This window comes from the organism of the source record quoted next, unplaced genomic scaffold (genome assembly GCF_019419815.1).
Source record: "Pyrus x bretschneideri cultivar Hongxiangsu unplaced genomic scaffold, Pyrus_bretschneideri_v1 Contig2, whole genome shotgun sequence".
Classification (NCBI taxonomy): domain Eukaryota; kingdom Viridiplantae; phylum Streptophyta; class Magnoliopsida; order Rosales; family Rosaceae; genus Pyrus; species Pyrus x bretschneideri.
In genome coordinates this window covers 2,092,064-2,162,521 of record NW_025999501.1, presented here as the reverse complement: position 1 = coordinate 2,162,521, position 70,458 = coordinate 2,092,064, and the positions used below count along the sequence as shown (strand labels likewise).

The following is a 70,458-nucleotide window of genomic DNA, read 5'->3' as shown; positions in this document are numbered from 1 at the left end:
GTGCTGGTTAGTTAGAGGTATCCGACCTGGTTGATAAAATACTGTTTTTGACCAAGGTAAGCAACAAAGTCATCTTTGTTGGGAGTCATAATTCTGCTCGTTACAATAACGTTGCAAGAAACTGCATATATTTTTCTTTCGATTATCTTTGTTTAAAAACACCTTCGTTGGCGCGCGATTTTGGGACCTTTTTCTTAGGAAACAAGAGCATCACACGTTTTGTTCTTCCTGAAGATCATTCTCGCGCCGGATTGCATACTCGAACTATTCAATTTCCACCAAATCTTTGGTAATTTTGTTATTTCTGATTAGCTATTGGTGTTAATCTTTGTTACTTGGAGCTTAGTATAAATCTCCTTTGTAATTCATTTTAAGATGAACAAATATCAATTTTCAGAATTCTTGCATCTCTCTCTAATTATTATTTTTCTATTAAAAAGACTACCTAACATAATTATATTCATATATGTTTTTAAATATAGAATAAACTTTTTTTCTAGTTAACTTACAATGCATCAAAATGAAATTAAAACAGTACATGAAATATACAATAATATTAAGAAATGTAATATTAAATCAAGTATTTTGAATACAAACAATGTTTATACCAAAATTAAATCCGATTGAACTGTAATTTGGACAAGCATTTTAGAACACGAGCTGTAGATATCAGAGATCCTTTACGTCGCCATAGGCTTTCATGTGTCCAGAACAGGTTGCTTTGCATCAATGAAGTAATGAGACAATCAATTAAGTTTAGGCACTAACAACATTCAAGGCAACATGCATATGGGGGGAGATGGTGGAGGTGAAGCAAAAAGAAAGCAATCAAGCAACTAGAAACATCACCTCCTTTAGCTTCAGTTCAAAATAACAATCAACAATGGCAAGTTTCCATCACTCACAAGCACTCCAACACTTAAATCCCATAAAAACTTGGCAAGGGGACTCCACAAATCAATAAAAATATTGCACGTAATGGTTACAGGTTTATAACTTCCTTCATTAACGTCTTCAATAGAGAATTTATGCCATTGCTAATTATCCATACATCAAACAAGGTTTGAAATAAACAGAAAAGAAGGGTAGATTTACTTACTGCGTATATCATCAATTAATCATGTACGTAAAACATCTTACTATTTACTGCCATTAGATGACCATGATTCCCTGAAAAAGTCCATTCCTAATAAGTATAACTTGAATATACCAAAACCAAACCTATAACTAAAATAGTTCGTCACCTCGCGGTATGCTCGCTGAAACTCTTGGTTTATTTCTGAAAGGCTGCGTTGACTACTTTTCAACTGAATGACATATGCCTATCCAAAACCATGTTGAAAATTTCAGATATGTTTCATGTACTTAGAATGGCAGAAAGCTCAACAAATAGCAGCATTGCTATACTGGTCAAAAACTTAAAAAATACATCTTCAGAATGTTTATAAAGGCTAAAAAGCCAAACAAGATTTTCACATTCAATACTTGACTCATATTTTGAACTAGGGAAGTTAACAACTTTTGAAATATATCACAATCCCTAGAAAAGAATGGGCCAAGCAATCACACCAAGAAGGTAAACAGCTAGAGCAACAAAATATACCAGAGGAAGTGAGATCATACCTAGCAATTGCAGGGAGACGAAAGACCGAGTATTTCCAGGTTTCTTTGCAAGGAGTCATTAACAAGGAAAAATCATAACCCGCAAAACAAGGACAAAAACATAAATGAATAAATGAAAATCAAATATTACAAAGAGAAAGCATGGAAAATGAATCAAGCTCATACGAACCCAAGATAAAACATCCAGAAAAATAGAGAAAATGAATCTAACTCACACGAACAGCGAAATAACAGACTATTTTAAAGTTATCAACAAACCCAAATATAAATTACTAGCCATTTAAAAGTTTATTACCTAATCTAAATAACCAAAGGTCAAAGCAGCAACGCCCTGCATTAAAGCATCAAAATATATTATAAATTGGAAACCTAACTTACTTTTTGGTAATTTAGTAACTAAAGCACCTGGATCTTAGAATATCACTATAAACATTTTTTAAAACCAAAACCGAGGTTATGCAGGGTGGGGGTGAGTTTTTGCTGTATTGGAGATGAAAGAGTTGGTACAGTGAACATCCCAAAACCAAGACCATGAATTGAGACCAAAAATCAACACTCAAAACCTATCAACACAATATGTTAAGACCAAAAATCAACTCTTAAAATCGATAAAATTAAACTCCAAATCAACACCCAAGAAATCAAAATTGCAAAAGAAAATATTGGAAGATTATATCAAAACAAAACAAAAGCTAAAGTTTTCCAATTAACTTGAATGGTGGTGGCTCAACAACATGTATAGCTTGCTGAGATTGATTAAGAATGATTTTGGGAGTTGAACTTCCAAATGGCATATTGACGGGCAAATGGCAGCAAAGTGAGAAGTATATAAACCAATTGAGTGAAATACTAGAGTATCAAATTCACCATAACCAATCCAACTTAATTCCTATAGCTAATTATTAACAATCATTCCTCCTAATTAATGGTCAAGTTCCCCTAATTCACATGGTATCCATAACATCTAAGATTGCTACACTTATTCTAACGTGCTAGCCATCCATGGCATTTGGATTAGCTAAAACAGATACTAATTTATTAAGAACATCGAAAAATAAATCAGCGACCACATGAACCCTAGTGCATGACGTCTACATCAAGAAATTCATGGCATCAACTGCAAGAAGCTTATATTCAAGTTGAGCATGGTGATGTGTATTTAAACTAATCTAAACAATAGAGTAATTTAAACCAAATTAAACTCGCAAGTGCACAAATCAATTGTAGTAAGATATGCAAATACGAGGTCGATATCACAGGGATTGCTTTAACACCATCTATCCGATTAATCACGCTATACTTTATTAAACAAACAAAGGATAAATTGAATTGTATAATTGAGTAACTGATTAAAACTAAAATTAACAAGAAAAAGAAAACACAATTGATTAAAAAAAAACACACAACACAATAAAACCTGAGGTTATGAATTCACCAATAACAATTCTATTTACTTTTCCTAAAGCAAACTACTATCCAATTACCATGCCAATGTTAAAGGTTGTTCTTTCTAAGGTATGAATTAATTCGTGGTTAGACATCAACTCTTGTATCTCTACATGATAATTATTATCCTATTGATTAGGCATATAATTAGACTCATAAAAACCCATTAAATATCTAGAAGCAAAATTTCTAAAGGTGATCAGTCATTAGAAACTCGAACCTAGAAAAATACACACAATAATTAAGAATATAACATGGCATATAATCGGATAATAATTAACAAGTACTTCATAAATATTCATGTCAAGGCTTCATCATAAACCTTAGATAATAACTTAGTTACACATATAAATATAAATAAAACAAAGAACCCGAAGTCCATGACAAAGCACATCCCAAAGCTCTTCTTCATGAATTGTGTAAGTGGTGAATGGTAGTATGGTGTGGGGGTGATGTGGGGGGAGCTTGGGACACCTTATTTATACTAGAAAAACCCTAAAAGGTCTGAGAGAAACTCTCCTAAAACAAAACAAACTACTAAACAATTAATGACATATACTAGGAAAAAATTCTTCTTGGCTTGGGAAACACATCATCTCTCTTGCATGTCAGTTTTGGGGTAAATTTACCTATTGGAAAATTCTGTAAAAAATATGAGAAACATAGCTTTATGTCTTATCTTTCCAAGCATATATTGCATGCCACTAAGAAAAACCAGGAAAGGCCCCAAATCTTCATTCTCCCACAAATGCGCAGTTCTAACGTGAAAGCAACTTCTGCGGAATTAACTTGCAAAATTAGAATGTTTGGCTTCATGGAAAATTATGAAATTCGGACACAATGATCTTCAACCTCTTATCTTCCCTCTCCAATTGGTTTTGCATCAAAACTCCTCCGGAAAGTCAATTTATCACCGAAAAAGTTCTAAGTGCGCAAATTGATTGAAATTAAGGAAATGAAAGTAATAAGACTCTTTTATAATCAATTCCTTAACAAAAGTTAGGGATAATTAACATGAAAATATGAGAAATAATGCACCTATCACATGGCATCTACTATAATTGCATCAGATAAACTCGATTAAAAGCAAGATGGTAGCTAATCACCAAGCACATACATATAACAAAAGACAATTAACATGGGGGACAAACCAGAAAATAATTATACAAAGGTTTTATAATCGTAGTTATGGGTACACCACAACCAAAGCTATAGAAAATTTGCTCTGGATCATAGTAAATGGGGTTTTTATCACAAATGGTCCCTGAAATTAACTCACCATTAAGATGATCCCTAAAATTGAAAATCAATCAATGTAGTCCCTGAAAATAGGTGCCACAAATCAATGTGGTACTTCCATCACAGTTATGTTAAAAATTCTGTTAAGTATTGATGTGACACATAAATGGGCTTCATAAGTCTTTTTTTTTTTTTTTTTTTTAATATCACAAATGGTCATTAAAATTGACCCGTGACATCAAAATGGTCCTGAAATTGACCCGAGACATCAAAATAGCCTTTGAAATTGAAAATCAACCAATGTAGTCCCGCAAGTAAGTGTCTCAAATCAATGTAGTCATTCTGTTATAAATTTGTCAAAGAAATTGTTATGTACTGATATGACACATAAGTAGGTCACACAAGTCTAATTAAATTTAAAAAAAATTATAAATAGGCTTAATAATTTAATAATTAATAAAAAGGTTGTCAACCCAAAAACCTAGTCCCGCAATCATTTTCGATCCTAGTCCATATTCATCTATCTCCATCTGTGGTAGCCTTCGCTGTCTATTCTCTAGAGAAAAAAAAAATCTTAATACACCCATCTTTACACACTTTAACACATTTCATTGAATTGGACCTGGATCGAGATCACCTTTGGTGACGACTTGGATTGGTGACAACTTCTGTGACATCACTGTTAACATTTAGGCAATCAACATACTCATAACCTTAATCTTGGAGAGCTTGTTGGGCGTTCCCCTGGTGGTCTGGTAACTTAAAGAACGGCGAGGTATGCCTTGAGATAATAAGGTTCTAACCGAGGCGGGTCTATTGTTGGTTGAAAAATATTTCCAAACCCTCTTTTAGGCCTTGATTAAGCATTGTGCCTTTGAGAAGTTATGGAAGGGATCTCTCTTTGGAGTAGGCCCTGTTATAAGAAGAAAAAAAAAATCTATTGTGCAAAAAAGTATTTAGACAACTTTTTGAATTAATTATTAAATTATTAAATCCACATTAGCACATAATAAAAAAAATTATAGAATTGTGACGGAATGACTGTATTGATTAGCGACATCAGTACTTCACATAATTTTTAACAGAACTATGACAGAAGGACCACATTAATTTGCGACACCTATTTTCAGGCACTATATTGATCAATTTTCAATTTCAGGGACCATCTTGATGGTGATGGTCAATTTCAGGATCCATTTGTGATAAAAACCTTAATAAAAAAACATATCTAAATCAATCATGAAATAAGAAAGTTATTTTGACCAATCAACATAACATCCAATCGAAACATAAGAAATATGATCAAAATTTGCATCCGGAAACACATGATTCCAAACATTTCTAGCAGAATTGCTAACAACAAAAAGATATTGAATTCTTTCTTCACTATTACTACACAGGGTACAGTAGTTGTCAATATTAGGAAGAAATTGAGCTAGAAATGTGAATTCTTTCTAGTTTGCAATCTATTTTCGAACAATAAATCGGGCAAATGTCCTTGGATGATATTGGTTACTCTCATTTGCAGATTTAATAAAAACATAAAAAATTAAAAAAATTCTCGAAATTCCACATAAACATAAATAGAAACATATTTGTATCTTGCACTGAAACATACTTGGACATAAATATAAACTGAATTTGCATTAAATTATTATTATATCTCAACTCAAATACACATTTCTTTAGTCTGTAGAAGTTTAGCACTAGTAAACACATGTATTTCTGTTCACTACCTAAGAAACCCAAATAGATATAGCATAACAGACCTAATACAAGCAAATTCCATATACTTATTTGAAAGTTGACACATTTCTAACTTTCATGCCTCTATGTAACCTATTTAATCACTATTCTTCACTATTAGAATCAAGAATCACCCACTCACCAAAATTGTAACAACATAATCCGTACAATGACCCCTACCACCCAGTGAGTCATCGGCCAAAAGTAAAGGGCCACAAGGAGGTAGAGGTGGCAAACCTCGAGATGGGCATTCAATAGCTGCATTAAGTAGGAAAACACAGTGGCATGTGGGTTGTTGGTTATGGTGGCGGTGATGGTCCTAGGCGTGCCAATTTGACTTTTAGCTATGGTCATTGCATTTCTCCCTATAGGTCTCTGAAACAACCAGTTGATGAGTATTAATCCAAGAATGGCAGAAGCAACGATGAGAAATCGTATGAGGCTCTAAAGACGAGAACCATCTTCATTAGTCAAAACTGTTAAAATCCACAGAATCATGATCGCCTTCAATTTGATTTTTCTTCAAGTATTCGATCCCAAAATTCTTCCGAAAGGAAATTTGGGGTTTCTGGGAATTCTTCTAAGAGGAAATTTGGGTTTTTTCTGGGAAAGTGTTGATAGGTGCATTATTTATCATATTTTCATATTAATTATCCCTAAGTTTTGTTAAGGAGTTGATTATAAAAGAGCCTTATTACTTTCCTTTTCTTGGTTTCAGCCAATCTGCGCACTTTAGAACGTTTTTGGTGATAATTTGACTTTTTGGAGGAGTTTTGATGCAAGCCCAATTGGAGAAGGAAGCTAAGAGGCTGAAGATCATTGTGTCTGAATTTCATAATTTTCCATAGAGCCATTCATTCCAGTTTTACAAATCAATCCCGCAGAAATTGTTTTCCCGTTAGAACTATGCAACTGTGGGAGAATGAAGATTTGAAGGCTTTCCCGACTTTTCTCGTTTCCCATATTTTTACAGAATTTTCCAGAAGATAAATCGAGCCCAAAACTAACGTGCAAGACAAATGACGTGTTTTCCAAGTCAAGAAGGATTTTTTCCGAGTTTGTGTCATTAATTGTTTAGGAGTTTGTTTTATTTAGGAGAGTTTCTCCTAGACCTTTAAGGGTTTTTTTTAGTATGAATAAGGTGTCCTAAGCTCTCTCTACAAACCCCCCGCATCCCCGATACCACCACACCATACTACCATTCACCATCTCCGCAATTTGTGAAAAAGAGCCTAGGGACGTGCTTTGCCATGGACTCCAGGTTCTATCTTTCTTTTATTGTTATTTCTATGTGTAACTAAGTTATTTTCTAAGGTTTATGATGAAGCCATGACATGAATATTTGCGAAGTACTTTGTTAATTATTATCTGATTATATGCCATGTTATATTCTTAATTTTTGTGGGTATTTTATTCTAGATTCGAATTTCTAATGACTGATCATCTTTAGGAATTTTTCATCTAGATAGTTAGATAAATCTATGAGGATGACCAATCAATTAGGTTTATTGGAACTAAGATTAAGAAGAGTAGACAAACTTGTGAGGATGACCAATATCAAGCTAGTCCTACTTGGTTGACCTGATTTTTCTACATTTAATTGTTGGTGGATTCATAACTTTAGATTTCCATTGTTCTCAATTTCTTCTTGTGTCATGTTTTTGTTTTAATTAATTATCTTTTATTTTTCTTGTTAATTTTAGTCTTAATCAATTACTCAATTATTCAATTCAATCTATCCATTGTTTGTTTAATTAAATATAGCGTGATTAATTGGTTAGATTGGTGTTAAAGCAATCCCTGTGGGATCAACCTCATATTTGCATATATTACTACAATTGATTCGTGCGCTTGCGAGTTTAATTTGGTTTAAATTAATCTATTATTTAGGTTAATTTAAATATATGTCAAGTGTTGGAGCAATTCTTGGTGGTAGCTTCAATTTAGGAATTCTTTTTAATAGAGATTTGGGGTTTTGAAAATTCTTGAAAGACTTCCTATGTAATATATAACCACTTTAATCAATATTCACAATCGAATCCAACACAACCCACTCATCAAAACAGGAAGAACATAATTCATATAATCACCCCTCACCACCAGTGAAGAGGTTGAGGCAGCAAGCCTCAGGATCCATGTACAACGACCTCATTACGTAGAAAAAGGTTGTGGTAGGTGTAGCGCCGATGGAGGTAGTGGTAGTGGTGGTCATGGTGGGGTAACTGGCGTGTCGTGTCGACTTTCAGCAATGGTCATAAGTTTCTCAATGCATGTCAACAAGTTGACGAATATTATTCCCCGAATGGTAGAAGCAGCGATGATAAGTATAATAAGACTTTGAATACGAGAACCTACTTCACTGTTGAAATCCTCAATTTCCAACAGGATAGAATCAATTTCACTGTTGAAATATTGTTCCTTAGAGTGAAATCTTTACTAGAAATTTGGAAAATTGGGGTTTTTGTGAAATCATAGAAGAATTTTTAATAGTTTAATTGAAAATAAACTTTGTTCTTCAATTGATGAATTCTTCTTTCACATATTGTTCTTGTGAGTGGAATCTTGACTGAAAATTTGCAGATATTGGGGTTTTCTGAAATCTTAGAAGAATCCTTGAAGGTTTCATCAGAAACAAAGTTGTGTTATTTAATTAAGGAATTCTTCTTCAAATTAATGTTCTTCTGAGTGAATCTTTACTGGAAATTTGTGAAATTTTGGATTTTTGAGGAATTTGGAAGAATTCTTGAGGATTCATCGAAAACCAAACCTTGTTCTTCAGTTGAGGAATTCTTCTTCAAAATATTATTCTTTTGGGTGGAACCTTAACCTAAAATTTGTGGTTTTTGTGAAATCTTGAAACAATTTTTTGACGTTTCATCGGAAACAAATCTTTGTTCTTCAATTGAGAAATTCTTCTTCGAAATATTCTTCTTCTAAGTGGAATCCTTACTAAAAATTTGGGAAATTTATGGCTTTTGAATCTTCGAAGAATTTTTTAGGGTTTCATCAGAAAAAGAATTGTTCTTCAATTGAATTCTTTCATTATTGTTCTTCTAAGTGGAATCTTGACTGCAAATTTCGTATATTGATTTGAAAGGTAACATAATTTTAACTTTCAAAATTATGAAAAATAATATCATTCATGCATCTTACATTTACTCTCGATCAATTAATTTGTGATATGTAACATCTTTAATCAATATTCACAATTGAATCTAGCACAGCCCACTCATTGAAACAGAAAGAGCATAATTTATAAAACCACCCTTCACCACCAGTAAGTTATCAGCAAAAGTAGAGAACGACAAAGAGGTAAAGGCGGCAAACCTCAGGATGCACCTCTAGTGGCCTTCTTAAGTAGAAAAAGACCGTGGTAGGTGTGTCGTTGATGGTGGTTGTGCCAATGGTCATGGTGGTGTAACTGGCGTGTTGTGTCGACTTTCAACAATGATAGTAAGTTTCTCCGTTCAAATATAAACCGAATTTGCATTCAATTATTATTATATCTCAATTCAAATATACATTTCTTTAGTATGTAGAAGTTTAGCACTAGTAAACACATGTATTTCTATTCACTACCTAAGAAACCTAAATAAATATAGCATATCAGACCTGATACAAGCAAATTCCATACACTGATCTGAAAGTTGACACATTTCTAATAACTTTTAATGCCTCTATGTAACTTTTTTAATCTCTATTCTTCACTATTAGAATCAAGAATCACGCATTCACCAAAATTGGAACAACATAATCCATACAATGAACCCTACCACCTAGTGAGTCCTTGGCCAAAAGTAAAGGGCCACAAGGGGGTAGAGGTAGCAAACCTTGAGATGGGCATTCAGTAGCTACATTAAGTAGGAAAGCGCAGTGGTAGGTGAGCCGTTGATGGTGGTGAGGGGCGATGATCCTAGGCGTGCTGGTTTGACTTTCAGCTGTGATCGTCGCATTTCTCCCTGTAGGTTTCTGAAACAATTAGCTGACGAGTATTAATCCAAGAACAGCAGAAGCAGTGATGAGAAATCGCATGAGACTCAAAAGACGAGAACCATCTTCACTAGTCAAAATTGTTGAAATCCTCAGAATCTTGATCACTTCAGCTCTGATTTTTATTCAAGTATTCAGTCCCAAAATTCTTCCGAGAGGAAATTTGGGGTTTTTCTAGGAAAGTGTTGGAGCAATTCTTGGTGGTAGCTTCAATTTTGGAATTCTTTTGAATAGAGATTTGGGGTTCTGAGAATTCTTGGAAGATTTCCTATGTGATATCTAACATCTTTAATCAATATTCACAATCGAATTCAGAACAAGTCACTCATCAAAATGGGAAGAACATAATTCATATAATCACCCTTTACCACCAATGAACCTTCGGCAAAAGTAAAGGATCACAAATAGGTAGAGGCAGTAAGCCTTAGGATGCATGTCCAACGACCTCGTTACGTAGAAAAAGGTCGTGGTAAGTGTGGCGCTGATGGTGGTGGTGGTGGTGGTCATGGTGGGGTAAGTAGCGTGTCGTGTCGACTTTCAACAATGGTCATAAGTTTCTCAATACATGTCAACAAGTTGACGAATATTATTCCCCGAATGGTAAAAGCAACGATGAGAAGTATAATAAGACTTTGAATACGAGAACCTACTTCACTGTTGAAATCCTCAATTGCTAATAGGATAGAATCAATTTCACTATTAAAATATTGTTCCTCAGAATGAAATCTTTACTAGAAATTTGGAAAATTGGGGTTTTTGTGAAATCATAGAAGAATTTTTAATGGTTTCATCGAAAATAAACTTCGTTCTTTAATTGATGAATTCTTCTTTCACATATTGTTCTTGTGAGTGGAATCTTGACTGAAAATTTGCAGATATTGGGGTTTTCTGAAATCTTGGAAGAATCCTTGAAGGTTTCATCGGAAACAAGGTTGTGTTATTTAATTAAGGAATTCTTCTTCGAATTAATATTCTTCTGAGTGAATATTTACTGGAAATTTGTGAAATTTTGGATTTTTGAGGAATTTGAAAGAATTCTTGAGGATTCATCGAAAACCAAACCTTATTCTTCAGTTGGGGAATTCTTCTTCAAAATATTATTCTTTTGGGTGGAACCTTAACCTAAAATTTGTGGTTTTTTGTGAAATCTTGAAACAATTCTTTGACATTTCATCGGAAACAAAGCTTTGTTCTTCAATTGAGAAATTCTTCTTCGAAATATTATTCTTCTAAGTGGAATCTTTACTAAAACTTTGGGAAATTTGTGGCTTTTGAATCTTCGAATAATTTTTTAGGGTTTCATCAGAAAAAAGAATTGTTCTTCAATTGATGAATTCTTCCATTATTGTTATTCTAAGTGGAATCTTGACTGCAAATTCCGTATATTGATTTGAAAGGTAACATAATTTTGACTTTCAATATTAGGAAAAATAATACCATTCATGCATCTTACATTGACTCTCAATCAATTAATTTGTGATATGTAACATCTTTAATCAATATTCACAATCGAATCCAGCACAGCCTACTCATTGAAACAGGAAGAGCATAATTTATAAAACCACCCCTCACCACCAGTGAGTCATCGGCAAAAGTAGAGTACCACAAAGAGGTAAAGGCGGCAAACCTCATGAAGCACCTCTAATGGCCTTGTTACGTAGAAAAAGACCGTGGTAGGTGTGTCGTTGATGGTGGTTGTGCCAGTGGTCATGGTGGTGTAACTGGCGTGTTATGTAGACTTTCAACAATGATCGTAAGTTTCTCTCTTCAAATATAAACCAAATTTGCACTGAATTATTATTATATCTCAATTCAAATATACATTTCTTTAGTCTGTAGAAGTTTAGCACTAGAAAACACGTGTATTTCTGTTCACTACCTAAGAAGCCCAAATAGATATAGTATATTAGACTTGATACAAGCAAATTTTATATACTGATCTGAAAGTTGACATATTTCTAATAACTTTCATGCATCTATGTAACTTCTTTAACCACTATTCTTCACTATTAGAATCAAGAACCACCCACTCACCAAAATTGGAACATCATAATCCATACAATGAACCCTACCACCCAGTGAGTCTTTGGCCAAAAGTAGAGGGCGGGGCAAAGGTGACAAACATTGAGATGGACATTCAGTAGTTAAATTAAGTAGGAAAATGCAGTGGCAGGTAAGCTGTTAGTGGTGGTGGGGGACGATGGTCCTAGGCGTGCCAGTTCAACTTTCAGCTATGGTCATCGCATTTCTCCATGTAGGTCTCTGAAACAACCAGCTGACGAGTATTAATCCAAGAATGGCAGAAGCAGTGATGAGAAATCGCATGAGACTCTAAAGACGAGAATCATCTTCACTAGTTAAAATTGTTGGAATCCTCAGAATCTTGATCATTTTAGCTTTGATTTTTCTTCAAGTATTCGATCCCAAAATTCTTCCGAAAGGAAATTTGGGGTTTCTGGGAATTCTTCTAAGAGGAAATTTGGGGTTTTTCAAGGAAAGTGTTGAAGCAATTCTTGGTGGTAGCTTCAATTTTGGAATTCTTTTGAATAGAGATTTGGGGTTCTGAGAATTCTTGGAAGACTTCCTATGTGATATCTAACCTCTTTAATCAATATTCACAATTGAATTCAGAACAACTCACTCATTGAAACAGGAAGAACATAATTTATATAACCACCCCTTACCACCAATGAACATTCGGCAAAAGTAGAGGATCACAAGGAGGTAGAGGCAACAAGCCTTAGGATGGATGTCCAATAACTTTGTTATGTAGAAAAAGGTCGTGGTAGGTGTGACACTGATGGTGGTGGTGGTCATGGTGGGGTAACTGGTGTGTCGTGTCAATTTTTAGCAATGGTCGTAAGTTTCTCAATACATGTCAACAAGTTGACGAATATTATTTCGCGAATGGCAGAAGTAGCGATGAGAATTTATAGAGGCTCTGAAGACGAGAACCATCTTCACAGTTGAAATCCTCAATTTCCAACATGATAGAATCATTTTCACTGTTGAAATATTGTCACTCTGATTGAAATCTTTACCAGAAATTTGGAAAATTAGGGTTTTTGTGAAATCATAGAAGAATTTTTGGTAGTTTCATCGAAAATAAAACTTTGTTCTTCAATTGATGAATTCTTCTTTCACATATTGTTCTTGTGAGTGGAATCTTGATTGAAAATTTGCGGATATTGGGGTTTTCCGAAATCTTAGAAGAAATCTTGAAGGTTTCATCAGAAACAGAGTTGTGTTCTTTAATTAAGGAATTCTTCCTCAAATTAATATTCTTTTAAGTGAATCTTTACTGGAAATTTGTGAAATTTTGAGGAATTTGGAAGAATTCTTGAGGATTCATCGAAAACCAAACCTTGTTCTTCAATTGAGGAATTCTTCTTCAAAATATTATTCTTTTGGGTGGAACCTTAACCTAAAATTTGTGGTTTTTGTGAAATCTTGAAACAAGTATTTGACGTTTTATCAGAAACAAAGCTTTGTTCTTCAATTGAGAAATTATTCTTCGAAATATTATTCTTTTAAGTGGAATCTTTACTAAAAATTTGGGAAATTTGTGGCTTTTGAATCTTCGAAGAATTTTTTAGGGTTTCATCGAAAAAAAGAATTGTTCTTCAATTGATGAATTCTTCTATTATTGTTCTTCTAAGTGGAATCTTGACTGCAAATTCCGTATATTGATTTGAAAGGTAACATAATTTTGACTTTCAATATTAGGAAAAATAATACATTCATGCATCTTACATTTACTCTCAATCAATTAATTTGTGATATGTAACATCTTTAATCAATATTCACAATCGAATCCGGCACAGCCCACTCATTGAAACATGAAGAGCATAATTTATAAAACCACCCTTCACCACCAGTGAGTCATCGGCAAAAGTAGAGTACCACAAAGAGGTAAAGATGGCAAACCTCAGGAAGCACCTATAGTGGCCTTGTTACATAGAAAAAGACCGTGGTAGGTGTGTCGTTGATGGTGGTTGTGCCAATGGTCATGGTGGTGTAACTGGCGTGTTGTGTCGACTTTCAACAATGATCGTAAGTTTCTCTCTTCAAATATAAACCGAATTTGCACTGAATTATTATTTTATCTCAATTCAAATATACATTTCTTTAGTCTGTAGAAGTTTAGCACTAGTAAATACATGTATTTCTGTTCACTAACCAAGAAACCCAAATAAATATAGCATATCAGACCTAATACAAGCAAATTCCATATACTGATCTGAAAGTTGACACATTTCTAATAACTTTTATGCCTCTATGTAACTTCTTTAATCATTATTCTTCATTATTAGAATCAAGAACCACTCATTCACCAAAATTGGAACAACATAATCCATACGATGAACCCTACCACCCAGTGAGTCCTTGGCCAAAAGTAGAGGGCCACAAGGGGGCCACAAGAGGGCAGAGGCGGCAAACCTTGAGATGGGCATTCAGTAGCTACATTAAGTAGGAAAACGCAGTGGCAGGTGAGCTGTTGATAGTGGTGGGGGGCGATGGTCCTAGGCGTGCCAGTTCGACTTTCAGCTGTGGTTGTCACATTTCTCCCTGTAGGTCTCTGAAACAACCAGCTGACGAGTATTAATCCAAGAATGGCAAAAGCAGTGATGAGAAATCGCATGAGGCTCTAAAGACGAGAACCATCTTCACTAGTTAAAATTGTTGGAATCCTCAGAATCTTGATCACTTCAGCTCTGATTTTTCTTTAAGTATTCGATCCCAAAATTCTTCCGAGAAGAAATTTGGGGTTCCTGGGAATTCTTCTAAGAGGAAATTTGGGGTTTTTCTAGGAAAGTGTTAGAGCAATTCTTGGTGGTAGCTTCAATTTTGGAATTCTTTTGAATAGAGATTTGGGGTTCTGAGAATTCTTGGAAGACTTCCTATGTGATATCTAACCTCTTTAATCAATATTCACAATCGAATTCAAAACAACTCGCTCATCGAAACAGGAAAAACATAATTCATATAACCACCCTTTACCACCATTGAACCTTCGACAAAAGTAGAGGATCACAAGGAGGTAGAGGCAGCAAGCCTTAGGATGCATGTCCAATAGCCTCGTTACGTAGAAAAAGGTCGTTGTAGGTTTGGCACTGATGGTGGTGGTGGTGGTGGTGGTGGGGTAACTGGTGTGTTGTGTTGATTTTTAGCAATGGTCGTAAGTTTCTTAATATATGTCAACAAGTTGACGAATATTATTTCGTGAATGGCATAAGTAGCGATTAGAAGTTATACGAGGCTCTGAAGACGAAAACCATCTTCACAGTTGAAATCCTTAATTTCCAACATGATAAAATCATTTTCACTGTTGAAATATTGTCCCTCGGAGTGAAATCTTTACAAGAAATTTGGAAAATTGGGGTTTTTGTGAAATCATAGAAGAATTTTTAGTAGTTTCATTGAAAATAAAACTTTGTTCTTCAATTGATGAATTCGTCTTCGACATATTGTTCTTGTGAGCGGAATCTTGATTGAAAATTTACGGATATTATGGTTTTCCGAAATCTTAGAAGAAATCTTGAAGGTTTCATCAGAAACAGAGCTGTGTTCTTTAATTAAGGAATTCTTCCTCAAATTAATGTTCTTTTGAGTGAATCTTTACTGGAAATTTGTGAAATTTTGGATTTTTGAGGAATTTGGATGAATTCTTGAGGATTCATCGAAAACCAAACCTTGTTCTTAAGTTGACAAATTTATCTTCAAATTATTATTCTTCTGGGTGGAACCTTAACATAAGATTTGTGGTTTTTGCGAAATCTTGAAACAATTTTTTGACGTTTCATCGGAAACAAAGCTTTGTTCTTAAATTGGGAAATTCTTCTTTGATATATTATTCTTCTAAGTGGAATATTTACTAAAAATTTGGGAAATTTGTGGCTTTTGGATCTTCGAAGAATTTTATAGCGTTTCATCGGAAACAAAGAATTGTTCTTCAATTGATGAATTCTTCTGTTAGTGTTCTTCTAAGTGGAATCTTGACTACAAATTCCGTATATTGATTTGAAAGTTAACATAATTTTGACTTTCAATATTAGGAAAAATAATACCATTCATGCATCTTACATTTACTCTTAATCAATTAATTTGTGATATGTAATCTCTTTAATCAATATTCACAATCGAATCCAGCACAACCCACTCATTAAAACAGGAACAACATAATCCATAGAACCACCTCTCAACACCAGTTAGTCCTCGGCAAAAGTAGAGAGCCACAAGGAGGTAGAGGTGGCAAACTTCAAGATGCACCTTTAGTGGCCTCGTTACGTAAAAAAAGACCATGGTATATGTGTCGTTGATGGTGGTTATGCCAGTAGTCATGGTGTTGTAATTACGTGTTGTGTCGACTTTTAGCAATGATCGTAAGTTTCTCTGTGCTTGTCAACAAGTTGGCGAATATCCTAAGAATGGTAGAAGCAGTGATGAGAAGTTATATGAGGCTCTGAAGACGAGAACCATCTTCACTGTTGACATCCTCGATTTCCAACATAATAGAATCATTTTCATTGTTGGAATCCCTCAATTTTCTTAGAATCTTCGTCGCCTTTACCTTAATTTTTCTTCAAATTTTCTTCACCACTTCTGAGTGGAATCTTTACTAGAAATTTGGGTCTCCAAATTCTTGGGAGTTTCATCGGAAAAAATTTTATTTATCAATTGAGAAATTTTTCTTCAAATCATTGTTACTATAAGGGGAAATTTTTACTTGAAATTTAGGGAATTTGGGGGTGAAATCTTGAAGGAATTCTTAAGGATTCATCGGAAACGAAGCTTTGTTCTTAAATTGAGAAATTCTTCTTGAAATATTGTTCTTGAAAGTAGAATCTTTACTAGAAATTTGGGGAATTTGCAAAATCATAGAAATTTTTTTAGTAGTTTCATCGAAAATAAAACTTTCTTCTATAATTGAGGAATTCTTCTTAGGCATATTGTTCTTGTGAGTGGAATCTTGATTGGAAATTTGGGGATATTGGGGCTTTTCGAAATCTTAAAAGAATTCTTAAAGGTTTCATCTAAAACAAAGTTGTGTTCTTTAATTGAGGAATTCTTTGAATTATTGTTATTCTGAGTGAAATCTGTACAGAAAATTTGTGAAATTTTAGATTTTTGCTGAATTTAGAAGAATTCTTGAGGGTTCATCAAAAACAAAACTTTGTTCTTCAGTTCTTCTTCGAAACATTATTCTTCCGGTGGAACTTTAACCGAAAATTTGTGGTTTTTGCGAAATCTTGGAATTTTTTTTTGTTTTTAGATTTCATAGGAAACAAAGCTTTGTTCTTCAAGAAAAATTATTTTTTGAATTATTGTTCTTCTAAGTGGAATCTTTACTAAAAATTTGGGGATTTTGGGGTTTTTAATCTTCAAATAATTTTTGGGGTTTCATCGGAAACAAAGATTTGTCCTTCAATTGATAAATTCTTCTGCTATTGTTCTTCTAAGTGGAATCTTGACTGGAAATTTGGCGAAATTGGAGTTTCTGCAAAATCTTAGAAGAATTCTTGGACATTCATCGGAAACAAATTTTGTTCTTCAATTGAGAAATTCAAATTCGAATTATTGTTTTTTCTATGTGAAATCTTTAATGGAAATCTGAGGTTTTGCAAAATCTATGAATTCATGGGGTTTCTTTAGGACCAAAACTGTGTTCCTCAATTGAGAGTTCTTATTTTAAATATTGTTCCTTTGAGTGGAATCTTGATGGAAATTTGGGCAATGTTCGATTTTTTGCAAAATATTAGAAAAATTATTGGAAAATTCACCAGGAACATAACTTTGTTCTTCAATAAAGGCAGAGCCATTGGGAAATTGTTGCTAGATAGGGAGTCTCTTTCGAGGGGAAGATCAAATTCAAATGTGTGTGTGTGTGTGTGTTTGGGGGGGGGGGGGGGGAGGGCTTAGGCGGTGAAGGCGACATGAAAAGGATGAGCATTAACACGAACAACATTTTACTATCGTGAGAGGTTATGGATTTTATACAAAGCGACAAGGTAGAGAATTAGTTATTTTGGGGATTTAAAATTCAAATTGATAAGAAGTGATGGAAAGGAAACATAAAGAGTTGATGAGAGAGAAAAAGAAGATTTCTTTCGAAATTAATGCGTGAGGTGACGAGTCAGGGAAATGAAAAGCTAAGATCGAGAGGGTTTTAACGAATATTGAATTTGAATGCCAAGAGACAAGGACGACAGAGGGAAACAGTATGTCACATCCCGGCCCGAGCTCGACTCCACCGTAGCACAATATTGTCCACTGTGGGCCCTGACCACACCTTCACAGTTTTGTTTGTGGGAACTCACACAAGAACTTCCCAGTAGGTCATCCATCCTAGTAAAGCTCTCGCCCCTAACTCGCTTAACTTCGGAGTTCTGATGGAACCTAAAGCCAGTGAGCTCCCAAAAGGCCTTGTGCTATATGGAGGTGGGCATGTACATATAAGGCACCTCACCCCCTCTCCGTTGGTCGATGTGGGATGTTACACAGTATCTCGATATTTCACTCAGATAATGCACATATAGGTACAACGACAATAGCAACAAAACCTTATTCCACTAAGTCTTATTTTTTGCACATGTTGATGCTACAAAATAATGATAGAGAAATTAATAAATCATGTCCTTTATCGACATGTTTAAATACAAAATATCCTTACTTGAGGAATTGGGCTGGTCTATCTTACATCGGCCGAGCCTTTTAAATCCAATGTGTTTAAAAGTAGCTCATAATTTGTTTAATAGGTCAACAATGAAGGATTATCTTCATGCAAAATCAAAGGTATGTAATAAACATTCAAGCTTTAGTTAAGGTTGTCTCTAAGAATTTGAGGGCTATGTACGAAAATTATTAATTTTTTTTTTTTAAATAGAAAGAAAACTTCATTAAAGAGAGAAACCACAGGTATAACCAATTCCTATATCGTCCAAATCAAAGGCTGCCCTAGCAAATAAAGGGTACAAAACTCCCAAAAATAGTTAGTTTGGACGTGAATGTCTGATGAGTAAATGCATCTGCCACAAAGTTTACCTCTATGAAAATATGCGTCCACCAGATATCGGTAAGGTTCGAAGCTAACCATCTGATGTCTTCAACTATAGAAATGAGGTTCTAAAGGATCTGGCAAGAGACTTGGGTCACTTGAATAATGAGTATGAGGTCCTCCTTAATATGGTATTTTGAGAAAATACTACTATTTGTTTGAAAAATGGTATTAATATTCGTTTTGGACATTGTAAGAATGCCAAGCTAATCTCTTTTTTTTTTTTTTAATTATAGAAAACTTCATTTAAATCCTAGAAAAAAAGATGACTTTTACAGAAAAATCTTGTCTAAGTGTCACATACTGTCCCAAAATTAATTGTATTTTGTTCCCTGATAGTGAGAAATTACAAAAATGCCCTTGATGGGCTAAGTGAAATCCTACAAGAAAATCCCAAGTGAATATCTGAGTCTTTTTCAGTCTTTGTCTCTTTTTTCGTCCTTCTAGATAGTACGTGGTCTTATGAACACTTGAGAGAGAATGAGTCGTAAATCGGACGAGGAATTTCACTTTTTCAAACTTGGTTGTGCAAACATTTGCTTCTCGACCTTTGCCTGAGGATTTTTGGGCAATGATTTTGCACGACTGTCGCACAAGTGTATGAACTCCTAATTTTTTTTTCCCTCGAAATATTGTTCATTTAAATGCAAACAAAAACTACATCCAAAAGAAAGAAAGAAAAATTCTAAAATTAATACACAAGTGATTTACAAATTGTTTATGGATTGTTTTTGGGAATCATCTTCAATATGTTTTCTACTCGCACCCTTCTTTTTCTTCTTTGCCCTTTTTTTGCTGCTAGGTATTTTGCCGATTTTGGCTTCGGTCCCTTCTTTTATTCTTGTTCACTGGCATAATTGGGGTGGATTAAGGTGAATATAGATAGCTCTTGTTCTATGCGAGTTTTGGAGGGATTTTTCGTACCAATGAGGCCTAAGTCCTTGACGTTTTTTTTTTCTTGTACAGAATTGTGAGTTAGGTGGCAGCGAAAATTTTAGCTTTTATTGAGACAGTTCATGTCACTGGGTTTGTGATTGGAAACACCTTATATTGAAACTAATTCCACTTTGGTTCTGCATTACTTATATAAGGCTATGTCTATAGTTTCATGGTTTTACTGATATATTGAAATAATTGTTTATGGTGTCTTCGTCAGATGAATTTTGTTCATACACATATCTATCAGGAAGGCAACCAGGTCGCCGACTTGCTAGCCTTTTATGGTGTTGCAAGTTACGTTTATCGTTGGTGGGCTATTATCCCTCAATTTGCAGTCTCTCCTCAAATATGTGATTTGTCTTATTTTCTTACTATTTGCGTTGACTATTTGCTTGTGGGTTTTAGCTTAGTTCCCCTGCTTGTGCATTTTTATTTTTATTTTTATTAAAAAAATATGATAGGGAGGGGATTTTTGGATGCAATGGTCATTTTCCCTTTGACAAAGAATAGATGTCTCACACACAACTACTATTGACGAAAAACTAATCTTACATAATCTTTCGTTACTTTAAAAAAAAAAATTAATTTAGTTTAAACCACAAAACAAAGATGATTTTCCAGAAAATAAATTCGTAATGGATATTTTGTTAAATGAAAACTTACTCAAAAACGAACATTTTAAGCACTGAATTAAACTTTGGATTAGAGGTTGATCTCAAATTAACACTGTATTTTCAACCAAAAAAGTCGGTTCAGTCATGAGTGAAAGAGACCTTTTGTCCAATGCCCAGCGGCTGCCCTTATAAACTCTCCCTCTCTTTCATTCCTTCTGCGTTCATTTCTGCATCTAACCAAACCACTCACAATGAAACTCCATTCACACGCTCCTCCTCCCTCAGCCCTTATCTTCTTCTTCACCACCGCCCTCCTCCTCCTCCACCCTACCGAGTCAACTCAGCCTCCGTATTCCTGTGACTCGTCCCAACCCTCCACCAGCTCCTACCCTTTTTGCAAAACCACTCTCCCCATCAACCAACGAGTCCAGGACCTCATCTCCCGCCTCACATTGGACGAGAAAATCTCCCAACTCGTTAACTCGGCCCCTCCGATTCCCCGACTCGGTATCCCGAGTTACGAGTGGTGGTCCGAGGCTTTACACGGCGTCGCCGACGTCGGCAAAGGCATTAAACTTTACCCCACCATTCACAACGCCACGAGCTTCCCTCAAGTCATCCTCACCGCCGCTTCTTTCAACGACCGTCTCTGGTACCGCATTGGCCAGGTGAGTCCGATTCACCGAGTCAAAAAACCCAACTCGGCTTCGATCAGTTACTTTTTTTTGGCCGAAATAATTACAACCCAATGCGTTTTTTTTTAATGCAGATCAAACCCAAGTCCTAATTTTTGTGCTCTTGTTCAAAAACATTGAAAATAAATAGAATGCGCTTCTTTCCCCTTCATTTTCAGGCGATTGGGACTGAAGCTCGAGCAGTGTACAATGCCGGACAAGCAACAGGGATGACATTTTGGGCACCTAATATCAACATCTTCAGGGACCCGAGATGGGGGAGAGGGCAAGAGACCCCTGGCGAAGATCCAACTGTCACGGGGAGATACGCCGTGTCGTATGTGAGAGGGGTTCAAGGTGATTCCTTCTATGGCGGGAAGCATGAGCTTGGTGCCGGTGGACGTCTTCAAGCTTCAGCTTGCTGCAAGCATTTCACAGCTTACGATTTGGACAATTGGAACAATATCACTCGATTTGGCTTCGACGCTCGTGTGAGTTCTTCTCTTTATTTATTTTTTCATCCATTGGTCTATTAATTATCGAAAATATTTATTCTCTTTTTATCTAAAAGTATTTGGAACTTGGTACTTGGAACGTTTTTTATTTTTTCTTTTATGTTCTTTTAGGTTTTCAGTCCCTCTGTGACTTTATTCAAGATTCCTCTGCTTGATTGGTGTGCCATAGATCTATATATTTGTTCTGATAATATATAAAAAATTAAAAACTTTACGGGGTTTTGAATTTATCGGTAAATAATTCGTTTCAATGAATTTTCCTCATGTTCCCGTGCCGTGAGTGGTCGGCCTGAATTTTCCACATCTTGGTATTCTCCTCTTCTTGGATAAAATAATAACCAAAAATAATAATAATAATAATAATTTCCACTTTATCTTTTCTTCATGCATTCTCTTCTCTTTTATTGTATTTAAACCACAGTTCTAAAAATTTTAGTTTAGCACCGTCTAGGTCTAGACAGTTGGCCACTGCTCTAATTAGTTCCTAAACAGTTTAGGCGGGGACTTGCTGCCTAGGCACTATCACCTTCCCATCTGACTAGCGTCTAGTGTTTTTTAGGACCTTGATTTAAATCGAAAAATAAAATAAAAATTAATGAAATTATACCTAACTAACTTGTAAATGTGTATTTTTTATTGTACTTTTATTAGATTTTAACACTAGTATAACTTTATGTATTTGTTGCATGTGTTGTGCAGGTGACACAGCAAGACCTAGCAGACACATACCAGCCTCCGTTCCAAAAATGCGTGCAGGAAGGCCAAGCAAGTGGCTTAATGTGTGCCTATAACCGCATAAATGGGGTTCCAAGCTGTGCAGATCACAATCTCCTAACCAAGGTTGCAAGAGGACAATGGGACTTTCATGGGTACTTCACTATCACCAAACTCCATTTTTCTTCACCCTTTTCCTTTAACTTTATTATTTTGTCTTTTTTTGTTTTACTTTTTCCGTCAAATATCGTCAGGAAATATATGCTAATATATTAGCCAATCATAGATGGTTGTCGACATGTATGATTTAGTCAGTTGTTCATGGTTGTCGACGTACCAAATTATGTGCTAGTCATTCAGGTTTTAGTTGACTAGTAGCTAAAATTGCACCACCCATAATATTACCAGGTCAGAAATTTGGTACAAAAAGTACTGTTGTTTTTGCCAAATTTACAAAGATTCGAGTTCTTAATTTAATAAATGAACTGAGGAAATGCTAATTAAAGAAAAATCAGGATTTATTGAGCTAAACTGGGAAGTGATCAGGTACATCACGTCGGACTGCGATGCTGTCTCCATCATCCACGATGTACAAGGATACGCTAAAAAGCCCGAGGATGCAGTCGTTGATGTGCTCAAAGCAGGTATGGACCACCATAGCACCAATCTCCTATCTTATTATCCATTTTTTGTTTTTTTACTCTTTTTTCTTGTATCTTGTTTAGTGTAACACGACATGTGTCTATGTTTCTCACTTTTGTTGTTTGGCTTTTTGTTGGGTAATTGTAAAATCCCCTCCCGTTTGCAAGTGACATTTTACCATACTGATGAAAATGTATTATATCTTTGTATGATGGTGTGAGTTCAAACTCCGTCAATGACTAATTTAATATTTAACTAGTAGCCTTTTACCACATTGATGAAAATATGTTGTACCTTTGTATGTCAGTGTGAGTTTAAACTCTGTCGATAACTAATCTAACATTTAATTTACTAACACCATTATTCGAATAAAATAAAATAAAAACATCCACTCCTAGTTGTCATGGCCCATTTATGAACTCATATGGGCCCGAATCACTTTAAATCGACCTTTTGGGATTTTCAATTTTCTTTTTACTAAAGGTCAAAACAAAAATGAAACTGTCCCTCCAATCCATTATCAACTTAGAGTGGCCACTTTCTTAGTTTTGCTTTACGATATTATATGAAGCCCAAAAACTGTGTGTGTGTAAATATAAAAATTTTAAAAATTATTATATATATATGTAAAAGAGAAAGGTTAGGGAGACGTGTGAAAGAAAGAAGAATTACATTACTACTTATAATTTTATTTTGTAATAGAAGATTAAATTATTTTTTCGTCCTCTTTTAATTGACGAAGATAATTTTATTAATAGGTATTTAGATTTGGTATATAATCTATATTGTATAGAGATAAGGACTAAACAGAAAAAGAAAGGAATCTTGAATTATGGAGTCTAATTAGTCCAAATTTGATTGAGATATTTCAAAAAGCTATATAGCATGTGAAATATGTACAGATAGGTAATCATCCTTTAGGTCCCCTTATTTTGGCCTGCCGAGATTTACTTTCAAGATTTTAGCAATGCAAACTTCGGCATGTACTATATAGAAAAGAATTTTGTAGTTGACAGTTTAGCGACCTATAGTCTTGATTTAGATTTAGGTAATTTTTATTTTGATACTCTTTGTTCAGTCAGTTTTATTTATGAGGATCGACTTGGGCTATGCCGATCTAGATTTATAATTGAGTGAGTTTGTTTGGACTCTTGCTTTTAGCCCCGTTTTTCAACCAAAAAAGAAATGTTATAGATAGAACCAGTTGAAAACGGGTTCTATTTTGAGATATTTCTTGTATCATTTCCCTTTTGATAGTAAGAAGTGAACATAAAATTGGGTAAAGATCAAAAAAAAAAAAAAAAAAAAGATTTAAAAAGATTTGAAAGAATTGGCTTCTGATTAATCCAAGTTTAACTAAGAAACATAAAAAAGCTAGCTCTAACATGATTATATATTATATACTATATACAAATGTTGCAGGCATGGATGTGAACTGTGGATCCTACTTGAAGGATCACACAAAATCAGCAGTGGAGCAGAAAAAGCTTGAAGTGTCAAAAATAGACAGAGCACTCCACAACCTCTTCTCAGTGAGGATGAGGCTAGGCCTGTTTGATGGCAGTCCACTCAACCAACCCTATGGCAGCATTGGTCCAGACCAAGTGTGCTCCCAACTGCACCAGGCTCTAGCCCTAGAAGCTGCTCAAGATGGAATAGTGCTTTTGAAAAACTCTGGCAGGCTTCTCCCACTCCCAAAAGCAAAAGCCATTTCACTTGCTGTCATTGGTCCCCATGCCAATGCTTTAGAAGCACTTCTGGGAAACTACCATGGTCCTCCATGCAAATCCATCACCCCATTAGAAGCACTTCAAGGCTACGCTAAGAACATAAATTATCACCTGGGTTGTGATTCAGTTGAGTGTCCCCAAGCTGCTTTTGATGAAGCTGCTGGAACAGCAAAAGAAGCAGATTATGTGGTTTTGATTGTGGGATTGGACCAAAGTCAAGAGAGAGAGGAACTTGATAGATTGCAATTGGGATTGCCTGGGAAGCAGCAGGAGCTAATTAGGAGTGTGGCTAAAGTTGCCAAGAAACCTGTTATTCTCGTGATTCTTAGTGGGGGTCCAGTTGACATTTCTTTTGCTAAACATAACAAAAATATTGGAAGCATCTTGTGGGCTGGATATCCAGGTGAAGCTGGTGGAATTGCCCTTGCTGAAATCATCTTTGGTGAACACAACCCAGGTAAAAGTCGGTTTGATTGACAATTCAAATCTTTGATTAACAGTCGGATAACATAACATGTTATGTAGAGATGATTTACCGATAAAATGTTTGACGTGTTTGATGCGTGCTATGCAGGTGGAGATTGCCAATGGCTTGGTACACACAAGATTATGTCAAAATGCCAATGACAGACATGAGAATGAGGTGTGAACCGAAAACAGGCTATCCTGGTCGAACTTACAGATTCTACACAGGCAAAAAAGTTTTTGACTTTGGTTATGGCCTCAGCTACTCAAACTATGTTTATAAGTTTTCCTCTGCAGCATCCCAAAACAAGCTCTACTTAAATGAATCATCAATTAGTCCCACGGCTAAGTCATCGGACTCTGGGCGGTATCAGTTAGTCCAAGACCTAGGTGGAGAATTCTGCGAGAAAAAGAAGTTATCGGTCAGAGTGAGGGTTCACAATCATGGGGAGATGGCAGGCAAGCATCCGGTGCTGCTTTTTGTGGGTGAGAAAAAGCCCAAAAATGGAAGGCCAATGAAGCAGTTGGTTGGATTCAAAAGTGTGATACTGAGTGCTGGGGAAAGAGCTGAAATTGAATTTGATTTGAACCCTTGTGAGCACTTGAGCCATGCAAATGAGGAAGGTTTGATGGCGGTTGAAGAAGGTTCTTATTTCTTGGGCGTAGGAGATGCCAAACACCCACTTGACATCGTAGTGTGATACATTTAGGTTGATTTTCAGTGCCGTATTCATTCACTAGGAATTTATTAATGCAAATCGTAAAATACGGAAGAGCCGACTTTGAGCTCTTTCCGGTTGTCATGTGTTCCTAAATTGCAACGATCAAAATCGATATTTATAATTTTGGCTATAATTTTTGTGATGGATTCGTTTAAGTTTATTCATCAAATGAGACGTCTTGAAGACAAAACCTAAAATTCTGATTGAAGATCCCACAAGACGGAGAAACAACACTTGAACGAAGAAAATGAAGAAAGAAGCAGAGAGAGAGAGGGAGACAGATGTCAACAACTTTGTCCCAGTCCAAGATTCACACATATGTGTTTGGACCCACTTTTCCACCATCAACTCATGTGTTCTAGGCCGTTGGATTGAAGAATTTTAAGATTATTTTCACGTTTATTATTGCGATATTTATAGCCTCGGTAGTTATCTCCAAGATTTTGTTGAAGTTATCTTGACATCTTGATAATTAATCACTCTAACAGGGTTTGGAGATGGTTTATCATCATATTTGAAAAAGGAACCCTTGTTTTGCTTATTTTTAATTGGCCCTATAGAATTGGGCCGAATGCAATGCCTGACTTATGAACTCTCTCACTTTTATAGGCTAGGTTAGAGGGGCTACTCCAGACGTCGCTAAATCACCTAGTCCAGCATTAATGGTAATACATGAATGTTAAGTAGACAAAAATTTTAAACAATATTTACAAACCATATGATGTATCATGAATCGGAAATAAACACGCTAACCAACATTTTTAATAATTCAATCATAACAATCACGTCATAAGTTTATAAAATATAATTTAAATAAATAGTAACAGTAATACCGACGTTTTTAATAATAATAACAGTAGTAGTACCGATGTTTTCGGCTCAGCTGAAGAGTGGCGGAAACTCTGCTAATACACTTTCGAGGATCGAAGGCCATACGATACCTGCAAAACGAAAAAGCCCTAATTTCAGACCTCGTATTTTAGAGCCGATAGCCCGCGGAGCGTTTATCCGATTTACCTAAGTTCTCTCTTATCTCTTCCAGTTTTTCTATAACCTCTGTTCCACACTTAACTTGTTTTTCCGTTGGTCCAGCAGATAGAATGTAGCAGCAATTAACAGCTTCACTGTCTCGATTACAAGAGCAAACAAGTAAAGGATGGTGTGAGCCAAGGGTACCAAAAAAAAGGCAAAATATGGTCAATAGACTTTACCGATACAGCATTGTACATACAAAATTTTACGACAACTAATGCACAACACAGATTTTAGTACACGCATCGGGTCATCTTTGTCTTAAACATCTCGGAGTAGGTGTTGAGAAAATTATCGTTGATAACAAAAGAATCAGAAGCGATACATAGGCAATAAGAACGTGAGATTCCCTCGCAAGTGAGCAATAGCTGACGCTTACTGCTCCTTTGTTCCCCCGGAAAATGGCAACAACAAATCCAGGATCGTCCCTTGCATTCCACGTCATGGCCGGAACAGTCACCTCGCGCGTTCCATCTGGATGAAAGTGATCATAGAATTCTTGGGTGTGAGCGCTGAAGACAATCCTGCAAACAAGGAATTAAAGATGATTAGCTTACAGCTGACTTTTACACTTTAGGCATACAAGTCTACAGTAGGATTGATACTACACCAACATACTTGGGCGGCTCACAAGTCTGACATATGCAGACATCTAGAAGGGAAAGGAATAAGCAGTCAGGTTGAGGAATATTAGGCAAATATTAAATCCGTAATTTCAAATACAAACGGATCGTGAAGCAACTTCTGATTGACACATCGCCAGGAATATTTTAGGGAAAGAAGGAAACAAACGTCAGAAACAAAATATAAAAAGGTGACTCCTGAGGTTTGGAGAACTTATCCCTTTAACATCAAAGCAAAAATATTGTACCATACCCCACCACTATAGCAATGGAAAATCATAAAAGGTTCCAACAAGGAAGCAGCACGGAAACTTCTCTTTTAACAATAAAACCTTATATTTCTTCACAAAAAAAAAAGACCATAAAATTCTTTCCTTGTTTTCCAATTCTGGTATGTGAATGGACCCATGGTCGATGAATGGAACGACATAAAAGCAACTACAGATCTTGAAAGCTTTTGGTCAGTATAAAGTTTTAAGAAAATGAAATCACTACCTAATTGCCATATTCTCCAAAGCCACAAAAATAGACAGACCATTTAGTTCATTAGCTATAGAGAGAGAGGTAAATATTGGTGTGGACAGGGAATGGTGGGCTCTTGAGGAGGAAAAATGGGATACCAAACAACTCTAGGCACGCAGCATTTTAGCAACCAGATACAAAATCTGCTGATCAAATTTTTCTTCATTGCCCGGTAGCTTTGGGTTCATGGCTGAAGTTGGTTAGGGAGATGGGCATAAGCTGGGTAATTCCTAGGGACTGTCACTCTCTGAGTGAGGACTGGTTTAGTGGAGCTTTGAGATGGCCTCCGTTTTTCATCAGCCATTTGGGTTTCTGTTTCCCCAGAGTCCAAAGGAATCTCTTTTTCCTTAACATGGCTAGATTGGAAAGCTGCTATCTCCTAGTTCGTTAGTAGTTTTTTAGTGTTTTGGTGTTGCTTCCTTTTCTGTTTTGTTTCTGGTTCTTTCTTGTTTAATACAACTGTTTCTTAATCACAAGTAAAAAATAAAAAATCTTATATCAACCAGAGAAAAGAGTTATTCTTAATAATATTGAACCAAGATATATGAGATATTAGAATGCCCAGAAAACACACATACAACCATACGCATATAAATTATGGCATTCAGAGGAGTCAAGAACACACATGTTGTCAGTATATCAGATTGTGGTAAATGGAAAGTCATGGTTCTAATAATCAAGAATTGCAATATCACATCAATTCTTCCGATCTAAGTATCACTCTTCTGTTTTACTTATGAAACACATATACATAAATGGGTGAGATGAAGGCCATGGCAGCATTATTAAAAAGCAAAGGAAGAACATGAACTCACCTTGGTTTGAGAGCTTGAAAGATATACTCCGTAGCATTTAGCGGTAGCTTGTGCGACAACTTGTATGGCCCTGTACCAACAGGCCCCCTGGAGTAAAAAGAATAAACATTACGCACTACGTAAAACTGCTATCCATTTTAAAAACTAGAACAAAACAAAATAAACGACACAAGCATGGCAATGAATAGTCCTTTTTCTGTATATAACATCAATTGAATCCATTCAATCAAAGTCTAATTGTATTCACTATCTCTAGTTAAACAACATTTTCTTATCCCAAGGTGATCATGCTCAATAAGATAGTTCAGAAATGGGATTAAAATTAAATACCATAGCTACTACACTAGACTGCTTGTATACCAACGAACTTCTAAAAATTTCTATGAGATGGAATGGAAAAAACACAGCTGAACTAGGTGTGCTTGCATCAACTATCGTTAATAAAACAAGATTGCTCATTCGAAGGCGATCACTATCAACACACAGAAATAGGGATTAAAATGACGATAGCTTATACACGTAGGTGTTCAAACCGAAAATGACTATTGCTTAACAAGAAACCGATAGCTACAGATTCGACTACTACTTCTATGAGATCAAACGTAAACCCAAGTTCGACTAATTCCTATCAAACTCTCATAAACCGAAACCGAAACAAAAACAAATGGATTGCACCCACCTGCCATCCAATATGCTTGAACTCCCACCATTGTTAGCGGCATTCACATTCCGGTTTAATGGGAAGTGAAGCAAGAGCACAGGACCGGACCCAGATAACATAGCATTCTCTCTCCACCCAAACTGATAAACCCTCTTTCCTAATCGGTCGTTTTCATCCCCTCCCTCATTCACTCTCTCCCTCTCCATCTGAAAATCCATGCTTTCTCTCTCCACCACCTTCTCCACACTGAACCTCAGCTCATTGTTCCCACAAAGCAACGCCACCGCACTAAGCGACACAAAGCTCACATTTCCGATTTCGAAAGCTCCGCAGCCGGCGGAGTCCAGACCCGGCAACCTCCTCGAAACCCAACTCACCGACTCCGCACTCAGCTCATCGCATTCTCCAATATCCCGGTCTCCAAGCACAACGTGGAGCGGCAGCCCCAGAAACGGACCCAGTACCCTGTGGAACTGGTGGATCACCGAAACGTACTTGGTTTTCGGCAAATTGTGACCCCGCGCCGAGATATCGCCCAAAACCAGCAGCATATCGGGCTTCAGAGTGTGGAAAGATTTCTGCTTGGATACAAATTGATTGGATTCAGATGTTAAAAAGGAGGTGGGTTGGGGCAAAATCGGGAATTGGGTTTGTTGGAATTACCGTGAAGAACTTGGAGAGGTAGTAGTCTCGAAAGAGGAGGTTGAAGTAGCCGGAGTCGGAGCCGAGGAGGAGGAGGTCGGCGACGAGCATGACCTTGAGGTCGTCGGGGTGGTGGTGTTCCGGGATGGGTTCGGGAAGATTAGGGGTGGGTGTGGTTTTGCAGGAGGGGGTTGAGACCCACTCTTCGTAGACGAGCAGAGCTGAGACTGCGATTAGCGGCAACAACGGCTTCCACGAAACCCCCATTGTTGCTGCAAGTTGAGGGCTTTTGGGAGTTCGAAGGTTGTGGGGTTGGGGCCTTCGACAGCAAGCATAAATTTGTCAATAAAGAAACGCCTCAGCATTGGATTGGACCATTTCCCTATTTTAATAAAGCCAATTAAAGATTCCAGTGATAAACAGGTGCCGAGTACAAAGATTTAGACTAAATACAAGCACCCCAGAGCAAGGAGCGTTCAAGTAATCTCCACACATGGGAGAGAGACGCTGGGAGGTAAACTTCTTATTTCTGAAGCAAGACGAAAGGGGTAACGAGCTATTAAAATAAAACAGTTAAGTATTTGGTAAACTATATTTTAGAAATATTGTGATTATGAAAAATGATGTAGAAGCGTTAAGTAAATTATGATGTAAAAGTGTTCTAATTGTATATAATGATAAAAATAGATATAGTAGGGTGCTTGCAACAACGACGGTGGCAGAGTAGTGGTGGTTGTCGGAATAAGGTGAATCGGAGCACATATACGTTAAAAGTCCGGTCATGGACTCAACAACTTCAATCTAATTGAACTGCTTAAACGGACCAACCATGCCAACACATCTTGTTGTACTCCATAAAGGTAGGCGGAGTTTGCTAATTGCACTGAGATTTAGCATTCTTGTTTCCGCAAGACATGAAAACTTGATCTGATTGGGGATCAGACGAGTTTCCTATATCCTTGGAAATTTCTACAATCTAGGGATTGATGTGTGCTGCAAGTAATCGCATTTCTAAGAGAAAGCAATATCTATCTCCAGATATCCTCTTAGATTCTCTATGTTTAATACGGATTTGTTGCCACTTAGTAATACAGTTTAATGGTATTCCTCTTCACTTGTAAGTAAGAGATCTTAGGTTCGATTCTTGCCAAAGCCGAATTTGAACCACATTATTGCTAGCTCACGGTGAGGCTAAGCCTACCCCATTCTCCTTAGTGTAGATAATATCATTTGTTAAAAACAAAAAAATACAGATTCATTATCCTAAAAGAACTCTTTCTCGACTAGTATAAATACTTCATCTAGGGCAAATATCTGGTAATGCAATTCTCGCATAGTGCATACTTTGCTTATTCTCTTGTCCACTGCTTGAATCTTAATATTGCTTAATAACTTGATCATCAGAGAGCTTTTGGACAACACCCAAGGTTAACCACGATTGTTTTCTTTTTTACAAGTGGCCCATCCACAACGATGCGTGATTTTGGTTCCAGCAATTGGTGTTTTAATTGAAAGTGAACTTATATTTTAACAACCAAATCACTCTATCACACTATGTCTGCAGATGATAGCTCTGTGAATCCTAACACCAACACTCAAGGTGGAAGCAATTAACTCCCAAACGCCTTTGTCGTTGCGAGAAACAATGGTGTTCATGTTGGCAAAGCTCCCCCCACCATCGACCATATATGGGAAACCTTGTTGAAGATCAGTGCTTTTGTCAACAATCTCCAAAAAATTTCGAAGGCTTCTTAAACTAAGAACTTTATGAACTTTGTCGACTTTGAAAGGCATATGAAAGCCCTAAAGAATGCTCGCGGAACAATTATGCAAACCCAAGTCCAAATCTTAGGATTTGGAAATCCGAATCCCATCACTATGGGAAGACATCCGATTGTGACAATGCCTGGTTTTGTCCCTAGCGAACATTGTTGATCCGAACTCGCATTTGGAAGAACATGATGGTCGGACTATCAGTCACACCACTACAGACGGAATCCGAGTTTAGCGCAACTTCAATTCCTTGGACATTGCAAAAGCCTTCCGTATGGAGCCTAGGCATCTTTACTTTGACGATCCAAAGTCATCTGAAGAGCCTTGAATGACCGTAAACTTAGGGATGCTCCGAGAGACGCTTAAAATTGCCTTTCTAGTGAGGTTGTCACCAAGGTCAGAGGCCTTCTTTCTTTAACCATCAAGCTTGTGCTTCCTCTTGAGAAGTTCACTCAACCCAGGTTTCGAGGACTCCAATCTAGATTATCACATCATGCTCTATCAAAACATTAAAACCTTGTATAGCAACAACAACACTTGGATGTGCAAGATGTTCCCATCCACTCTAAAAGGACATGATATGAGGTGATTCTCGGAGTTACCAACCCGCTTAATCGACAACTTCGAAATTGCAAGCATCATTGCAAATACATTATCCATTTATCACGATGTCGCAAGCGCTACGAGGCCATATTTAACATGGAGTCTCAACCAAAGAGTGAAAGTCTCAAAAATTACCTACAACGTTTTCGTGTGAAACTAGTTGAAGTGAGAGACTAGATGACAAGCTTGCCACAATGGCTTTGAAGCAAGGCCTCTACATTCACTTGCTTCTCTCTTAGAAGCTGAATAATATAAATAAGACTGTGCCACCCTGGTGTAATACTTCGATATAGCCAATGTCATTATCGACTGGGATGACAGAACTCGAAATAGGAATTCCTTCTCGGATCACGATAGGAGGTCCGTGCAAAAGAGAGAGAAAACATGACACTCCACCTCCTTCTCAATATATTCTCTAAATTCTCATTATATGTATATGTTCACATGTCATTAACACCAATATATCAATAATAAAGAAATCACCCACCAACTTTGAATTCAGTTGAAATCAATAAAATTTTGTAACCTAAAAAGTAAACGATCCAATTTTTTTTCTGTTGAAAGTCAACATGCATTTACATGGCTCATCTAACAACAACTTTGATAATACTTGTTCTAGCTTGCATTAAGATTTCAATGAACATATACAGAAGTTTTGGTCATTACAAATATAGATGAATATCCAACCACCCTCAACAAATGCCATCATGGAATGTAAGGCTATAATAGTGTTTTTACTCAGTAATTTTTCTCCAAATTTAGATTTTTGCTCACAATTTCTAATTTATTATAATTAATTCAAAAACTTTCTCTCAAAAAAATAATTAATTAATTTTTTGGCTTTGGGCTCTAGTCTTGATTCACGACATTGTTCATTAGTCAACTTTAAGTAATTTACCAACAAACAAGGAATATGAGAGGTGCTTTTCTTTTTCTAAAATTAGGGACTACATCCCCACGCGTCTTGGTTACGCGTGTTTCACACTCGATGCCTCACTCCGCTTTAAAAGCACGTGAATTGTACTCCCTCCATCGTCCGAATGACTTTCCTACCCTCACCATTTCGAAAATATTAAACCCGTTCCATCCGCGAGTATTGAAAATAAAATTTAAAAAACTGCACAAAAATCCAAATTAGGATCCAATTGATGGACCAGAAATTCCCTCCGTCAACGTGTCATATTAGTGGGCCCAAGGCCCGAATCCAAGAGATGTCTTTTGAGCGTAAGATACATAGGTGTGAGTATTTACACGTAAGTATACCCTTCGACTACCGTAATCCACCGCTAGCAAAATCCCAAATATACCCTCGTTTGGGAAGCCAATCCTGGTCAAATTAGCAGAAAGAAGGGAGGGCGATTTGGGAATTTCACGAAACGATAATAAACTAAAATAATGGGTAGGAAAATAAAAATTGCCGGGAATAAAATAACGGTGACCGGGAGAAAAGCCCGGCCGCGAAGGCTTTGATATTTCCTATATAAACCCGTCACCACGCCTTGTATTCTCACATATCACGCTCTCTCTCTCTCTCTCCTCTTCCATGAGGTGTCTTTCTCTCTCTAGCCAAGCTAGCTCTCTCGCAAACCCTTACCCTACAGACTACAGAGAGCCCTCCTCCGTCTCCCAAATTTATTTAAATTTGGTTAAATTAAATAATTTTTTTTTTCCATCTGATAAATACACGACACGAAAGCTCTAAAAAGAGGTAAAAATTCTGCCCAATATATTTTAAATTTTAATTTTTTCGAATTTTATTTTGGTTGATGCGGAAGACCAGTAGCATGAATAATGGGATTGGATTAAGGACTGAATGTTTAGGTGGGAGTAATTAGATGAATGCAAGAACATTTTGATGAACAAATTGTGGATCTGTTTGGGTGGAGGGGGATTTGGGGATTTGTGTTGGGATTTTGGAGTCTTTGGTTGTTGATGATGAAACCCTAGAAACGAAATGCTAGGTCTGCTGGTTGGGATTGGGATTTCAATCTGAGTAGGCAATTTTGAATTTAATTGGATCAAGAACTGGGTTTTTAGATTTGGGTTTTTTTCTTTCTAGTTATTGTTAGGGTTTCGTGTATGCTTATTCTGCTAGGTTGTAAATCTGTAATATATGCTTATTTGACTATAAGTGCTGTTTGGAAAAGCAATTTATGCATTTTGAATTACAAATAAATTTGTGCAATTTATGTGTTAATATGATTTTATTTCATTTTCTTGTATTCGTTGCGGATAAATGTTAATTTGAGCATGATGCGTGTGTTGTGTGTATGTGTGTCTTGTGGTTTGGTTACTATTTTTTTTTTGTTACTGGGTCGCTTCTTATACCGTTGTTGATTGATTGCTTACCTTAATTTGGCTTGTATGAGTCACTTGACTTTTAAAACTCAGTTTGATTAATCTTTTGATATCTATTGGGTTCCATTTAATGCACGTGTTTATCCTGTGGTGTTTTCGTGTTGCCTAACTGATTGCATTTCGTTTGAATTTTTTTCGTGGAAGGGAATCACAAAATCGTCCAGTACAACCTTCTTGGAAATACGGTTTAGTTTGTATGTATTTACATATGAGATGGGTTCTCGAGGAAAGTTGTTATTTGATCTCAATGAACCCCCTGCCGAGGATAATGAAGAGAGTGATAGTGCCCTCAGCTTCCAGCCGCAAAAGGCACTTCCTTCTACAAATCCCAACACTACTGAAGTGCTTGCAGTAGCAGCCGTTGCACCAAGAATTGTTAATAATCATGCTTTTTCACATGCATCGTCTGTGTCAGGTTTTCAACCTTTTGTTCGGCCTAAATACGCTTACGGCTCTGAAGGTGATGCTGATGAGAAGTCAAGAGATAATAATCCCAGAAATACATTAGTATCTGAATCAAGTAATGATGAGGACATGAAACCTGTACCATCTTTAGCTTCTGCTTCTGCAAATGCTCCATCTGTGGAAAGAGAAGAAGGAGAGTGGTCTGATGATGCTGAGGGATCTGCTGAAGCAGGTGGAAGTGGCAGTTTGCATGAACAGGGTACCACTTTACAAGTACAAGGAAAATCGGGAGGGATTGTTGGACGTGTTTCTGGTGTTGCTCCAGATAGTAGTTCTTGCGATATTAAAACTTCAGAAGGTCTCAAGGATGAGAATAGCAGTCGTACATCTTTAGGAGTAGATAATGATCAGAATAGTAACAGTAGCCGCAACTCAGACGGCAATGTTAAAGGTCAGGCATCCATGGATTGTCAGGACGAGCCTGGCTTGGTTTTGAAACAAGACAAAGTTAAAGGCATTGAAGCAACCCATGCACTCAAGTGTGCAAATAATCCAATGAAGAGGAAGATGAACCAGCAGAATGAAGCAAAGCTGGGAAAGAAACGAAACAGACAGACAATGTTCCTTAATTTGGATGATGTTAAGCAAGCTGGCACTGTCAAAAGTTCAACACCAAGAAGACAGAACTTTCCCACACCCGTTACAACTCGCACTTTGAAGGAGGTTCGTACCATTACTGCGCCTGCAGATCGCAATGGGGAAAAGCAGTCACAGTTGATGATTAAGGACCAGAAACAAGTTGATGTTTTATGTAATGAAGGAGGGACTGCTGCAGAGTCCAGTGATTCTAAGTTTGAATCTAATGGGGATGTTAATTATGGATCCCTATCTAGGACGAGAAGGCAAAATGGTGACAATGATCCTTCTGCGGAGGTCTTACCACTAATTCCAAGACAGAGTTCATGGAAGCAGCCCACGGATACAAGGCAACTGAAGAATTCACAGGTTGCTAATAGGAAGCCAGCTTTGATCACTCAAAGCTCCATGGATTCCAAATCTGGAAACAAGAAACTTCTTCCCGCCAAGAAGCAAACGACAATCAGTAACACATACCAAGACACATCAGTTGAGCGTCTTATACGGGAGGTCACTAACGAGAAGATTTGGCATCACCCAGGTATAATGTAATGTGGGTTTTTCTGTTTATGTTCATTACTGTTGAATAGTTGTAATATGTATCCTAGTTTTTTTTCTTTGGAACTTTAGGCCATGTGTGTTGACAGCTTTCCTGATTTTCTTATGTCAGTGATCCATGCCCCCCAATTGTTACATTATGAGACTCATAGCACACAAAAGATTGGAAGGCGATGACAATTATAGCGTGAAATCGAGATTCCAAGTTAACATATTTCATTGATTTTCTCAATTTCACTTTGTAATTCTTATCACCATCTCTTGTGTGCAAATGCTCTCATAGTGTAATGTTCCTTCTATTTTTTATCTCTTTTGTTTGGTGGAGGGGGTAAATGCTTCAATTGAAGTTTTACATGCTTTGATATATTTCTGCAGGCAATATTTTGGTTTTTATTTTCTATTAAACATGGAATTTGGTAAACTGTGATTCCCTATAGCTTTTAAGTAGTAAAAGTTGATATTGTATTGCTCAGGCCCATAAACAGTGGAGAGGATCTCTATAGCTTCATGTGGTGGGTGTGCAATTATCAGGAGGGCATATTGCGAGAATATTCTTCATACTAAATTCATTGTTATTCAGCCAAGATACAGTATTTAAATCTACTGCTAATACAAAGAACAACTTCAAGTTTACTTTTCCAATGCAATTTTACCCGGTTATTGTAGGTTTAAGTATGTGAAGTTTCAACTGTAATCTGTAATTTTTTTTTTTGGTAATACTTCAGCGATTATTTGTTTATTTATTTTCTAAAGCTTACATTTGCCGAAAGCTTGTACAACTTCCAGTTTACGTGGAAGTTCTCTTTGGTTGGTAGGCTGCAACTAGGGTACATGTTAATGGTTCTTATACTGTCATTTGTTTTTTATGTGATGTGTTCTCATAGCCTGGAAAATATATATTGGTCTTTTATCCCTTTTCGTTTAACTTTTGTCTCCCCCCTCAAAATCATTTTTCTTTCCACTGAATTTATATTTTTTGTGCACCAGGGGAGGCTGACCTCCAATGCGTTACTGAAAAGTTTGAATCTGTTGAGGAGTATGTTAGAGTATTTGAACCACTTCTGTTTGAGGAATGCCGGGCACAGCTTTACAGCACCTGGGAGGAATTAACTGAGGGTGTTTCTAGAGATGCTCATATAACTGTTCGTGTAAGAAGCATTGAAAGGAGAGAAAGAGGTACATTCTTCAGTTTGCTTCCACCTACTTTCGTGATACATCTGGGTACAAATTGTAGAAGAAAAAAAAATGAAAATAAAACAGTCTAACCATGTGTTTAGGGTTTTGGCCAGTATAGCTTCTAGTACCTGTGTTTTTTCGTGGTTCTGTCAACCGACTGAGGTGTAACTTTTTGTGGCATAGGGTGGTATGATGTAATAGTCCTTCCAGTAAGTGAATGCAAGTGGACATTTAAGGAGGGTGATGTTGCAATTCTTTCAACTCCCCGGCCTGGATCAGGTCTGATATGTGAATACATTTCTGTCAAATTATTGCATTCGATATTAGTTCTTTTGATATGTTACTTACATCTACTCTTTTTATGTCAAGCAGTCAGATCCAAAAGGAACAATTCTTCAGCTGAGGGTGACGAGGAGCCTGAAATCACTGGGCGTGTGGCTGGTACTGTCCGGCGACATGTGCCCATCGATACTCGTGATCCCCCAGGAGCGATCCTTCATTTTTATGTTGGGGATGATTCTAATGGGTAGTCTATTTGTTTTTCTATGATTTTGGATTATTAGTTTGATTTCCTTTTATATTTTTGTAGCAAATATGCTTACATTTTTTTCCTTTCTCTCCCTCCTTTTGATATTACTTTTCCAGCTTGGTTGATGATGATCATGTTCTAAGAAAGTTACAGCCCAAAGGAATTTGGTATTTAACTGTTCTTGGTTCTCTAGCAACCACCCAGCGAGAGTATGTTGCACTGCATGCATTTCGTCGTCTAAATATGCAGGTGACAAATTTTTGCATCAGCAATGACTATATATTCTGGTTTTTTGTGCAAATAATAATTTGAGTGAACAATTTAACAGATGCAAGCAGCAATTCTTCGGCCCAGTCCTGAACACTTTCCAAAATACGAGCAGCAGTCCCCTGCTATGCCGGAATGCTTCACACCGAATTTCGTTGATCATTTGCATAGGACCTTTAATGGACCCCAGCTATCAGCAATCCAATGGGCTGCAATGCACACAGCTGCTGGTACAAGTGGTGGAAAGAGGCAAGATCCATGGCCTTTTACACTTGTTCAAGGACCTCCTGGAACTGGTAAGACACACACAGTCTGGGGAATGCTAAACGTCATCCATCTGGTTCAGTATCAGCAGTACTACACTTCTTTGCTTAAGAAACTAGCACCTGAAAGCTATAAGCAAAATAGTGAGAGCAATGTTGATAATGTTGCTATGGGATCAATAGATGAGGTTCTTCAGAACATGGACCAGAATCTCCTTAGAACACTACCCAAGCTCTGTCCAAAGCCTAGAATGTTAGTTTGCGCCCCTTCTAATGCTGCAACTGATGAGCTTCTTGCCCGTGTTCTTGACCGGGGATTCATTGATGGTGAGATGAAAGTTTATCGGCCTGATGTAGCCCGAGTAGGTGTTGACTCACAGACACGTGCTGCCCAGGCAGTATCTGTTGAGCGGAGAACTGAACAGCTTCTGGTCAAGAATCGTGAGGAAGTTTTAGGGTGGATGCATCAGTTGAGACTTCGTGAAGCGCATTTATCTGTGCAGATATCGCATCTTCAAAGAGAACTCACTGTTGCAGCTGCTGCTGTCCGTTCACAAGGATCGGTTGGTGTTGATCCTGATGTTTTGGTGGCTCGGGACCAGAGTCGAGATGAATTGCTGCAGAATCTTGCTGCTGTGGTTGAAAGCAGGGATAAAACTCTAGTCGAGCTGTCTCGCCTGTTTATTTTAGATAGCAAGTTTCGTGCTGGTGGCAATTTCAACTTGGAAGAAGCTCGAGCTAATCTTGAGGCTAGTTTTGCCAATGAGGCTGAGATTGTTTTCACTACTGTCTCAAGCAGTGGTCGCAAGCTGTTTTCACGTCTTTCTCATGGGTTTGATATGGTTGTGATTGATGAGGCAGCCCAAGCCAGTGAAGTGGGAGTTCTTCCGCCCCTTTCTCTTGGTGCTGCACGATGTGTTCTTGTTGGGGATCCCCAGCAGCTTCCTGCCACAGTTATTAGCAAGGCTGCTGGAACCTTGTTATACAGTAGAAGTCTGTTCGAAAGATTCCAACAAGCAAAATGTCCAACAATGTTGTTGTCTGTGCAGTATAGGATGCACCCTCAAATACGTGATTTTCCTTCAAAGTACTTCTACCAAGGACGCCTTACTGACAGTGAAAGTGTTGCTAATTTACCCGATGAAACCTACCACAAGGACCCTTTACTTAGACCTTACGTATTTTTTGACATTTCCCATGGGCGGGAATCCCACAGAGGGGGATCTGTCTCTTATCAGAACATACACGAAGCTCAGTTTTGTGTTCGTTTGTATGAGCATCTTCAGAAGTCCTTGAAAGCGTTGGGGTTGGGGAAAGTTTCTGTTGGCATAATCACACCATATAAACTGCAACTCAAATGCCTCCAACGTGAGTTTGAGGATATTTTAAATTCAGAAGAAGGGAAGGATATATATATTAACACCGTAGATGCTTTCCAAGGCCAAGAGCGTGATGTGATTATCATGTCCTGTGTGCGTGCTTCAACTCATGGTGTTGGTTTTGTTGCAGACATCCGCCGTATGAATGTAGCTCTTACTCGTGCAAGAAGGGCTCTTTGGGTATGGATTTCTTCTATTTTATCATTTTTTTTTTATAGTAATTACACACAAGTTTGCACCATCTACCTGCACGTAGTTTGCATTTCTAATATCAGTATGAATCTTTTAACAGGTCATGGGGAATGCAAGTGCCTTAATGCAGTGTGACGACTGGGCTGCATTGATTACTGATGCCAAAGCCAGGAACTGTTTTATGGACATAGAGACTCTTCCCAAAGAATTTCGGGTACCAAGGGTACCTTCTTACGCTCAATTACCAGGAAAGCCTTCTAATATGAGGGGTTTCAGGTCTGCTGGACCAAGGCATAGATCAATGGACATGCACATGGAATCCAGGTCAGGAACACCAGCAGAAGATGACGAGAAGTTGGGTCCATCAGTACTTTCTAGGAACGGAAGTTACCCGCCTATGAAACCTCCATTTGAGAATTCCTTGGACGACTTTGATCAATCAGGTGATAAATCTAGAGATGCCTGGCAGTATGGCATACAGAAGAAGCATGGTCCTGCTGGGGTTATTGGAAGGAGAGACATCTAGCTATCGATTGTTTGTTCTGAATCCTATGTTTGCGTCATTGGAGCTTTTTGGCATTCTTTATTTTTCCAATAGTGCAATTCTTGCTCTTTTGTCTGCCAGAAGGCTCCTGGAGCACTAGCTTCCTGTGCTGATCTCTGAAATGGATGCCATAAATCTGAAAGGCCGAACTTTGTGTCGGCATATGCTTTCAGTTACCTGAGGAGTTTGGCAGTAAGGGGGGCTTGGCAGGGGCTGTCGGCCTGTGCATAAAGTTGCTTTTGCAGACGATCCACCACCTTACAATCTTCAGAGGTAAGATGAGAAAAATCATTTGATGTGCTGAAAGCCTGAAACATGGATTTGTAATTTGAGTAATGCTCTATAGCTCTGTAGTTTTCCTTTTCATATTTTGTATTGAATATCAAATAACTCAGGAATCAAATCGCTCGTGTTTTGATTGAGTTGATGACTTCAGTTGCAGAGATATAAAGAGGAAAGCTTCTGGATGACTCAATAGCTCTGTTCTCTCTCAAGCATACTCACCGACTCCTCCTTCTTTGGCGCCGTGACAAGAGTTAAATGAAGCTATGTACATTTTAGGACGCGCAAAATGCACGGTGACCAAATAGTAGATGAAAGGCGGATGTAAGGTTGTGGTCTGGTTAGGGAAGAATATGTTGCTTTGTCCTCCTGTAGTTTGAAGGTTAGTGACATACATACATGCCAAAAGGTGGCATTTACTACAATCTTCTGTATAGAAATGGTGGAAGTACAGAAATTGTATTAGGAAGAGAAACAATCAATTTGTAGTGTCAACTAACATGTACATAACATCTTTCAGCTGTGGAATCAAATATAAATTATGCTTTATGCTTTTACCTTGCAGTTTCCTTTGCATTTCTGTCCAAAGACCACCTTGGCAATGATGAAGCACTCATTTGAATTTTGGTTCCATTTCTCATTTTCGGAATCGACATGGAGAGGGGGATTTGAACTTGGAACGTATTTTAACATTAGGAAAGCAGTACTACAGACTAAGAGCGAATTAGTTGTTTTCTTTGTTTCTCGACTTTAATTGAAAAATGATGCGGTCTTTTTAACATTACTCTATCATAAAGATCATATTTATTTGTACAATATTATAAATGTCTCCAATAGTATTGGTAGACGCTTCCTCTTCTATAGAGGGGCACACAATGTTTTTATTTATTTATTTATTTTTAACAAACAACATTATCGACATTAAGAGGGTAGGAAGTAGGTTAGGCCTTACAATGGGTTAACGATAATGGGGTTCAAATTTGTTTTTGTCGAGAATCAAACCTAAAACCTTACTTATAAGTGAAGAATAATATTACTAATAGACTATTGTCCTAAGCAGCTGGCAGTACACAATGTTTTCTTTTTTTTTTTTTTTTTTTTTGAGCAAAAAATATTATCTACGTTTAAGGGGGTAGGTTTAGCCTTAGCCTTATAACGGGTTAACAATAATGTGATTCAAATTTGCTGTTAGCGAGGATCAATCTAAGACATCTCACTTACAAGTGAAGAGAAATACTATTATACTATTGTACTAAGTAGCTAGTGGTACACAATGATAGGGAGGCTATATTATGCAACCTCTTTAATAGAGTTACATACCCAATCAATAGAAGTAAGTCTCGCATATTAGAGAAATAATGCAAATATTTTCAGTACAGTATTTTGGTCTACCTAAATAAGGTAAATAACATTTTGCGGAACCTTACTAAAAAATATCCAAACAAACATTTTTCGGTACAAAAATATGATTTCCCTAGCATCAGCGTTTGTGTAAACGTCACACCTACCAATATGTAGTGCTTCAAATTGAATGAGTCTGGGCAATCCGACTTTTAAGCAATAAACAGTCTGATGCGATCCACACGTAAGTAAATGACAAATGGGTTAAGGCAATGAAAATCCAGAGCAGACCAGCTGTGTCCTTAAAACCCAAGCCACAACATTAATATTACTGTTTAAAAAAGCACGTGCTTTTGGACATTCAACCAGATTCCAGCGTCACCCCCTGATTCGATCCAAATACTATTCTTCAAATAAAATCCAAACCGACCGCATCTCCGCCTTCTCTCTCCCTCTTTCTCTCTCTGTTTTTAACACAGTAATTCTTTCTTGTGTTCACAGTTGACCCTTTCTATGGTTTGGGACAGCTGAGGAGCTCCTGAATACTAGTTTATCTCACCGCTTCCTGAGAAGCTCCCCCAAAATTCCTCAATCTGTTTGGTCAAGGTGGGATCTTGTCTTTTGTTTCCTAGATTTATGCCCCTAATTTTTGTGGGTCGGTTTCGATTTGCATTCCTAGTACCTGTAAAGGTTGTTTTTCTTTACCCATGATGTTTGTGATTTGGTGTGTTGGGTTGCATGCTTGTGTTGATTAAATATTAAAATGCGGTTTTGTAATATTTAGTTGTATATGGAGATAACCCATGATTGATTTTTTATTGTTTTATGAATTATTTTATGTGTAATTTACTGAAATAATTGACAAGAACACAGTAGGAAAACCCACACGGTATTTTGTGTCAGCAGATTTCCCATTTGTTTCGGTGTTGGTTGAATGTCGATCGAAACATTCTGGTTAGGTTTTTGGATGCTACTGTGAGGAGAGTGGTGATTCCAATGTTGTCTTGTAAATTAACGGAAAGGTTTATTAAGTTGATTGGTTGAGTAGATAGAGTAATAATTTGGATGAGACCGATACAATTTGAACGGCTGGATAGTTGCGAACAATTGCATTTCAAGTCTGATTTCGTGGACACATAGATTTTTACACGAGAGTTTTGATTTAGAGAGGAGGTTTTGAGTAAGATTTCGGGGAACGGTCAGGCAAACAGTTGTTAGTGGCCTTAGGGCTCCCCTGGTAATAGTGAGGGTTTGCATATGTTGTTACTGGTTTGTATAGGAATGTCAGCATAATTATCTTGTTAGTAGTGATTGCATGCATTTCTTGGGGAATTTCTCCCTCAATAATAATATGTCAAGTGTATTCCTTTCAAGGGAAAGGTTATAGGATTGAATTAGGGACTACCATTATTGGTTGAATCGCAGAAATGTCAAATGACAGAGGTTCCTTTAGTTTTGCAGACAATAAAACGTTTGTTCCAAAAAGGAGACGAAGTTAAGGCAGTCTATAGGAATTTGGTCTTACGATCCCATGTGTTTATGCAAAGGTGGGAAATAGAGGATAATCTCGGGAGAACAAATCCAAGGAATTTTGTTGCTCTTTCAGCCAATAAAAGGTCCATGATAAGTGAAGTGATGTAATCTTGTTGCAATCTACCATAAGTTTTGTTTTTAAAGAATTAGAAAGGAACTCTCAGGAACGTTCGGAGTGATTTGTAAATCTGATAACTGGAGAGCCTAATGCGGTCCTTGACTCTATTAAGATTTTATAAATAGGTACTTGAAATAAAATTTCCCTATACGAGGAAACGAATTGAAAAACATGACAGATGTAACACACCTCCTGACAAAACGGAAACATTTATATAGTACTTGTAGGATGTAATACCTCCTGACAAAATTAAAACTTTATGGAGCACTTGGATCAGTAATTTCACCCCTCTAAAAATGATTGAGGGATTGATGTAACTAGCTTGTAAAAATCTATATACCTTCTGACAACTAAAATGTAATATAAATAAGTTAGAACTCGTACATGGCGAATTTCTGTTAGAATGGATACATGTGAGATGTGCTAGTCATTCTTGAAGCATGCCTTTTGTTTTGTTTTCTTAAGTATCTGTTTAATTGTTTTGATAGCTCGTTCTCTAAGCATGATTGCTTAATCAAGTATTTCGTAGCTTAACAAAAAAGAATTAAGCCCATTAATTGAGTTGACATTTTTGAACAACAGTATAAAAAGGTTTTATCTAAATCATGAATGCCGTATGCTAGTTTCCATAGTGATCAACTAAGAATAAATTTATTCTACACATCCTTCGTTTTGCTATTTATAGGATAGAGAACATGCTTTTTTTTACAGATCTTGCACGTTTATTTATATGTTAAAGAATTGGGGAGGGGAGACTGAAATAGGTACATAACACTAGTACTTACAGAGTCTTTATTGTTGATTTTGCAAGTCTTCTCTGAAAACTATGAGTGCGGGAATAAAGAAATCCCCTTCAAATGGCTCTGAGAAGATATTATCATGTGAAGAGCAGCAGGCAAAGGTATCTCCGGTAAAAGTTCTCCTTATAGCATTCTATACGTGCTTTCTTTAATTTGTGTGAGTCCTGTAAGTCAGGGCATGATGCTTCTACCATTATTGTGGGGAGAAAATTTACATACCCTACAACACTCTTCATGTTTGCAGATTAACGAAGTAAAAAAGCTGATAGGAACATTGCCTGATAAGTTGTCCATCTATTGTTCTGATGCCTCCATCTCAAGGTATCTAAGGGCGAGAAATTGGAATGTCAAGAAGTCAACTAAAATGTTAAAAGATACTTTAAAGTGGAGGTCAGAATACAAACCAGAAGAGATTCCTTGGGTACGCTTCGTTCATAGCCTTATAGTCATAATTCATCCAGATTGTACCTTTTCATTATTCTTAGAACAGGATCTATCACCCCTTAATATTAGCAGCTCTGATTAGTTGTCAAATGAAGCCTGATAATATTCTGCAGGTTGTTCCTTGACCCTATGTTTGGACGTGGGAATTTAAAGTTCCATGAAATTCAGGCTAAATTTATTAGGAATGCACTACAAAAATTAGATAGAGGAACTTGAAATTGACTAGATGCAATACGTTTGAGAGAAATTTCAGATGACACCTTTCCGGTTGTTATTTTGAAAGTCCCTTGTTTATTGTCTTTGGAGTGCATTTATAGGGTTTTATTAGTAGTTTTGTAGTGCTTGAGTAGTTCAAGGGCGGTGTCCATGTAGTGTGTTTTTAACAGTTGAGTCTAAATTTCCTTGGCACTTGACAGTCCCTCATGCAAACATAAGGTTTTTATCTTTGTTCTGCAATGCATCCTGAGCTGGCTTATTTGGTTCTCGTTCAATGCATGCAACAAGGGCCAGTTGACATCTCTGTATTTTGTAATAGTTCATCCTAGGCTCATCAGCAGTCCTTTCTGAATCCAACCCCACGTATCATGTAACTGGAAAGAATTAATAGACCAATTATTAGACTCCAGCATTGCTATAAACTACTTCAAACCCAGGTCCTACAATAGTCAAGTATAGTTCTTGTGGTTGAGGTTGTAGACCAGTTCAAATTCTTGCAGTATGTGGTTACACTGAAGAGGATGTTCTTACGAATTCATCGTTTCATTGCAAATATAGAAAGAGGTAGCTCGTGAAGCAGAAACAGGGAAGATTTACAGATCGAATTATTTTGACAAGCAAGGGAGACCAGTTCTCGTTATGAGACCACGTTGTCAGGTTTTATCTTTGAAACTCTTCTGATACCTCCATGAATATTGTGTATTTTAGAAGTTGTGCTACAATTTTAGTTTAGAATATGTTGCTGGTCTCGCAGAAGCTACATCTGGAAGTTTAGAATATGTTGCTGGTCTCGCAGAAGCTACATCTGGAATCTTATCCTGCTGTAAAACTGTCTGTACTCGTCAACTTAAGTCATCTCACCTAAAATAAAAAAAAAAAAAAAAAAAAAAAAAAAAAAAATCATGTATTGAAGCAGATACCTTTTGCAAAAAGAACTAGTTTGATGTTGCAATAATAAGCATTTTGACTGCATCATTATTGCCAAAATCATTGCCTATATTCATCTTGCTGAAATCCTGTTTATGGGATCTGCTGTTTTGTAGGCACATTTAATGCTCTAGAGATCCAAGTTTCAGGAGAAAACCAATTTTCCTTGTTAACTTTTTGTATTTTTATTGCAGAACTCAAAGTCAACGAAGGGACAGATTAAATATTTGGTATATTGCATGGAGAATGCCGTTTTAAATCTTCCGCCAGGTCAGGAACAGATGGTTTGGATGATAGACTTTGAAGGTTTCAATCTGTCACATATTTCAGTGAAGTTGACACGGGAAACTGCACATGTTTTACAAAACCGTTATCCAGAACGCCTAGGTCTTGCAATACTGTACAATCCACCCAAGTTTTTTGAACCATTCTTTTCGGTAAGTCCTTTTGATGCTTTTTATTCCTCTTGTTTTAACTTTTTCGCTACATCTATACTCCTAGAGGATCATCATATGAAGCTGTAACAGTATTGGTGTGCCGTTATACAGCTTTGGTCCTTGTCATAGATGATGTCTTGTTTTGGGAATATAGTACAATAACCACCTAACTTTGGGAGCCGGAAGAGTGCCAAAGTTTTAGCCTGATAAATTAATAATAATAACCTGTTTCTTTTTATCTTGGGCCATTCCAATTTCCAAGGAGCTGGCCGTTCCCTTTTCCCGGTATAGAAATGTTCCAAATAGAGAGGATCCTAGTCACTTGGTGCTTGTAGATTTCCATTATTTAGGTGAAATCTAGAGCCAAAATGTATCAGCTAGGTTCTTACGATGCGGATAATGTCTTTCTTTGTTACAGATGGTAAAGCCTTTTCTAGAGCCAAAGACTTACAACAAAGTCAGGTTTGTTTACTCGGATGATGTTAACACCAAGAAGATAATGGAGGATCTGTTTGATATGAATAAACTGGAGGCTGCATTCGGGGGAAACGATACTTGTGGTTTTGATATAAATAAATACGCCGAAAGGATGAAAGAGGATGACACGAAGATGCCCACAATGTGGACGAGAGGAAACCCTTCTTTGGCTGCTTCCGAACCTGCTGTTACCGGTGCTGCTCTTTCATTGGATTCTCTCAAGTTAGAACCAGATTCTGATGCTTCTGATAATGAGAAAACTGACGGCTCTTCATCCCAGGGGATAGAACCAGAAGTTGCCTCAGACCACGATGAGCCGGTGGCTGCTAGTACTGGAAATGCTACCCAAGGTGTACATTAAGAATGGCTCAAGGTGGATGATGGTGACTTAACTGATGCATCTCGCTGACCCTTTTGGCTGTCTGGTTAGGTACTTAAAATATATGGTTCCTGTCAACTCTAATCGTCAATTTATTTTGAGAAATTTTGGAGACTCAACGAATGAATTCGCCATTTGAAGTTGGCCGTAACTCCTTCACAATTCAAATAAGAGATTTTTGCACGTATATATTCTTTATTGGCTTAAATGTTAAAATGGCCCCTCTATTTTAGTCATTGGCCATATAGCTATAACACAAGACACCATTTTAACATTTAAGCCTTCTTTCTTTGTTGTGGTTATTTCTTCTTCCCAAGCATTTTCTGCAGAACATGTGAAAAAGTTTTAAAAGCAATGATTGAATTTGATCTTCAACCGGGGAAGGTCGGTTTTCGAGTTGAACTCGTTTCCTCCAAAATGCCTTCGAGTTCGACTCTAACCCGACCTGCGCGCATCGTAATCAGATGGTTATAGAGTCGAATTAATCTCCCCCAAAGTGCTACCTCATGTTCGACAGATAAGCTCACTTTGCGCATCATGACATTTAAGATCTCTCACATCGAAAAAGAGGGGCCATTTGGAGGTCTGACAACCAGAAACTCTTTGAATGCATTTGACATAAAAATTTACAAGTGCTTCCTAACTCAGAGGTGCTTGCACTTGAATTTTTAACAAAATTTCAACGTGTCTACAATAAAAGCATTTCTACAAGAAAATCTTTTGAGTGAAAGTGCTTTCCAAAGAAGCCATCCATAAGAAGCTTAGGTAATTTGAAACGTAGCCCCTTGATTCTTTTTACACAAAGGGATGTCCCTCTATTTAAAATATTTTTATTAAAAAAAAAAAAAACTGAAAATAAAGAATTAATCCAACAAATAAAATGGATCCAGGGAAGACGATTACAAACTGGGAAGACAATAACATACACAACAACTTTCACTATCATCTAAGACATTAACTTTAACTGAATTGAATTTGCTTGCTACACATACACAAAGTAAACAGAAACAAGTAGCCAGGTCCGCGAGCTTGAGACCCGTAACAACCTATTTCATACACAACAGAAACAAGTAGCCAGGTCCGCGAGCTTGAGACCCGTAACAACCTATTTCATATACACGTAAAACCTTGAGCTAAGGCGACAGGTACAAGACTGACGAAAGATAAGCCCCCCAGAGGGAAAGCAAATGAATGTGCAGAAGCATACTTGAGATCTCGGAAGCATAAGAAAACCCATAATGTAGGTTCCCTACTTGAGAAAATACTTATGGGGTTACCTATGCTAGGAAGTAGCACACTAATGAACCATCTCATCTAACTTCTGCCTGTAAAGAGCCAAATTCTGCAACAAAATTCAAACAGCTAAAGCGTTACTTCGTTCCTTTTTGGATTAATAATTGTATAAACTGGAAATAAAGAGAAATGACGTTGACACTGATTATTCAATAATCGGTGTCTTTGCTCATATATATACTGAGAACTATAAATCAATGCCAATTTGAGATGATTAAGGTCTAATCAAAGCTGCGTATATGTATGTTACAGCCTTCCTTGACGGGAAGAAGTTGAATCTTTAAAGGGAAGGGCAGAATCCAGTTTCTACGACTTGGAAGCTCCCTTTCTTTCCTCACAAGGGAAGAGCAGGCACATTGTTTTTCTCAGCCGAAGTACTAAGAATTTTTTCAAATTGCACCATCATAACTGGGTTTTATGCCTATACTATAAAATTGAACTGCAGAAAGGTTGCAACTAATACGAGAGGTTGCTTACCTTAGTGTAGGCATAAACCCCAGCCTCAGCAGGTCCCGCGGGACTTCCCCTCCGGATGAATTTTCCCTCTTTGGAAATGTAAAGCATAGGAATTCCAGTTGATAGTTCCAGACTAATAACCTGCAAAAAATAATAAGACAACATCAGTCTTTCTTTTCTAGTTTTATAAAATGATTAGTCCCAAAAACCGGTGCATAGCTCAACCAAAATGATGTATCACCTCTTGAGAAGTCAGTTTGTCAAGATACATGATTATGGATCTCAGCGAATTCCCATGGGCAGCAATCATAACATTCTTCCCAGCCAACAGTTGGGGTTCAATCTGCAGCGTAATATTTACAGAATCAGATATTCAGAACGGCATATTGTCACTTGAGTTGAGACTTCAAAAATGATACAAAATCCTTATCGCAAATTGGATGCAATACAAAAACTTAAGAGGACAAAGAGATACAGGTAAGCGCATGGTCATTCTTACTTGATCCTTGAAATAAGCAACAGCTCTTTGAGCGCACATTTCCAAACTCTCGCCATTGGGAGGGGGAATGTCATAACTCCGACGCCACTCGTGAACTTGTTCCTTCCCATATCTGTCTGCTGTTTCCTGCTTATTAAGACCCTGTAATTCCCCATACCTACAAACGAGATCCATGTCATGCAAGTACAGGGAAAAATAGCAGATAAGAATAATAATTCAAAAATGCAGTGATGAAATGTTACATTCTTTCATTCAATCGCCAATCTGCTACGACAGGAATGGTTTGCTTTATTGTGTCTTCACTGAAAATCTGACTCCATGCCCTAGCTCGTTCACTCTCATTATGCATTATAACTGGGACCTGCAGGAAAACTGATATAAAAAGGCTGCCAAATGGATATAAAACCAGAAATTATCTGTGTCACGCAGTGGAACATATTTAGGCCAAAAGAGTAAAACCTGGAAAATAAAAGCAGTAAATCAAATTTGAAAATGCAGCTCAAATTAATAGCGTAATATTTCTTTTTCTTTTTAGGGTACAGACGGATGTTTTGTCTGCGTACTCCTGCTTAAATATCACGAATGGTATAAAACCATTTCAATCATCTATGGACATCATTTCCCACTTTCCAGTGCCACTACCATAAAGCCTCCAAATTGCCATTCAATTGGTTCCTACTGACACTCAACAAGATGTTTTGCTCCAAATTACCTTCTTACGACGGTGCTGTGTCATGGCAAGCATGGCAGTCATCTGGGCACGAATCAGTGCAGATGTATAGATCATGTCGACAGGTATGTTGCTGATTCTCTTGCCAGCTTCAATTGCCTCTTCTACACCCTTCTTGCTCAGAGGGACATCAACACAGCCTGTGAACAAGTTCTTTTCGTTCCACAATGACTCGCCATGCCTAATCAAAATCAAAGCTGCTTCATCTGAAATGCAGGTGGAAACAACAGTTGGACAATTTTACAAACATAAATTTAAACTTCAAACTCATAAGGATACAGCATATCAATTGTATAAAAAATAAAATTCGACAACCCTTTTTTTGTTCTTCTAGGAAATTGAATTATACGACCATGTTATTATACAATCAACGACAAAGAATTAACATGGGTTATGTACTATTCACCATTCAATCAATCAAAATAGAATGGTTAAAAACGCATACTAGATTTTTTCCGAGAATCATTGGATTTGGTATGTGATGGGGATGAGACTATATCAATCACTGAAGCCTGGGAAGCCGAGGCTCGAATTACACTAAGGTTTCTCTGGGAAGAGCTGTAGCATCCTCTTTTTGACAGTCCAATATCAATCTCAAAACCCTTTGAAACGAATCTCACTGAGCTTTTCGCAAGCTCTTGATGCAGTCCGGAATTATTAACATGCCCAACAGAGTGAGGAGTCCCAATGCTTTGGTGAAATGCAGCAGCAGCAGGCCATTCTGAAAATTCATAACATCCCAGGTGATGAGATCAGTACACAGATTATACAAAATCTTAAGTACAAACAAATTATGAAAAAATTTAGGACAAAAGAACACTTTGTAGTCTTTATATGCAACGAAAACGTAGTTGAACTATTGTAACTTGTCATGCTTTATAAACAATGGCAAAAACCATTTTGTACACCAATATCAGATCATACATGAATCGTTATAAAGTTATAGAGCTCAGAAAAATATGTTTATCCCATCATAATCAAGCCCATTTGACCGACACATGGAAAATTAATTAGCAGAAAACAATTAGCACTGATTATGTAACAATAATTTCAAATTACCAGAAACAGATGCAAATCCAATACTCATGCTAAAAACAACTAATTCCCAATGAAAATTAGAACAAAAAAACCCAGAAAAAATTGGTTTTCCCATATTTTCTCAAATATCCAAGCACATTCAAACCAAATCTAAAAAGTAAAAAGAAATAACAGAAAAGGACAGACCTTTGCAGAGACTAAGATTATAAGAGACAAACCCAGAAGCCAAAATCCGCAGATGGAAATGCAGAAGCAATCAAATTTGAAAACACAGAAAGTGTGGTGGGTGGTCTTTGAAAATTACCTGGTTTTATAAAGTTGAAAAGGCGACGTAACCGAGGCAAACGGGGCGACAGAGTTTATTACGAGAGAGGTTGACGGAGAAGAAGATGGCTGATGAGTTGTTTGCTGAAAGAGAAAGCTAATGGCTACAACATGATATCAATGTCTGTCCATCTCTCATAACATTGACCTCCCAACAAGTTTCAGGAGGAGAGGAAAAGAAAGAAAACTGGTTTTTATTTTACACTAGCATCTAACGCATGTGTCAATTTATTTTACTCTCTTTTAATTTAATTATTATTATTTTCTGGATATTTTAATTTATATGAAAAACTAACTTAATTTACAGTAGTTTATAATTCTAAAAAAATTAAAAAAAAAGTGGCTAGTCAATCTTCCATATGGGATTGTTTTCTTTTGATTCTTTTAATAATTTGCCTTTATTTGATAGAATTGTTCATTTTAAAAGTTGTAAAGAGAGGCACTTAGGGGCACTTAGATCTTGTTCCAAAAATTAACATAGCTATTAGGTTAAGTCCATAATATACCTACAAGCAAGATACATTAATTTTTGATACATGTTGATTATAAAAAAGAATATATCGTATAAGTAGATAAATGTAATAACCTGTAATATATGTTGATTGTAAGGTACAAAAATATAATATACCAATAACCATAAGCATGACACATTAATCTCTGATACAAGTTGATAATAAAAATAATCTGTCATGTAGGTAGATAAAGACAGTTAACTTGTGATATAGGTTGAGTATAAAAACTAAAATTAAAATCTATGAATGAGGTTTAGAGTATGAAGGAGAAGAAGAAATAACAAAAAGAAAATAAAATAAGAAGATATAAGTAAAGAGATAGTTAGGAAGAGATCTAATTTCTATAGTAAATTTATCATTAAAGAGATAATTTTGATAATAAAATAATTTTAAGTTCAAGAAATCGGACTTAGTTTAATAAAAATGATTTATTCTTAATATTGGCAAAAAGTTAAACTTATATCCAAATTTTATTTTAATAGTATGAATGTTTCATCAAATATTTTTATATATAGAGATGTATATAATTATTATATATAATAACATATAATCAATATTTATATTTATAGAAGAAATCGTCGCAGTTTGTCTTCGTCATTAAAAGCGTTGTAAAGCAACAGTGTATTGACAAGGGTTTGCCAAAGTTGGCAGCAGTCTGGTGGGCGTTTCAGCCTCTGACTGTGTTCGGTAGGTTTGACTTCAATTCTTTTCCTCTAATATTAGGACAAGTTTATTTTATTCATTTTATTTGGATGATAAAAGTTTTTTTTTTTTTGGTCATGGACGATAAAAGTTGATTACGTGGTTAACGAGAGGATAAGTAATGGGTAACTGCTAAATCCATATGCTAATGTATGTGTGTTTGTTCCTTTATTTTTGACTTGGATAAGAAGGTTTAGAAAATAATTTGGGTAAAGAGTTCGTTGGAGGAGGTAAGGATCAATGGATTTTACAAGTTAACTAACAAGTTTATAGCTAGATTTTGTAGATACATTGGCGTATTATTTCAACATTAACAAACCTATGTGGGTTTTCGATTATCGTTTAGTTTAATGATCCTAAATACCTTTGCAATGTAGATTCTAACTAACTTTAAGAGATCAAATATTATAAACAACGTACTAAATTGACTATATATAAAATAAAGACTGGTAGATTGTTGTACTTGACAACACGTTCTTTGTAGAACGACCAATTTGGGTTGGCCTCATCACCCACTAGAGGGTTTAATTTTCATGTGGGCATACTTAAAAGGGCCAGATTGTAAATGAGCTAAGTCTATTTTATTCATTTATAAGACAACAAGGACCTTCGAAGGGGCAATAATATAGCCTCCTAATTAAGTTTATTTTCTTCACTTGTAAATAAAATGCCTTAAGTTCGACTTTTACTAAAAACGAATTTGAACCATATTATTATTAGTTCATTGTGAGTATTACCTCACTCTATCTCTTTAATGTAGATAATATCGTTTGTTAAACAAAAATAAAATTAAAAAAAGTCACCAAAGTTATACAACCTACCTCCAATACTAATACTACCAACCCCACACACACCACCTTCCATTTTGGTGGTTTTTTGACAGAACACGTGCTTGGGTTGTTCGTGCACAGCTTATGCATTGATGCGTACCAAATACATGCAACCATGTGACACCTAACTCCTCCCTGTGCATTCACATTTCACATATTTTAATACTCAACGTTTTCAGATTTTGCCACGTGGAGAATCAACGAGAAAGGAAAGGGATGGTGTGCGATAAGAATATTCTGGCATGTAAGTCTCTGATGATAATGGAATATGCTTCTCTGCAACGTGTTGGTTTACAAAAGGTTATAATTTATTGGACGGTCCAGAGTAAAGCTTGGAGCTTGTGAATGTGATGTGATCCTCAACGCTCCGATTTAGGGACAAGGATTGTCTGTCACTTTCCATGTTTTTCTGTTTTGTGTGGTTACGGTTAAATTATGTTAATATTTGCCTTTTGCATTATTACACTTTTTTTTCATCTAAAGTTGAATTCTTCCGTTATTTAATACTACAATGTAGTGATATTTTTCTCCACTTGTAAGTGAGAGATCTTAAGTTTGATTCTTGCCGAAAATGAATTTAAACCATATTATTGCTTGCTCATTGTGAGACTAAGTCCACTTTCTCTTCCTTAGTATAAACTAGCATATGGGCACACAAAGTGAGAAAATTTTTTATTTTTGTTTTTGAAATAGGAGAGAGGAAGGGAGTGATAGAGAATGTGGGAGTGGGAATTTTTTTTGTATTTTGTATTTTTTTTATTTTTTATAATTAGAGATATGTTAGGATTACATGTAGGTGAGACTTTGAAAAAAAAACAACAAAATTTGGTTGTGTGAAATTACAATTATGCCCCATATTTCTTATTCATGTTTTGTTTTAATTAAAGGGTTAAACTGATAATTTTATAAGATTTTGATTGACAATGAATGTTTTATTAATTAGTAGAGATAATATGGTTTGTTAAAAAAAAAAAAAAATCAAATTCTTACAAGAAATAAACTATAATCTCCTCCAAATAATATCGTTTGTCAGAAAGGGTTTTCTTTGTAACTTTCTTTTTTTTCCTATAAAAAAAACTCTAATCTCCTCCAAATTAAGAGAAATGCAGGTGTTATAGGAAGAAAGCACGTAAATTTTTAATAAAATTATGATACACTTATTCTAATAAAAGTACTTACAAAGCGCTTATTAGCAATAGTGCTATCTAGGTAAGTATTTTCATGCTAAGAGTAATTAAGAATAAGAACTGGATAATTTCATGTAGTGTTCTTATCTTCCCTTTTTGACCTTCTTGGTTACTGCCCAATTGATTTAGGCTTCAAATGGTTATACATTTTAGAATGAAAACCAAATTGCCTTACATGACACGAAACGCCACATGATAGTGTATCCGTATTATGTAGTTATTATTGTCTTTTGCATCAATACCTAATGTTTATCTTTTGCATCAATACCTAATGTTTAATGTAAGGGTATATAACTACGGAGTTGAAAATAAAAGTGTGCAACGAACAAACAGAATATAAAACTCCATTAAATTGAAACCAAGAGAACAATCGCTGAGACGGCTACATAACTCGAATACACTACATTATGAGTAATGCAAATGCAAGATCCCAATGCCAGTACCAATGCAAGATCCCAATGCCAGTACCAATGTAAAATTCCAATGATAGCACCAGTGCAAGATTCCAATGACATCACCAGTGCAAGATTCCAATGTCAGTGCCTGTGTAAGACCAATATCAATGCTAGTGCGAACTTCCCCAATACCAATTGCGAGCTTCCGAACAATAGAAAAATCCAATTCACTACGTATGCAACATCACTCAAGAGGTCACTAGTACAAGCACTTGAATGACCGTTGCAGTGGGCAACGACATGCTTTCCAATACAAGCCAAACAAAAACCTTCTCAAGTCATCCATATGGACCTTAAAAACAACCAAATCAACCAATATTTCTTTCTTTTTACTTTTCCTTTTTTTTTTTTTTCATTTTTTCTCTCGCTCTCTTCTTTCTTTTTCATTTCTCTTTTTTTTTTTTAGCTCTAACAATTGCATGCAGAACTCCAGTACAAAACGCACGGGTGTGAGATTGCTAGGGATGCAGATCAGACTCTAGAGTTCGGGACAAGAACGAATGACGGACAATGAATGAAGAACAATGAATAACGAACAATGACAACTTTCTTTTTTGGACAACAATGAACAACGACAATTTTCACGATGAATCTAAACTGGAACAATCAAACAGCAGAAGATGACAACAAACTGATACGGGACAAGAGCAGATTAAATCTCAAAGGATCAAACATGCTCTAATACTAAGTTGAAAATTAGAGTGCGCAACGAACACACGGAATATAAAACTTCATGAATTGGAACCAAGAGAACACTACAGATCGACGAGGCGGCTATATAACTAGGAAAGACTACAACTTGTTATTTAATAGAGTTATAAATTACCATATATAGAGAAAAGTAACCTAACACGAATAGGCAAGGAAACAAAACCCTAATACTAACGGGCTTGACCCAAAAAATGAAACATTAAAATAAACCTAAATGCTAATATTTTCCAACATATAGTCCAATTATCTTAAATAAAATTAAGAGTTATTTTATTAACATCCCGTAATTTATTGAATACACCTCACAATTAAATTTCCCTCAATAATTCTATCTTTACCCTTCTTTTTGTTAAACCTAGCCCATAATTTAAATTTCCCTCGATTTCTTGAAGAGGAATGCTAAGAGGACTCTTGGAAAGTGGGATCTCCATGGACACTCTGTCACCTCACAATTTAACGTCAATTCTTGTAGCCGATATTATGAGGTGGCAAAGATTTTATGGAGAGTCTCATTTTGCGAAACTCCCTTTAGCATTTTTATTTCTTGAACCCTTAGCATTTTTCTTTCTTGAAACAAGGTTATAAAAGACGTTAAGTGCTAGTCGAATGGCAAGCTGGGGCTTAGCGCCTAGGCTGCTAGGTAGGGGCCTAAGGCGGACTAGGCGGATTACACAGATTTAAGTAAATTTATTACATATTGTATAAATAAGTGCCTATTTGTACTTAAAACACACATAATTATATTGGGATAACTAAATTGTAAAATAAAATGACATAAATTAAATATTATAAAGCATATAATGAGTGTTCATCTAAGTATGCAAGTCTCTTACATCTTATTGAAAAATTAAAATGTAAAATGAAAGTTATCGATTGATAAGCTTCAACTCGAGCTGGTTTAGAATGCAAGGATATATCTGTTTAAGTGAGAGTCAAGACCTAGGCGGGTGCCTAGGCAGGCTAGACAGATGCCTAAGCAAATCTAGGTGCACTTTCTTAATTTTCAAATGCCTAGGGACTAATTAGGCTGATGGCCAACCGCCTAGTGCTAGATGGGGAGGTTTTTGTGTGTTTTCGATATGGAGGAAGCCCTTCATTGTGTGCTATGGGGGAGTCCATGGTACTTTAGATAGGCTCTTGTGGTTCTCGTTGAAGTTCATAAAAATGCAATTCTAGTAGATGTCCTGTTGTGTAAGCAAGAGTTTTGGATTCGTGTTCATGACCTACCATTATCTTCAATGACTAGGGCTATGGGGAAGAGATTAGTAAGGTTTTGGAGCAGCTTGTAGTGGTGGAGAGTTGAGATAGGTTGTGTTTGGGGGAATTTATGTGTATTAGAGTAGGTGTGGATGTGACGAAGCCTCTACACAGGGGCTTGTTGTTTCGCCTTGCCTCCGTAAGAATAAGGGGATCTAGTTGATGTTCTTGTATAGTATGAAGTGATTACCTATGTATTGTTATCTGTGTGGGCTGCTAAATCATTATGGGGCGGACTGTGGGTGCTATAAGGGGGAGAAGATTCATGAAGTATCGTCACTGTACGATGTCTGGTTGCAAGCTGGGAAGCCTTTGCTGGGGTGTGGTGGTGGAAAAGGGCAGTGAAGGTTCCTGCTAAGGAACAATAGAGTATGCAAGCCTTGGAGTTGGAAGTAGATGAGAACTTGAGGGTGGTTGCGACCAATGGTATGGATACCGGGGAGGACAATGGTGGGGGTGCTGGAGGCAGAGGTCTCGGTTCACTCAATTTGGATGGGGAGAATTATAGAGTTGATGTTACGGCAGGGAAGATTGATTGCAACAGATTTCAAGGGAATTACCATCCCAGGATTCCATGGATTTGGCTAATCCTTTGATGTCTACTATCGTGGTGATTCAGGAGATTGAGATGGAAACTAATTTGAAGGTGGATGCGTAAAAAATTGGGAGTTCAAAGTTGGGTGTTTTGAGTCGGGGGCCTATTCTCTTATTGGGGGGTTGTCTTCCTATTGGACCCGAGTATATGTGCTTCCCTTCTATTGGGCCTTCATCTCTAATTGGGTTTGATTTTTTTGGGCTTTGGCCTTTCCTTGTTGGGCGTGATGAGGTTAAGGGACGCAACAGATGAGGGGCTTATAAGTTGATAAAGGGGCCGAGGAAGAAACAGTTATCAGTTATGCGTGCTACTGCCATTCCTGGTTTTGCTCTAAGGGGTGATCAGGTGGAGTACCTGATAAAAACCGGTGGGAATAGAGGGAGAGAAGTCGATAGCCTAGCTAGAGAGGATGGCTTATCTTCCTTGAAAATGTTTGCTTTAGTCTATCGGTGGGTGTTGCTATGGAGTGTTGGAAGTATACCCACAAAGCCACTCATTTGATGTAATAGCTTTTTGGAATACTTATTGTGTTAAACTTTTATATGTTTAATAGAGGGCAAAGCTTATTGTTAATCACTATTTATAGTATCTTGTGTTTAAGCAATAAGGGAATCCAAGGAATGTATTTGATCTAAGAGACAAGTGATTTAAGTTAGTTAAATTAACGAGACCTTTCTCTTATGTTCATTCCTAAAACGTTCCTAGCCATAGGATTGCCAATTGGGCATTGACAATCCGCTAAGGTTAGTATGTGTTATGTCGACTCAAGCGTGAGTATGAACTAGTCTCAAGTCATTTGGTGTTGGACACTAAGGCAAACACATAGGTGCTCGAAAGAGTAATCGAGTACACTGAACAACGATCAAACAAGAGTTCGAACATACATGTCATGTGAGAACTCAATAGTTGCAATATGCAAAGTAGTCCTTTGACCTGAGGCATCATTGATGTCTAATGGTTAGGTCCTTGATCTTTGATTATGTCAACGGCATTCCATTGGAGTGTCCACGGCATTGTTGGGGTCAAGCTATCTAGTCATGTAGGCATATGAATGCACAACAAGGGATCTCTAACCTTCCATGATGGAAGGAGAATACTCTAAGATATGATTCGAGAGTCTTTGGCCAAAGCATATGAATATGACTAAGGAAGATGTTCCAAATCTTATTCAATTGAATCATATAGAGAAGTATCACATTGGATAGTAGACATGAAACAAACTATCACTTAAACAATGTGATTAAGAGTATTGTATTAGAGAAGGACCGTATTGCATTGTAGTTGTAACTGGATAGGTTCTCCAACCACTTCTACTTAGCTTGGGTAACCATGACATGCTACTAGGCGTCACCCATGGTTTGTGGAAGCCCTAAAGATTAGCAAACACTAATTTTAAGGGAGAATTGAAATGTGGTTTCAATTCACAATCGATCGTTAAGAGTAACATCGCCCACTACCTCGCTAATTGGAACCTAATGGATCGTACACCGAGTAAAGATATAAGTGAAGAAATTATATGAAATGGATAAGCAATTAAATGGTTTAATTGAAGAATGGTCAAGATTAATTAAATAGTTAATTAATTATACGAAACGTTCGTATTGGGCGTTTAAGTTAGTTTTGGGCTTCGGAGCACGAAAACGTTTTGGTCCACAAGGCCCATTATGTTTAAGTTGTATGACAACTAAAACAAAATGGGCAATTAAGCCCAATAACAACTAATGGCCGGCCATAAGCTTCAAGGGTAGTGAACTTGGCTTAATTGCAAGTTTGCCACTCCATTGTGAGGTGGTATAAAGACATCTTTATAGCCATTTCATCCTTAGGGTTTTTTCTAATTGAATTTGGGTGAAACAAACTCTCTCATTTTCTTTGAGAACAAATTACCTTAGGTGAGGAACATCTAGCAATCTTTCTTCCCTAAGTCATCCATTTCATCTTCACACAACATCTTTGGTGTGGAGACTTAGAGACACCAAACTTTTGGTGTTTTGGAGAACAAATCCTCAAATCCTCAAAGAAGAAAAAGGAGCACTAAAAGGGAGAAAATCACAAGGAAGATCCAATGAGCAAGGAGGTGACTTGAAGGCCCTCCACTTGGGTGAATCCCTTGTGCAATCAAGGATGAGCTTCAAGGGTAAAGAATCTCTAAAATTCTTATTCTCTTTAATATTGTTAAAGAGTCTTATGGTTCATCATATACTAGGCTTTGAAAGTCATGGGTTTTATGAATTGTTTTTGAATGCATGCCTACTTTAAAGTGTTATTAGTTTGCATATGTATTAATGAATATTTTAAGTTAGAACTGTAAGGGATTGGGGAAGTCCTCTGCAGACTGCAGTTCAAACACTGTTGGATATTATCCAACGGCAACGTCCTCAAATGGTGTTTTTTGTGTGAAACGAAAAGTGATAAAAGAAAGATGGATTGTGTGAAGTATAGTATTGGTTTTGAGTTTGCGTTTAGTATGGCGACTTGTGGGCGGTCATGGGGCTTGTGTTTGTTTTGAAGGGAGGACGAGGAGGTAGAGGTCATGGTTTTTTCCTATTTCCCTTCTCATATTGATGCCCAAGTTTCCTTCCATGATCACGTTGTATGGCAATTTACAGGATCTTACGGTTGTCCGGTAACATCAAAGCAGTACAGGCTTGCGCTTTGTTGGAAAGTTTGGGTGGTAGTTATAACCTGGCTTTGTGTTAGGATTTCAATGAGGTTCTGCGATAGGAAGAATGGTTTAGGGGCAACTTGCAAAGGGAAAAGACATATGGTTATTTTTATAGATGCAGTGAACTCAGTTTAGTTATTTGATCTTGGATTTGTTGGGGAGGAATATACTTGGGGACAGAACAGTGAAAACAATGTGAAATGTCGCTTGGATCCTGGTTTTGCCACGCATGAATGGCGTGATATTTACCGCTGCTCTTGGGGGGGGGGGGTTCACTTGAATCCATCTAAATCGGACCATCTATTGGTTCTCGTGGAGGTTCGTGTCTCCAACCTGGTTGCATCGAGGAAACCTAAACATTTTTGCTTTGACGAAATGTGGTTGCACGGGAAGGGATGTGAACATGTGGTCAATGAGGGTTGGAAGTGTGAGTTTCAAGGGGTTAAATTATTCCAATTATGTTCCAAGATTAAGGCTACTAGGGTGGCACTTATGGATTAGGATTGGTGTACATTTGAGAATATAAAGAAGGAAATTGGTAAGATGACGGATAAATTAGGGGTGCTGTTCACGCAACTTTATACGGGGGTGACCATTGCACAAAGGAAGAATTTGATGGAAAGTTTGGAGGGTTTGCTTTCTCGAAAGGAAACATATTGGCGACAACAGTCACAGGTGACGTGGTTGAGGGAAAAAGATAGGAATTAGAAGTGGTTTCACTGTAAGGCTTCAGATAGAAACCGAAAAAAATGCTATAAAGGGCCTGCGGGATGATGCATGAGTATGGTAGGAGTCGGCGCAGGGCATTGAGAGGACAATACCTTAATATTTTCGCCATATTTTCACTTCCTAAAGGTGCTTCCAAATGCACTGGGGAGGTTATTGGGAGTGTTGCCCCGATGGTTACTAATGAGATGAATGACACTTTGTTAAGTCCTATTAAGGAGGAAGAAGTGAATGGTGCTTTGTTTCAAATGCACCCATCCAAATTGCTAGGTTCTGATGGGATGTCCCATTTGTTCTATCAAAATATTGGCATGTTGTTGGTAGTGATGTGGTGGATGTTGTGTGTTCTTTCTTTGAGTCAAGGTGTCGATTGCAAGAAGTGTGCTTTACACACGTGATATTGATCCTGAAGTGAAGGAGCCCCAAGATATGTCTCACTTACGTCTGATCAGTCTATGTAATGTTCTTTACAAGATTTGTGCTAAGGTGCTGACGAATCGTTTAAAGCCTATTTTAACTACTTTGATTTCTCCATTCCAAAGTGCTTTTGTTCTAGGATGTTTAATATCAGACAACTCTTTGTTGGCGGGGGAGGTAGGTCATTTCCTTCATAATAAGCAGAATGGACGGGATGACTATTGTGTATGGAGGGATCCATTATCACCTCATCTCTTTCTATTGTGTGTGGAGGGATTATCTGCCTTTATCTCACAGAAGGAGTGCAAAGGGATTTTTCACGGGGTCCAAATGGCGGAGTCGGTTCCAAGGCTACATCACTTGTTATTTGCAGATGATAGCTTCTTCTTCGCCTGGGCTATGTTGGAGGATTGTGGAGTCGTGCAGAAAGTGTTGGATGTGTACTCTCAAGCATCTAAGCAAGCTAAAAGTTTCCATAAGAGTAGTCAAGTCAAATGTTCCGGAGACTTTACAAGTTCAACTAGCATCTTTCTTGGGAGTACAGAAGGTGGAGTGACATGATATATACTTGGGGCTGCCAACGTTCGTTGGAAAAAATAAGAAACAAACATTTTTGTTCATTAAAGAACGAGTGAATCAGCAGCTCAAAGGGTGGAAAGGCAAATTGTTAAGTAGTGCGGGTAAGCATATACTTATCAAAGTGGTAACTTAAGCTTTGCCAGTATACGCCATGCAAAGTTTCTTATTGCCTAAAACATTTTGTGAAGAGCTCTAACAACTAATGGCAAAAACATTTTGTGAAGAGCTCTAACAACTAATAGCAAAGTTTTGGTGGAGTAGTGATATTGAAACTCGAAAAATTCATTGGATGTCATGGGAGAAAATGTGTCATCCAAAGAGTGAGTGTGGTATGGGCTTTTGAGACCTTTATGCTTTTAATCTGTCTCTTCTTGCAAAAAGGATGGGGCTTGTCAGTAATTCGGAGTCTCTAGTGAGTAAGGGGTTAAGGGCAAAGTACTTTCATGATGGAAACTTTTGGAGTAATGTTGCTCTTCCTACGATGTCCTATGCTTGGAAGAGCATTGTGCAATCATGTGGAGTATTGGAGCTCGAGTCGCGGTGGGATATTGGTAATGGAGAAACTGTTCATGTTTGGAAGGATAAATTGATTCCTAGACCGTCTACTTTCAAAATCTATACTTTGACGCCACTGATGCTCTTGTACTTACAGGTGAAGGACCTAGTTTTAGCTAATGGGATACGCTGGGATGTGGTGCTGCTGCAACAATTATTTTTGGAGGACGAGGTGAGGTTCATTTATTCAATTCTGCTTAGCTTTCGAAGGCCGCCGGACATGTTAATGTGACATTATGGTAAGAAGGGTGTTTTCTCGGTTAAGAGCACATATCAAGTTGCAAGAAAGATGATTGCTCATTCACATATTGTTGCTTCTTCATCCTCTGATAATGGTGGTGTCTATCGTGGTCTTTGGCAGGCCATTTGGAAGCCGCGGGTGCCAAACATTTGTGTAATGATATCCTCCCCACAAGGAGGAATTTATCAACCAAAGGTGTTAGGCTCGATGTATCTTGCCCATGGTGCAATGCAGTCTCTGAGTAGGCACAACATGTACTTTAGAATTGTCATTTTGTTTGTGCGGTCTAGTTTGCTGCACCATTAGGGTTAGGAGGGATAGGGAGCTTGGAGGTTACATTGAAAGAGTGGATGTTCCAAATTTGGGAGGCTAAGAAGGTGGAGTTTTATGTGGTTCTAATGGTGATTTGAGCTTTATGGAAGGGTCAGAATGATGTGGTCTAGGAAGGGCAGGTGGTTTGATCCGTTGGAGGTGGTTCAATGCACGACTAGCTGGCTTAATGAGTTCTGGAAGGCTAACCATTAACCCAGTTAGGTGAGAGAATCCGTGCCACATTGTTGGGCAGTGCCAAGTGATGGTTGGTTTAAATTGAATGTGGATGGACCAGTGAAGGTATAGGAAGGAGTAGGGGGAGTGGGATGGGTGGTTCGAGGGGTGGGTGGTTTGTTCAGGGCAGTGGTGGTGAGGCATTTTTAGGGGACTGCTTCGGTCAAATAGGTGGAGCTCCTTGCTGTTTTGGTTGGGTTACAGTTGGCGAAATTCCTTGGCGTCACGCATGTTGCAGTGGGAATCTAACTCCATGGAAACGGTGGCAATGTTGCAAGGCGAGTGGGGGAGATCTCTCTAGCCTTGGTTTTATAGCCATGGATATCCAAGAGTTGATGTCTCAGTTTCAAGAGTGTAGGGTTTCGTATATTCCTTGTAGGTGTAATGGAGTAGCTCATTGTTTAGCTAAGTTCAATTTAATTAGTGCGGACTCAAAAGTATGGTTCGAAGAACCCCCAGATTTCCTTAGGGCTGTGCTCAACCATGATTTAGCCCATTGAGGGTGTTTCCAATAAAATATCGTATTTCCTTAAAAAAAAAAAATTTGGTTACATTTTGTTCATTGTATTTATATTAAACATACATTTATATATTAAAAAGGATAAGCATACTAGTATACCACAAAATTAATTGAATTGATACATAACCATATACCAAATATTAAGAATGAATAATAAATTGCATGTATGAAAAAGTTAAAAAAAAATCAAAAACTTAAATATTATATGAATTTCTGATTTATGTTTCGAAATTTCCGAAATTACTTAGATTCCAAAATTTCTAAATATGCCAAAAATTTCAAATTTGAAAATTGTGATTCAATCTGTCCGATTTCAAAATTTTGATACGAAAATTGAAAACGTTGTTTCTGGTCCTTTTGAAACACACCTCTATTCTAAATCTGTAGGTAATGATAATTAATGGCCTACATGACATCAATATGATGTTCGTAACATATGGTCATCGAGTGCCGTTTAACAAAATAGTGGTTAACTTAATGGAATAAAGTGTTAGTTTAGAAAGGGTAGGGACCAAACGTTTACATGCACATCTCTCTTGCTTAATATCTCCTTGAGCCTTTCACTTCTCACTCGACAGTCGACACACACATGAAAGCTTTTCGAGTCAATCACAGATGCAGCCTACCAAGTCGCTCATACATATCTTCTGGACGATGAACCGCTCATCGACGTCAACCTTAACCTCGACGAACCACTAATAGATCATCTTCTGAATGATGAACCGCTCAGACCTCATGCCTGAGCACGCATTTGCTCGCACAACTTGGTTAGACGATCAAGCACTTGTTCATACGACTGCTGTACACAATCGAGAAGATTTCGGATCAATGCCTGCATCCGAAGTTGGTCCTTGATGCTGATAAGTTGATATGAGATATCAGGGAGCTTCAAATTGTACTCTCCTTTACCAGAAATTTGTAGTCCGAAGATTTGCTTCATGATTTTACCTAGCTTATAAGATTAATTCATCTTTTCTTATTTTTAAACGCGATATTATTTCGATTGGCTCATTGTTCCATGCGTATGGTGCAAGACACCACACGATGATAAATTTGTATAACCTCTAATTTTTCCAAGAAATTTTCTATGCGATGCGTTGTGTATTAAAACGACATTGAATTACATTGAGAAAATCAATTTAATCAATTATTAATATATATAACAGAAACCATATTATCCAGTCCAGAAGAGACCATGAAATATAATTTAAGGAGTAGAGCAAATAAATCAAGAAATCACTAGGTGTTGAGATAACAAGCCAGCAAACAACAGCAAACATTAGCAGCGTGAACCAAGCAAGGTTTAAAAGTAGTAGACACAAACTAGGAACTCAAACTGACACCTACACGTCGAGCTCCTGCAGTTCCTTCAAAATCTGGGTGCAACCAGACAAGGCCTCGGTCCTCATGAACCCCATTGCATTGGCAAAACGGGTGTATGAAGCAATGCCATTGTAGCCGGTGAGGATGACCCGTGCACGCTCACGCCCCGGGGAAACTGTTGCACAGTCCTTCTGAGGGCTGCTAACAAGGACTGCATCACAGAACTGATCCAAATGGTCCTCTGCGACCGGGATCTTATAGCAACCTGCTGAGTCGGTTGTCCCTTCTTTGGTGTACACGAGTGCCATGCTGCTTTTGTCTCTGCATTCCAGTCTAACCTTGGCACCTATATTAACATCACCAAATAAAACTAGTTAAGAGGAAATCTCCAATCCAATCGAAAGTTCGATATAGTTTCTAATATTTCCTTCCAAATTGTCAGTTTAAAGAATCAACAGGATAAACACAACCAAACCCTGAACTAGTAAACCAAAACGGTTGGCAAATCGTCAAAACCTACGCCAAACATGAACATAGGATTCAATAACTATCAAATCACCAAAGTTTTCCTAACAAACCGATGTCACGAGCGACATTAGTTTTAGAAATCAATGCAGCAAAGAGTTGATGTACATATGATCAACGAGTCATTACAGACAATGTATAGCTTTCTCAAATCGTACGATACTGTACTCCCCAAATGTCTAGACCTACAACAATTCTAATTCTCGAAACAATATCCCCACACCGAAATCTTGTCAAAACATGATCATAAACTAGAATCAACAACCATTGAGCAAACAAAACTCTTCCTAACTATTTATTCCGAAAACGATGTCACGAACGAATGACATAAACCGTATGTTAGAATGCATCCATTCAAAGTTGACCTAGATGTGAACAAAATAAAACCCTGCAGATAAGATGTCCTTAATTTTCAATCAAAGATCCAAGATGGGTTCTTTATTTGTGTATTGATCATATATTATTATATAAAGTCAATGTCACCATCTATCAATCTAACGTCAAATATTCTTTGGCATGCACTAGCACACACAGATAAGAAAATAATAAACACAACAAACCCCAAAAGCATCATCATTTGACCATACAGTCCACCTAATTCAAACTTCAAACCCAGTCAGATCTGAGATTTAAAAAACCAAATCTTGCAACTAAATTTACAAACAAAAGACACACATTTCCAGATCTATCAAATGAGATCCAAATTGCAAAAACCCAAATTTCTAAAAGCAAAACTAGAGCTAAAAACAAAATCGGAGATCAAAATTGTTACCGGCAATGTAGGTGATGGCTTTGGTCTCGTACCCAGCGCGGCAAGTGTCGCAGTAGACCTTTCCCTCCACCGTGAACGGGGTCTTCATGGGACGGGTAGCGGCGGCCAGAGCCGGCAGCACGCACAGAGCAATTAGCAGAACCAATTTCGCCATTGAAGCCCTTTTCAGTCTTTTCACTTCGTTCTAGCAGAGAAATTTGAGAGAGAAGAAGATTGAAGAAACGAAATGCAGAGGAGCGAGATATAAGAAGAGAGAGAGAGAGAGGGAGAGAGAGAGAGAGATGATGCCGGTGGGGAAAAAGTTTGAGTAATAAGCGGAAAAATTGATTGCCCAAACCGCGTAAACGCGGCTTTCGCCTACGTGCTTAGGGCGGTGCACCGTTATGTAAGCGAATTAATGGATGCCACGTGGTGAGGTGTGGGTTTTCGGTCATTGCGGTTGGGTCAGATTGGGGGATTTGTGGGAGGGTGCAAGGAGATATTGTGGGAACGGGTGCACAGGAAAGAACGTTGGAGGGGGCGCTTGTGATTGAGTGCAGCTGGCGATGTCGGTGCTCACATGGGAGCTCTACAGCTACGGGAAACTTGTGAAAGCAATCAACTGAATCAAGTGCTGGCGATTTGACCAAAAACAAAAATAAAGTGGTGGCGACGATGTAAACCTACGCCGTTCCGGCTGTACTCTGTGGTGTGTTTTATTATTATTTGGGTTGACTACAATTTATATCCTCCATATTTGTAGTAATTGTTTCATTAATACTAAACTTGATGATCCATACGGTCCATAACAAAGCAAGAAATGTAGCACCATGTGAAGGAAAAAAAGTCAAGTGTCATCCACTTGCACAACCACTACAATAATTGCAGCTTTTTGTAAACAAGTTTTGTAAGATGTTGTAGATTTTCTGTGAAGGTATTTTGTAAACTATCAAAGCCATTTGTGTACAAATGGAGGCTTTCCTCCAAACATACAAAACACCTCAATCTCCACAGACAAACACAAGCATACAGAGCAACCTCCAGCTTTCTACCCTTCGTGCAAACATCCTTTGTAAACTTGTATTTCATCCTTTATATATCAATAAAAGAGAGTAAGTTTTCATTCTTTCTTTAGTGTGTTAGTTTGATTAGACTTCATGTCCAAAACAAGGAAACACTATTATTGTTATATTTTTAACTTGCTAAACTAATGATCATACTTTGTTCGAGCACTCTGTTATAGTTGAATGCTTGCTATACAAATAGCTGGACATTAACCAGGGTACCTCTGAGTTCAGCCTTTATGGTTTTATACATGCATTGTGAGTGACCATCATCCTGAAGCATGTCTAGTTTCATGTGCAAGGTTTCTTGTCTAATTGTTAAAATGGTCATTTGGCTATTTAAACGATCTGCTTCGAATTTGGCATTAGAGCTAAGTTTAGCATTTTAATAATATGCTTATAATAGTATAGTGCCTTTGATAAGCTCATATTTATATATATTTTACATCAAATTCACTTGTCTCTTCTTAGTTAGTTCCTTATATTTTTTAGCTATTTACTTTGTTTTTATGTTTTGTAGGATTGTCAAGCAAAGAAAAGAAAAATAGCATAAGTGGGATTTTAAGTAACAAAGTCGTCAAAATTGCCTGTGCAGATCAGCTGACTTTGTAAACAAGTTGCAAACAGCTCAGAATGAATTAGAGAATGAGCCTTATATGTTTGGAAAGCTACGGATGTCTATTTTCTGGAGCATTTCGCGGATTGCTAATATCGCTTTTCTAGAAGAAGTTATGGCCATTTTAACACTAAAAGGTTCACAAGAGACTGAACAGTTTGTAACTGCAATGAAAGCAATAAACCCAATAAATCTAGTAGCCAACACTGATGCAGCCAAGAACAAGCCAGCTGACACCTATTCAAATATCAGAGGAAATGGAATTAAAGATGAGGATTAAGTGGGAGTAATTGGCATAAAGGCTACCCAAAGAGTTACAATTGTTTTACCATTTCCTCTCACATATTATCATCACTAAATGGCTATTAGTGGGGTGAGTTATGGAGAAGAAACTGGGGCAGCAAGCAAGAACAAAAAGGTTGCAGGTTGCAGCAGCAAAAGGGAGAAAAAAAAATAGAAAAAAGAAAAAAATAATGGAAAGGTGCAATTGACGAAAATGGGAGGGAAGAAAGCAAGGCAACAAGAAGTTGGACGAGGAAGAGGGAAGCAATAAAGGAAGGAGGAAATCTTGGCATTCTCTTCTTTCGGTTATATCTTCTCAAACTCATGTCTTTTTTTGGTTTGAGACTTATGTGTAACTAAATTTTTAGTAGTTAAGGGCTGTTTTGAAGCCCTGAATATGATTGCAAGTTTGTTACAACATTTCGTTGAATTACTTTTATGAATGGATGAAAATTGGTTCACTACTTATGTCAGTGATGAATTCTTTAGGTATTTTCTACAGATGCATACTTAGTAAGCATATCTAGGATTCTAATGCTATGAATGTGTGTGCGCTTGCCCTTGTCAAATGAGGACCTATATATGTTCTAGAGTAGTACTTGTTAATAGGGCTGGGTTCGGTTTTTTGCCAAAACCGAAATCGAATCAAAATTTCTGTTCGGCTCATTTTTTTTTCGATTTTTTTTCGGTTTCAATTTTTTTCGGGGTTTTTTTTTTTTTTTTTTTTTTTTCTTTCTCTCTCTCCAAAAAATGATGTAAATGGAAGGAACCTACCTGTCAACCTCCCAGTTCTCATATATCAGAGAATTGAGAGCCTCAAAATCCTAAATATATTCAAGTAATTCAACTACTTATGATCAAGCAGATGGAATTCAAATTTTCAAAACTTAAGCAATTATAGAAACATATATTCTTCAAGGAAATGTACATCGCTAAGATTGAAAATTCTAAAACTTTAAAATTTGCATAATCATGAAATAATTCAACAAAGTAACTGATCAATGCAGATCGAA

At 37.1% G+C, this 70,458-nt stretch overlaps 6 protein-coding genes across 11 annotated transcripts; 3 read left to right on the top strand and 3 right to left on the bottom strand.

Annotated features, from left to right (window-relative positions):
* The first annotated feature begins 20,859 nt into the window (after positions 1–20,859).
* Positions 20,860–26,247, top strand: LOC103959046 (probable beta-D-xylosidase 7). The gene is made up of 6 exons (XM_048583083.1): positions 20,860–21,320; positions 21,506–21,817; positions 22,541–22,710; positions 23,102–23,199; positions 24,620–25,394; positions 25,508–26,247. Exons 1-6 carry the CDS (start codon positions 20,904–20,906, stop codon positions 26,091–26,093), a joined length of 2,358 nt encoding a protein of 785 aa, XP_048439040.1. The 5' UTR covers positions 20,860–20,903; the 3' UTR covers positions 26,094–26,247.
* A 1,040-nt stretch (positions 26,248–27,287) lies between these two features.
* On the bottom strand, positions 27,288–30,723 carry LOC103959045 (metallophosphoesterase 1). Its single transcript, XM_009371383.3, has 4 exons — positions 30,431–30,723; positions 29,786–30,345; positions 29,107–29,193; positions 27,288–27,670 (listed from the first exon to the last, which is right to left on the bottom strand). Exons 1-4 carry the CDS (start codon positions 30,674–30,676, stop codon positions 27,397–27,399), a joined length of 1,167 nt encoding a protein of 388 aa, XP_009369658.1. The 5' UTR covers positions 30,677–30,723; the 3' UTR covers positions 27,288–27,396.
* Positions 30,724–34,306: 3,583 nt separating this feature from the next.
* On the top strand, positions 34,307–42,210 carry LOC103959044. Of its 3 annotated transcripts, XM_048583082.1 has the most exons (10): positions 34,307–34,493; positions 35,285–36,725; positions 37,730–37,918; positions 38,102–38,197; positions 38,291–38,444; positions 38,564–38,696; positions 38,776–40,536; positions 40,649–41,365; positions 41,529–41,756; positions 41,940–42,210. In XM_048583082.1, exons 2-8 carry the CDS (start codon positions 35,357–35,359, stop codon positions 41,072–41,074), a joined length of 4,128 nt encoding a protein of 1,375 aa, XP_048439039.1. In that variant the 5' UTR covers positions 34,307–34,493; positions 35,285–35,356; the 3' UTR covers positions 41,075–41,365; positions 41,529–41,756; positions 41,940–42,210. The 3 variants fall into 3 exon arrangements, with proteins under 3 accessions (XP_048439039.1, XP_009369657.2, XP_009369656.2); XM_009371382.3 differs by lacking the exon at positions 41,940–42,210 and having other exon boundaries at positions 35,288–36,725; positions 41,529–41,931; XM_009371381.3 differs by lacking the exon at positions 41,940–42,210 and having other exon boundaries at positions 41,529–41,931.
* Positions 42,211–43,041: 831 nt separating this feature from the next.
* LOC103959043 (phosphatidylinositol transfer protein 3) lies at positions 43,042–48,233 on the top strand. 4 transcript variants are annotated; one of them, XM_048583079.1, is made up of 7 exons: positions 43,042–43,321; positions 44,177–44,331; positions 45,178–45,276; positions 45,411–45,587; positions 46,385–46,483; positions 46,948–47,190; positions 47,609–48,233. In XM_048583079.1, the coding sequence occupies exons 3-7, from the start codon at positions 45,193–45,195 to the stop codon at positions 48,026–48,028; spliced, it is 1,023 nt and encodes a 340-aa protein (XP_048439036.1). In that variant the 5' UTR covers positions 43,042–43,321; positions 44,177–44,331; positions 45,178–45,192; the 3' UTR covers positions 48,029–48,233. The 4 variants fall into 4 exon arrangements, with proteins under 4 accessions (XP_048439036.1, XP_048439038.1, XP_048439034.1 ...); XM_048583081.1 differs by having other exon boundaries at positions 43,045–43,321; positions 45,178–45,267; XM_048583077.1 differs by lacking the exon at positions 44,177–44,331 and having other exon boundaries at positions 43,045–43,321.
* Positions 48,234–48,854: 621 nt separating this feature from the next.
* On the bottom strand, positions 48,855–56,358 carry LOC103959041 (2,3-bisphosphoglycerate-dependent phosphoglycerate mutase 1). Its single transcript, XM_048583010.1, has 9 exons — positions 56,342–56,358; positions 56,061–56,242; positions 51,470–51,745; positions 51,007–51,230; positions 50,537–50,655; positions 50,295–50,451; positions 50,037–50,138; positions 49,817–49,936; positions 48,855–49,388 (listed from the first exon to the last, which is right to left on the bottom strand). The coding sequence occupies exons 1-9, from the start codon at positions 56,356–56,358 to the stop codon at positions 49,344–49,346; spliced, it is 1,242 nt and encodes a 413-aa protein (XP_048438967.1). The 3' UTR covers positions 48,855–49,343.
* Positions 56,359–66,018: 9,660 nt separating this feature from the next.
* LOC103959040 (pollen-specific protein C13) lies at positions 66,019–67,788 on the bottom strand. The gene is made up of 2 exons (XM_009371376.2): positions 67,505–67,788; positions 66,019–66,553 (listed from the first exon to the last, which is right to left on the bottom strand). The coding sequence occupies exons 1-2, from the start codon at positions 67,656–67,658 to the stop codon at positions 66,228–66,230; spliced, it is 480 nt and encodes a 159-aa protein (XP_009369651.1). The 5' UTR covers positions 67,659–67,788; the 3' UTR covers positions 66,019–66,227.
* Between the last annotated feature and the right edge of the window lie 2,670 nt (positions 67,789–70,458).

Coding starts and splice junctions, on each gene's coding strand:
- LOC103959046 (XM_048583083.1), top strand. CDS start 20,904: ATGAAACTCCATTCACACGCTCCTCCTCCCTCAGCCCTTATCTTCTTC. Junction 23,200..24,619: donor CGTTGATGTGCTCAAAGCAG/GTATGGACCACC, acceptor CAAATGTTGCAG/GCATGGATGTGAACTGTGGA. Junction 25,395..25,507: donor CACAACCCAGGTAAAAGTCG/GTTTGATTGACA, acceptor ATGCAGGTGGAG/ATTGCCAATGGCTTGGTACA.
- LOC103959045 (XM_009371383.3), bottom strand. CDS start 30,676: ATGGGGGTTTCGTGGAAGCCGTTGTTGCCGCTAATCGCAGTCTCAGCT. Junction 30,346..30,430: donor ACCTCTCCAAGTTCTTCACG/GTAATTCCAACA, acceptor GTATCCAAGCAG/AAATCTTTCCACACTCTGAA. Junction 27,671..29,106: donor TTTCAAGCTCTCAAACCAAG/GTGAGTTCATGT, acceptor CCTTGTTTGCAG/GATTGTCTTCAGCGCTCACA.
- LOC103959044 (XM_048583082.1), top strand. CDS start 35,357: ATGGGTTCTCGAGGAAAGTTGTTATTTGATCTCAATGAACCCCCTGCC. Junction 38,445..38,563: donor GTTGGGGATGATTCTAATGG/GTAGTCTATTTG, acceptor TTACTTTTCCAG/CTTGGTTGATGATGATCATG. Junction 40,537..40,648: donor GTGCAAGAAGGGCTCTTTGG/GTATGGATTTCT, acceptor ATCTTTTAACAG/GTCATGGGGAATGCAAGTGC.
- LOC103959043 (XM_048583079.1), top strand. CDS start 45,193: ATGAGTGCGGGAATAAAGAAATCCCCTTCAAATGGCTCTGAGAAGATA. Junction 45,277..45,410: donor AGCAGGCAAAGGTATCTCCG/GTAAAAGTTCTC, acceptor TCATGTTTGCAG/ATTAACGAAGTAAAAAAGCT. Junction 47,191..47,608: donor TTTTTGAACCATTCTTTTCG/GTAAGTCCTTTT, acceptor TCTTTGTTACAG/ATGGTAAAGCCTTTTCTAGA.
- LOC103959041 (XM_048583010.1), bottom strand. Junction 50,452..50,536: donor TGGCGATTGAATGAAAGAAT/GTAACATTTCAT, acceptor TCTCGTTTGTAG/GTATGGGGAATTACAGGGTC. Junction 50,139..50,294: donor TTGCTTATTTCAAGGATCAA/GTAAGAATGACC, acceptor ATTACGCTGCAG/ATTGAACCCCAACTGTTGGC.
- LOC103959040 (XM_009371376.2), bottom strand. CDS start 67,658: ATGGCGAAATTGGTTCTGCTAATTGCTCTGTGCGTGCTGCCGGCTCTG. Junction 66,554..67,504: donor AGCCATCACCTACATTGCCG/GTAACAATTTTG, acceptor ATGTTAATATAG/GTGCCAAGGTTAGACTGGAA.